Source organism: Nicotiana tabacum, chromosome 12 (assembly GCF_000715075.1).
Source record: "Nicotiana tabacum cultivar K326 chromosome 12, ASM71507v2, whole genome shotgun sequence".
NCBI lineage: Eukaryota > Viridiplantae > Streptophyta > Magnoliopsida > Solanales > Solanaceae > Nicotiana > Nicotiana tabacum.
Window position 1 is genome coordinate 125,686,265 of NC_134091.1, and position 72,089 is coordinate 125,758,353.

The following is a 72,089-nucleotide window of genomic DNA, read 5'->3' on the forward strand; positions in this document are numbered from 1 at the left end:
TTCGATACAGTTTTGTTTGCTCGAGGCTTCGAAAACTCGGTGTGATCGAATGTTTTTTCAAGATGCTTAAGCAAATTTTACACGATATTTTTGCCGAGAGTAACCTTTTAGCAGGCTTCGAGTTCTTATAAAGGACTTACTTTCTTATTACGGGCTTCGGACGTCTCCGAGCCATTTTTAGGGTGGTCGTAACCTTTTGTATTTGGGCACAGCCTAATAGGTTTGGTGTCTCCGGGAATTGGCAGCCCGAGTTGTCCATACTTTCTTCGGACGACAGTCCCTGAATAGGGTTAGCCCTTAGGCTCGATAGTGCTCGAGAGGGGTAGCCCGTGGGCTCTTAGGATCCAGAATTTAAGAGTCAGGAAAATGTGTATTAGTAAGGTGGACTTTCTTTCATTTCTCAGTATGTAAAGTACATGATCGAAAACGCATAAAAACTTGTATCACAGCTAGGGTGGACTATATGAGCACGGTTCATACGATCGTTTGGCCCTTACAGTGAATTCTAACCACCAAGCCTTAGCTTCTAGCATACAAAGTTTTTCCTTTTTCTTTACTAAAAACCTTAATTTGAGAGTAATATAGTCCCCGAGTATTCGAGGTCGATCTTGAGAGGGCTCGGATACCGTTGACATGAAGTGAACGATCATCGACTCCGATTTGAGACCGGTCTTCGAATCTAAGTTAGCACGTTTTGTTGTTGCCTCGTTAAAAACCTGGCCGAAAAATCCATTTTAGGACAAAACTGGTTCAAGGGAAAAAGAGTGCAAAGCGTGCTTTTAGACCTAATAGCCACATCCATCCTTGGTCATTGCCTGCAAGTGTTAATCCAATTCATAATATTATTAAAGAGTAATTGAGATCGTACCTTAGCAGTAGTACTTATTTAAGTGTATCACATTTCAGTTGTTCGGTAGTTGCACACCATTTCTTGCTTCAAGTTTGTATGAGCCTTTGTCGGTAATTCCGACAACTCTATATGGTCCTTCCCAATTCGGTCCCAACTTCCCCTCGTTTGGGTTTCGGGTATGTAATGTTATTTTCCTCAACACCAAGTCCCCGTTCTTAAAGTGTCAGAGATTAGCTATTCGGTTGTAGTACCTTTCTATCCGATGTTTCTAGGCAGCCAACTGGACTAGGACGGCCTCACGCCTTGTATCCAATAGTTCCAGGCTCGTGATCATGGTCTCGCCATTTGACTCTTCGATCGCATATTGGAACCTGAGGCTTGGTTCTCCTACTTTGACTGGTATTAAGGCTTTGGCCCCATAGACCAACGAAAATGGAGTGGCCCCGGTACTAGACTTCAATGTCATGCGATATGCCCACAAGACTTCGGGTAGGATTTCCTTCCATTTCCCTTTGGCATCGGTTAACCTCATTTTTAGGTTTTGAAGTATGTTCTTGTTTGTTGATTTTGCCTGTCCGTTCCCACTAGGGTGGTAAGGTATTGATAGTATCTTCTTAATCTTGTGATCTTCAAAAAATTTAGTTACCTTGCTGCCGATGAATTGTTTCCTATTATCGCACACGACCTCAGCAGGTATTCCAAATCGACATATTATGTGGTCCTAGATGAAGTCAATGACTTCTTTCTCTCGTACCTTTTCGAATGCTTGAGCCTTGACCCATTTAGAAAAATAATCGGTCATGAATAGTATGAATTGAGCTTTATCGAGTGCCTACGGCAAGGGACCAACGATGTCCATTCCCCACTTCATAAACGACCATGGGGACAAGACCGAATGGAGTAGCTCTCGCGGTTGATGGATCATCGATGCGTGTCTATGGCAGTCATTGCATTTTCATATGAAGTCCTTCAAATCTTTCTCCATTTCAGTCCAATAGTAGCCGTCCCTGATTAATTTCTGCACCAAAGATTCTGCCCCAAAATGGTTTTTGCAAGTGCCTTCATGAAATTCTCTCAAGGCGTATTTGGTATCTCCCGGTCCCAAGCATCTGGCTAGCAGGTCGTCGAACGTTCTCCTGAATAATGTACCTTTGACCAAGCTAAATCTGGTAGCCTTGGTGTGTAAGGCTCTCGATTATTTGGGATTCGAGGGCAATTTCCTAGTTTTCAAGTAGTCTATGTACTTGTTCCTCCAATCCCAGGTTAAACTCGTTAAGTTTACTTCGGCGTGACCTTCTTCTATAACCGATTTCATGAGTTGTATGACTGTTCCCGAACTGAATTCATCATCATCAACCGATGACCCCAAGTTAGTCGGAGCATCGACCTCGCTGTTCTGACCTCGGGGCACGTGTTGTAGGGTCCATTCCTTGAATTGATGCAGCGTTACCTGTAACTTGTCTAAATACCTTCACATTCATTCCTCTTTCACTTCGAACGTCCCATTGACTTGATTTACCACGTGGAGGGAATCACACTTAGCTTCGACCACCTCGGCTCTAAGGTTTTTAGCCAATTCGAGACCTACAATCATGGCCTCATACTTGGCTCATGGTTAGTCAATTTCACAGTTCTAATAGACTGCCTAATTACATTATCCGTAACTGGTTTCAGCACAATGCCGAGCCCAGGCCCATTTGCGTTCGAGGCACCGTCCATAAAAGGGTCCAAATTCCCGAGGTAGTCCCCAAGTCAGCAATAATTCTCTTTTAACTTCGGGCACAAAGGCCGGCGTAAAGTCGACCACAAAGTCGGCCAAAATTTAAGATTTTATGGCAGTTCGGGGTCGATACTCGATATCATACCCACTAATTTCGACGGCCCATTTGGCCAACTGGCCCAATAGCTCAGGCTTGTGCATGATGTTCCTCAGTGGGTAAGAGGTTACGATACATATGGGGTGGCATTTAAAGTACGTTTTTAACTTTCTGGAGGCACTTAGCAGAACGAGTGTCAATTTCTCCAGGTGAGGATAACTTGTTTCGGCCTCGCCTAGAGTTCTACTGACATAGTAAATAAGGAATTACGTACCTTCCTCTTCCCGAACTAAGACTTCATTTACCGCCACCTCGGAAACCACCAAGTAAAGGTACAAGTATTCATCCGCCTTCAGAGTGTGGAGCAGGGGCGGACTCGAAAGGTACTGTTTGAGTTCTTCCAAAGCTTGTTGGCATTCCGGGGTCCAGGAAACGTTATTCTTCTTCTTCAACGGTGAGAAGAACCGATGGCTTTTGTCTGAGGACCTCGATATGAACCGGCTCAGGGTGGCTATATGCCCGGTCAACCTCTAACGGCCTTGATATTGTCCACCATAGTGATGTCTTCTATGGCTTTGATTTTGTCGGAATTGATCTCGATCCCTTGATTGGATACCATGAACCCGAGGAATTTTCCGGATTCGACCCCGAATACACACTTTTTGGGGTTCAACTTCATATTATATCTCTTTAATATGTCGAAGGTTTCCTGCAAATATTTCAAATGGTTCTCTGCTCGCAGGGACTTAACTAATATGTCATTAATATGCAAACCTCCATTAATTTTCCTATTTGTTCTTCGAACATTCGGTTTACTAGGTATTGATAAGTGGCACCGGTATGTTTTTAGTCCGAACGATATTACGTTATAACAATAGGTGATGAATTTAGTGATAAAGGAAGTTTTTTCTTGATCGCCGTAGGTCCATCCAGATTTGGTTGTACCGGGAATAGGCGTCAAGAAAACTGAGTATCTCATGCCCGGTCGTTGCATCGATCATGCGATCGATGTTAGGCAAAGGAAAATAATCCTTGGGGCATGCCTTGTTCAGATATTTATAATCCACATACATTCTTACCTTATTTCCTTTCTTAGGTATTACCACTACGTTAGCTAACCGGTCCGGGTATTTAACTTCCCTAATGGATCCTATTTAAGGAGTTTAGATACCTGGTCCTTGATGAATGTATGCTTGACCTCGGACTACAGTCTCTTATTCTGCTTAAGAGGATGGAACTTCGGGTCCAAACTCAGCTTATGAGTGGTCACCTCCGGTGGGATCCCTGTCATGTCAAGATGGGACCAAGTGAAACAATCTATGTTAGCTATAAGAAATTCAATGAGTTTTTTCCTGAGCTCGAGAGTTAACCCCGTGCCCAGGTATACCTTCTGATCGGGTAAATGTTCGATCAATATGACTTGCTCCAGCTCCTTGGCCATCGACTTGGTGGTATCGAAATCATCAGGAGCTATGAACGATCTAGGAACTCCGTAGTCATCCTCCTCGCCTACTCCTCGCTCTTCCGGTTCGGTCGGGGCCGGTATCGGTGATTGCTATTTAATTTCTTCCTTACTGGTCGGCTCCGTGTTCTTTGATGTCGAGACCATGAGCACTGGGATCTCCTCGTCGATTGTGAACATTTCCTTTACGGCTGGTTGCTCTCGGTAGACCGTCTTGATTCCTCCCGGTGTAGGGAACTTCACTGCCTGGTGTAATGTTGAGGGTACTACCCTCATGTTGTGAACTCATGGCCTTCTGAATAGGGCGTTATACCCCATGTCCCCTTCGATCACGTAGAATTTTGTATCTTGGATTATCCCAGCGGTGTTCACTGGCAGGGTTATATCTCCTTTAGTAGTTTCACATGTCATGTTAAATTCGTTCACCACCTGGACCGCCGACACTATTTGGTCTTGTAACCCCAACTGCTTTACGACCCTAAATATGATGATGTTGGCTGAGCTGCCTGGATCAATCAACACACGTTTAACTCGAGATTTGTTGATAAGTACAGATATCACTAGTGCATCATTATGAGGTTGTATGATACCCTCGACATCCTCGTCGTGGAATGAAATGGTTCGCTCCGGGATGTAATCTTGGGTGAATTTTTCCCTCGTGATGGATACTTTAATGAGCTTTATCATTGGCCCCTGGGGGACATCGACCCCTCCAATGATCATGTTGATGATGTGCTGAGGTTCTTCTTTTTCGGTCTGTTTATTGGAGTCCCTATTCCTGAAGTGGGTTTTTGCTCGATCATTCAGAAAATTCTCGGAGGTGCCCGGTCTTCTCTCAATTGTCGACAGTCCTCGGTCCTGTGGCTATGAGTGCCATGATACTTACACATTAGGTTAGGATCTCTCTGGGTAGGTTCGGAATGCAATGGTCGAGGCCACTTAGTTTCCTTGATGCGCCCAATAGTTGATACGATGCTGGCTACATCGACATTGAAGTTATAATCTGATAATCTTGGTGCTTCCCTTCCCCCAAGCGGCCTGTGAAACCATTTTTGCTCATCAGACCTCGGCTATTGGGCCCTTGATCGCTTCTCTTTTACTTCCTTGTAGAATTACGCTCGGGCCCGTTTCCCCTTCAATCCGCTATATGGCTGATACCGATCTCGGACCGACCTTGATTCATGATCGATGACTCTCTTAGACCTGTCATCTATTATGATGGTATAAACAGACCAAAAAGGGGCCCCGAGCTGGCCGTCTTCGACTCTGATTTTTGACTAGTACCTGTTGTGAACGTCGGCCCAAGTTACCGCTAGGTACTCTATCAAATTTTGTTTTAGCTGCTGTGAAGCCAAGGAGCTTCGGGGGGTTAAGTCCTTGAGTGAATGCCTGAATGACCCAATCATCCAAAACCGGAGGCAAGTCCATCCGTTCCATTTGAAACCTTGACACGAATTCCCTGAGCATTTCGTTGTCTCTTTGCTTAACCTTGAAACAGTTCAATTTTCTCGTCTCGACCTTGATAGCTCCGGCATGAGCCTTCACAAAAGCATCCGCTAGCATATCGAATGAGTCAATAAAATTTGGGGCTAAGTTGTGGACCATATCATTGCTCCATTCGAAAGAGTTTCCCCGAACTTATTTAGTAACACCGGCTCGATTTTATCGTATTCCAAGTCGTTGCCTTTGATGGCGCATGTGTAAGAGGTCACATGATTATTCGGATCCGTGGTTCCATTATATTTTGGAATATCAGGCATACGAAACCTCTTCGTGATTGGATTTGGTGCCGCGCTCGGATGGAAAGGCTTTTTGACAAGTTTCTTGGAATCTGGTCTTTTCAATATCGGGGGTGCTCCCGGGATTTGATCGACCCTAGAATTGTATGTTTCCACCTTCTTGTCATTTGCCTCAATTTTCTTTTCACTGATTCTACCCGTTTCGTTAATGCATCCAGCATCTTAATCACTTCGAGAATAACACCGGACTTAACTTCACCCGGTCTTTCGGTGATCTGCTCATTTCTTCGGGTGTTTTCCTGGGACGGTTCGGGCTCAACTCTGCTGGGGGAGAGACTTTGATTTTGCAGTTGTGCTATCGCTGCATGTTGAGCCTGCAACATTTCGAAGATTAACCGTAGGCTAACCTCGTCGCCTTCGCCTTCAGGCGCTCCTCGAGCTGTTGGTCGGGCTCCTCCGGGAACGTTGTTCTCAAGATCAGTAGGCAAGTTGGCGTCGATGGCCACCCGCGAGTTAGCATCGATTGGGTATGCAACTGGGACTCCGTTGGGATTAGCAAGAGGCACCTCGTTGCTAGGCACCAGATTGTTGTTTTTGCCATGATGGCTAGATTCAGCTTCAACGTTCAAGTGAGCACACTGAGAATTTGATATTTTTATGCTGATCTGAAATTGAGACCTCAAAGAACAAATATAAAATAGAGTGTGTTATGGAGATTTTGTATCAAACCACCATTATTATCCTTATTCCCACGGTGAGCGCGAAACTGTTTACCCTTAAAACGGATAATAATTGAATTTATACGCGATTTTAGCGATACGTAGATTGATTCAACACAAGTAATCAAGAATGTTAGATAAGCAAATTAAAGATAAAATGAATAACCAAACTAGTTGCAATGTTAAGGCCGAGCTCAAACTTGAGTTGAACAATAGTTTTGTCCTCGACCGAGCCCTCGATACGAAGCCAAATATATTTAAAGAACAGTGATTAAAATAATGACTTTTCAATAGCTAAAAAAGTAGAGAAGTAAGTTTGTATTACCTTGATATGTGTATTACAATGTGTCTATTGAATAAAAAAAAATTCTTTATATAGTAGGAGAGTTTCATCCCTAATAGAATTCTAAAAAAGGTAAAAATGCTCTTTTCACGTCAATCACTGATACACTATCGATATCGGGCGAGATCCGCGCTGAGATATCCGATTGGGTGCGGATATCACGGCCCTATATTAGTCATGTGCAAGCGTTTGTAGTGCTTTCCGAGGTCTTGGAGCTCGTTTCGGATTCAGGGAGTGTTGTCTTGTCAGGCCTGGTGGCGAGTACCCCGTTCCAGCTCGATTCAAAGAGTTCTCAGATTCGGTCTCTATCTCATACGTTCATACTTCTTACTTCGTTTGGCTTACCGAGAAGTCGGGATGTGTGCTAAGCCCGAGTTCACCCGTATACAATTTACTTATACAAAAGTATAAGTATATACTTATGCTTAATAGATTGTTTGTCTATAGATTATCGTTAGTCGTCACACAAGAATAGTAAATACAGAGTTCGAAACCAAAATGTGGTTCTTTTGGACTCAAAGAACCAAAATGTGTGGGGAAAAAAAATAGTAACCTTTTTATATATAACTCCCTTTTAAAGGGCGATATACCTTAACGGGCGTTTGCGCGTTAAGGTATAGTGCCCTTTAAAAAGGCGCTATATTTGAATCTACACGGCGCAGGAAAAACAGATAATAGAACTTAATGTATCGAAAGAGGAGTAGAGTGCTAGGTGGTGCAATGGCTAAAGGTAAGGTATGAAGTTGGTTTTGGCCTTGAGGTCTAGGGTTCGATTCCTCCCACTAGCATTATTTTGTTTTCCTATTTTTTTTCATTTTTTTTCTTTTTATTATTTGGTTTAAGTATTTAGATATAAATACTTTAATATTTATAATTACTTTTCAATGTAATTAAAATAATTTAATATTTATTAGAAAATTATGATTTTTGAATTCATTTAAAGTAAAAAAAAGAGAAGCCTTTTATTATTTCGTTAAAAAATCTACCGACATTTTTAATAGTTGTTATTTTGTATTATACGTAAAACAAAATTATTTTTTCTCCTTTTATTTTCAAATTAGATTATGAGTTTTATTTATAGTTAAAAGTTTCATGAGAGAATAATATATATATAGTTTAATCTATTGCTTGAATTTTTTTATTTTTTGATATCTTTCTTTTTAAATTTAATTATTAAAATTTTAGTTATATTTACACTATATGAATTTTATTAATCGAAATTCTAATTATAAATCTTATAATTTTCTTATTATTAAATATAAATTATTATAACTATTTAATCTTTAAAATTATAATCAAAGAATTATTACTATCTAAGTAATGAATTATGATTTTCATATTCTTATCCGGACAATTAATTAAATGATTGTTCATAAACTAAATGGTTATAATATAGTTTAGTTTATGAAAATTTAGTATAGAAAAATTAATTAAATAGTTTTTCATAAATTAAATGGTTATATTTAGTTTAGTTTAGGATAATTCTTATTAGAAAAAATTTAGTCTATGAGCAACCATTTAATTAGTTTTCCTAAGAAGAATATAAGAATTATATTCCATTACTTAGCTAATAATAATCCTAATGGATTATAAGAACAACCATATTCTTTTTTAAAATTTTTAAATGGATAATACAATTACAATAGCCGAGGAATAAAAGGAGAAATAAAAAATACATTTTAGGAAAAATATAAAAAATATAATTAGAAATTTGATTAATAAATAAAATTTTAATAACTAAATTTTAAAAGAAAATTCTTAAAAAATAAAAGAATTCCAAGTAATAGATTAAACTGTATATATTAATTAAATTTCTCTTATGAAAATTTTAACTATAAAATAAAACTTATAATTCTAATTTGAAAATAAAAGGAGAAAAAAATAATTTTGTTTCACGTATAATACAAAATAACAACTATTAAAAATGTCGATAGATTTTTTAGCTAAATAATAAAAGGCTTCTCTATTTTTTTAACTTTTAATGAATTCAAAAATCATAATTTTCTAATAAATATTAAATAATTTTAATTATATTGAAAAGTAATTATAAATATTAAAGTATTTATATCTAAATACTTAAACCAAATAATGAAAAGAAAACAACAACAACAACTCAGTATAATTCCACTAGTGGGGTATGATGAGGGTAGTGTGTACGCAGACCTTACCTCTACCCTGGTGCTTATCACTAGAGTAACTCACTCTTATCAAATAATGAAAAGAAAAGAAAAATGAAAAAGAAACAGGAAAACAAAATAATGCTGGTGGAAGTAATCAAACCATATACCTCAAGGCCAAACCCAACTCCATACCTAGTCTTTAACCATTACATCACTCAGTACTCTATTCCTCTTTCAATACATTAAATTCTATTTATTTGTTTTTCCTGACATGTGGATTCAAATATAGCGCCTTTTTAAAGGACGCTATACTTTAATCTTAACGGACAAACACCCGTTAAGGTATAACGCCCTTTAAAAGAGCGTTATATATAAAAAGATCATTATATTTTCTTTTCGCACATTTTGGTTCTTTGATTTCGGGTAAATACAAGTCACGTTCAAGAACCAGAAAACGAATAAAATAAGCCAAAAACATAATCAAAAGGGGAGCTTAACCTGTCAGATATCGCCTCTAAAATCTACTTCGTTTGACCAGTGAGATACGTTGCCCAAAGGGGATGTGAAGTAGGGCCCATCAGAAGTTAAAAAACATAGAGATTGGTGCATCATCTAGCACAAGATACCTTGAAATTGACACAAAATCATTGAAAATATAAGTCAATTATACTCCCGTGAAGACTTATAATAAACTAGTATACTGACTGCTTTTGCTGATGGACTAGTCGGTGTTGCATTACTCTTGCTTTCATCTTCTACTCTTTGTTTTTGTGGGGTTTGTTTGACAATCTTTATTTGTGACCCATCATTTTTCTGAGCTCCATTTGCCGCTTCTCCTGGTAAATTTTGACTCATAATGTTATTAGCAATCTATTAGCACCATTCTTTTTTCATAGTAATTTCTTGTTGAGGTTTTTGAGCTATTCTTTGATTACGTTTATTACATTCTGGTCACTTAGTTTAGATCTGTCTGTTCATTTGAGTTTAAAAAGTTTCAGTTTTTCTGTGCTAATTCCTAATACTGGGTTCCTCTTATAATCTTGAACACTATTTGGGATATGGGTCTTTACACAAACTGCTTTGGTGTTTTATCCATAGAAGCTTTTAAAAGCATATATTTTTTACTTAACTTTGCACTTATAGTCATAAAAAAAGTAATGGTTGCGTAATTCTTCACAGCTACGAACCTAAATTTGTGTGCTTTAATGGTTTCTGGACCACAGCAAAATTTGATCTTTTTTGACTTACTGTCTAATGTATTGACCACTCTTCGTACAAAAATTATATTGTATATATAGGTAAAATATCGGATTTTAATGATATATAACATAAATTGAATCCCAGATTTTTTTTACTTATTTCAAGTTTGAACTGCCTAAATGAAATTTCTGGCTTCGCCACTGGGATATCGTTGTGGTGCTGTCCAGTAATGACAGATTTAAGCTGATGAAGAAGATGGCAATTGGGTAGAAACGAAAGGACTAATCGGGTATATGTGTTATCTTGCAGTGGTGAAATCAATTTCCGTCAGCCGTTGGTTTCTGGTAATAATAGTTGAGAATGTGTGTTAGAAATTTGTATGATGAGAAAATATACCTAACTCTAATACTTTTTACTTGTGTTTGCATAATATAGGCATGAGATGAATTTAAATAGAGTAACTTGGTGAGGCGAGGATGGCCCCGACTTGTTTGGAATTGAGTCATACTTGTTGTTTGTTTCTGCTACTCTATCTCCAGCCTAACCCTGCTAGTTAATTTCCATGGATCAGCTGGTTAAACTTCATTTTCTATCACGAGAAAATTTTAGCTGAAAATGATCGAATCTGGACAATCTTTTGGGCGTAGACATTCTTTTGTTGGTAAATCTGAGAAATATGAACAGAATTTTTCAGTTTATATCTGCCCTTTATCCTCCCAAGTTACATGATTCCACCCTTTTTAAGATGGTTAACTGTGTAGCTCTCTGAGTTAGATTTCAATGTTCTGTACTTCATCTACAGTTAGAATTCAGTTTTGTTATATACTCTGTCTGCTTTCTCATTTATGATGATAGGTGTAATTGGGTACTCGTGTTGGATTTTTTTTCTATCGACAACATATTCATATATCTGAGCTGTAAATATAAGTAAAATAACTCCCCTTTTTGTCTAAGCAGATCAGAGCCGAATGATGTAGAATTTCTCCCAGTCGCGTACTTTCCTACTAAAGAATCCATTTTGTCTCCCCATGCATTGTCAGTTTTAAAATTTTGAACTCGGCTCACATTTTAGTAGAATTTGCAGTCCACTGAAGATTATATTCTGGTGTGTATATTAGTTGTTTCCGAATCACTATTATGTTGAAGTTGTATCTTTTGTATGCCCTCCAATGACTATACGTTATTACTACTCGCCTTTATATTGCAGATAGTGCAGTTCTCTGTGTTTGTGTTTGTGTTTGTGTTTGTGTTTGCATTTGATCTAATATAAATTTAAGATATTGACATTTATCTTGAGGCAGGGGCGGAGCTAGCTCTTTGACGACTAGTTTGGCCAAATACAGTAGCTTTCGTCCAAACCCTGTATTTGTCTTAAAAAAAACTTGACATGTAATTATTAATTTAGAACCCAATAACTTAAAAAAGAACTAGAATCCCGAACTCATATGCTTTAATTCCTGGCTCCACCTCTGTTGGGAGGAGCTGTATTCTTAATCTCCCTTTAGCTCTTTCAAATGCTGTTCATAATATTGTATAGATGGAAAAATCATAAAATTTGAAGAAGCAACCAAATTTATGCGACCATGATTTCATGTTAATCTAGGCTATGTAGCTCATCCCATGATACAAACTTATTTATGCATGCTCTAATTGCTATTGTCTTGCAGGGTGCAACTAAATATCTGCTAGATCAATCCCAGAAAATTCGAAAAGCATGGCTCAAACATTAGAAGCAATCAAGGTCGGTGGAGGTTCTGTTAAAGTGGGAACTACTGGTAAAGTCAGTGCCTTGATGTCAAGAGAATTAGATTCCAAGAAACCTGATTCTCAGACGCCAACGTCATCCAAGAATAAGTCTCCTAGTGTTTGTGGTTTCATTCCTGGTAGCGCGACCAGTCCAAAGAGAATGAAGCCAAGAACATCAGGCGACGAAGCAAGCAGCAGCGGGACATCAAAGCATAGTAATAGTAAAAGCCCTGAATTTGTCCGGAAGATGAAGCACTACAGTAGAAAAACGCATCAAGTTCCGATACTAGAATCAGAAAATATTTCAGTAGATGGAACTCCTATTAGCCAAAAAACCGACAGAAAGGGACCTTACATGGTAGAAATTGTGGACATAAAATGCAGAAGTATGGACAGAACTTGGACAAATCCTATAAAAAATAGCCTGAAGAAACTTGGTTTCACAAAACTATCTGAGAACGCGGTCTAGTTACGCAAAGCTTCAAATATCAGCCTTTAGATTCCTGTAAGTGAATCTTGAAATAGCAGTTGGTGGATTACATTCTGCAACTTCTACCATTGAGCACATGCTCGGCATCAGCTTACAGCTCTGTTTCTTCTTTTTGGGATTCGTGACTAACGATCCAAGATTTGATCTAGAGTGACTGTTAGTAGAAGCCACGTCTGAAACTTGACGACATGGCTTGTGCGTGCTGTTGTGATGGTTTAGTTGTAGCCTACTGAAGTACTCGATTTCTTGTAACACGAGGGATCCAACGGTTCCTCTGCTACCTATCTTGACTAGAGGATTATTCGCAGCCATCTTCTCAGCAACTGTAAATCCTAAGCCATTAGCTTTATATTCAGATTTTTGCATGATAGGAGGGAAAGTTGTGGTATGAGGTTGGTGTTTTGCCTTGATATGAGAATTGGTCATTCTGGTTTTAGGCCTAATTCTTAGTGCTTTCACATGACTTCTTTGCCTTATATCCTTTACCTCATAAAGTGAAACCTATGGGCTTGAATGAAGATTAGGAGGCTCTCTGATCACCTTATTCATGTGTTTGCAGTTAAAAAACTTTAAATTTGCTCACGTTGTGTACCAACTTCTAACTACTTGTGCATTCATTTTATAATAGTTCTACCTAGAATAGATCACGGGTCCGAACCATGAAATTAGTCACTAATGCTTGTATTAGGGTAGGCTATCACACTATATCCCTTGGGATGTGATCCTTCCTCGGACCCTACGTGAATGCGGGATGCTTTGTGCACCGTGCTGCTCTTTTTTTAAAACCTAGAATAGGGTGGTGATAAATTTATTTGTCTTTAACAACTTGTTTGTATGGTTGTTACTTATCTTTCATAATGTATCGTATAGTATTACATTGTACTGTATCATTTTGATGTCACTGTACTGTTTGGATAGATTGTATTATTTTCCATCATTTCATGATGTCATGCACCAACAATATGAATAATAAATTTGCAATATTATAAAGAAAAAGTAAAGTACGAGGTAGAATTATTATATGAAAAGGTATTGTATTAGGATAAAATATGATTATTTAATAATATGGAAGAGCAAGATGAGAAAAAAAAAAAAAAAAAAGGGAACGACACGACCACACCAAATCGGTCGTTTCATAAGGTGACTCTTTTCGCCGTTACGTAATGATGGATTTAACGATATGATACAATAAAAATTTAAGTAACAATCAAGATAAACAATGTATTTAAAGTAACAATATGATACAATACAACAGAACCATCCAAACAAACTATAACCTTTTGTTTGAAAACATGTGCTTTTGCTGTTGAACCTAAACATCCTATAGCTTTAGGCCTCTTAAGACTACAAGTTGATCTAAGAATTAATTCTGGTAAATGAGTTATGTTTGTAGGGCCATAGGCTTTTACTTCTGTGATTAATTTCTCCTGAGTGGCAATGGAGATGGAAAATAGATGGTTGGTTTTTGCACCTATGCGTGTGGCCTAACGTCGACGAATAAATTGAGTGAAGATCATTGACGATTAAGATTCAAATTTTAGCGGAGATAACAATAAAATGAAGTTATATTTTTCCATCATTCTAAATCTAGATGGGTAAATAATTAGATACTTTTGCTAGTGGGAGATAGCAAGTACCTGATGAAATAGTAGAGGTACGCAAAAACCGGCCACAACGCCACTATTATTTTCTTAAAAATAGATGGTTGGTCCTTAAAACTTTTCTAGGAGATTTGTTCTTGAAATTAGTATTATTGGTAGTTTCTTTTGTCTTTAATAATTTTGCTTATTGAATGGAAAAATAAAATGGAGATGATGGTCTCTAGGGTTCTTGTTTGGGCTTTTTTTGGGGGGAATTTTTGTACAAATATTCAGTCGAATTTATTGTTTATTTTTCTAATTGATATACATATATTATATATGTTATACACATATTATGCATGAATTATACATATAATATATTCGTCGTCTAATTTTAATTTTAGCGGTTGAGGGTACGACTATTTAGATTAATTCGTTTTTTTTTTCTCTTGGTGGTGGGGGCCTGGTAATGGTAGTGAAGTGCCTAAGTTGGCCAACTCATGTACCAATCAATTTATTGCTCTTTCATTATTTACTTTAAAGGAAAGTAGTAGAAAATAATGAAGGGAAAAAACGGAGTTGTCATTTACTTGCGAATTGCGATGTCCAAATTTGCCATACTCCATTTGCTAAGGTTAGATTGACATTCCTTTATGTATAGTATGTGTCGTTTTAGACTTCTAGCAAATTAAATTTATTCCAAAAGTATTTGACGTTTTAGAAAAACAAGAAGTATTTACTTGCGTTTTTTCAAATTCATACTTAATTGAAAAATTTAAGAGAAAAACAATATTGTTTAGTCAAATACTCTTATGATTAAACTTATAAAATATTTTTTTAAGGAGTGTCCAAAATAAGGACAGTTCGGTGCACAAAGCATCTCGTATTCACAATGAGAAAAAAATTCTGAAACTTGTTTTTTCACTTCTCAAAAAACTTGAATTTTTTTTAAAAGACATCAGTTAAACAATTACAATTTCAAAACTTAGAAAAAAAGAAAAATTCACCTTGTTTTAAGGAGAAAAAATATTTTTTAAGGAGTGTCCAAAACAGGGGCAGTCCGGTGCACAAAGCATCTCGTATTCACAAGGAGAAAAAAATTTCTGAAACTTGTTTTTTCACTTCTCAAAAAACTTGAAATTTTTTTAAAAGACATCAGTTAAACAATTACAATTTCAAAACTTAGAAAAAAAGAAAAATTCACCTTGTTTTAAAAAATGAGGAAAAAAGGGTGGTTTGGGAAGCTTGCTCTCTTAACACATATCAGAGCCAGGTTTCGATCCTGGGACCTGTGGGTTATGGGCCCACCACGCTTCCGCTGCGCCACTCTGATTTTGTTGTAGATCTATTACACTGAAAACAATTTAATTGATATTGTCAGTGCTATACTGCTATCCAACACTAACACAGATAGTGATAAGGTAGTTGATTTGAGCTACCTTTTTTCAGAAACTCTCCTCTGACAATGGCCTCAATTCCTTGTACTCTCCAACTAAAATTCTCCTCCTCAACTCCCAATTTTTCATCTTCTTCTTCTACTTCATGTCTACCAATTAGATTGAATTCTTGCTTTGTTGTGAGTGCTTCAAAACTGAAAAGAATAGGATGGTGTAGCAGACCAAATGGACTTGGACCAAGTTGTGGTTCAAGAACTACTTGCTGGTTTAACTTTCGCCAAAATGCTGAAACTGCTGGTGTTTATGGTAGTCAATCTCGTGATGATTTTGACCGCGACGACGTTGAACAGGTGAGTTTCTTTTTTCATTCTCATAGTGAAATTCAAGAATTATGCTTGACTTGAGCCGACGTCTATCGGAAAAAACCTCTCTAACAAGGTAGGGGGTAAGTTCTGCATATACACTGCCCTCTCTAGTCCTCATCTATGGGAATACACTCGGTATATTATTGTTTTTGTTGTTTTTGTATAGTGAAATTCAAGAATTATGCTTGCCTTGAGTCAAGGGTCTACCATAAACAGTATCTTTACCTGCACATTAGTGGTGGAATGGTGTTCACCCGAACCCCCTTCGCCAAAAAATTACACTGTATATATAAGGTAAAGTTTAGTTTATATCTCTGTATATTATATTTTGAATCCCCTTGACACAACCAAAAAACGTAACTCAATGGTCAAGAGGGTTCAAAATCTTTGTTAGGTTGCTAGTTCAATTCCCACAGACCACAGTATCTTCTAATTTTTTCAACTTTTTTCTTTTCCACTTGTGGGAATACACTCGGTGTATTGTTGTTGTTGTATAGTGAAATTCAAGAATTAGAGTTAGTGTATTCAGACATTAGAGTTTAGACCGTGGTGGATTGTTGTATAACTTTAGAGTTTTCTTTTATCGATTTATGGTCTGTATCGAACGTAGTAAGTGCAATTGGAACCCCCGACAATAGCCTAGATTCCTATATGTTTTGTTAGAGATATAATTAAGTAAATAAAAGAGTAAACTTTAAGCTTTCAGATGAGATGGTCATATATTTTAATACGGTGGCAAAGCACACTTAGGTGTTGGGTTTGAATCGCACCACCACTCATTATCAGACAGAATGTCCACGTGGTTGGCTCATGAAAAAAAAAATTCTAACAATTTAAGTTTTTATATGAGATGGTCACACATTTCGAATATGTTTAAGGGCTGCAGAGGAATAGAAAAGTGAATATGCTACAAGAATTGTACTGAAAGGGTTTTTTAGACTGTTTCCTTCTTCCTTTTGACACATTTTATAGCCATCAGAATGGATAAGCAACCATCTAAAAGAAATGATGAAGAAGGGAACTCCATTTGAGCAAGGTCATGAGCTCTATGAGTAGCAAATCTATAATAACTATTTCTAAAGATAATCATTTAACAAAAACCCAAATTGAAAAAAGTATTGTGTGATAGCTTCTTCTGCTTATAAAATCATTCAAAATAGTATGCCTATCGATATATTACTGAATCTATTGAGTTAAACATAGATTATAGTAAAAAGAAACACTGGTCGAAATAGTGTAACATTTTAATTTTAAGTGTCTGCCACCTTCAGTAGATGAGTCCTTGAACTCTTTGATCAGTATGTATAGTCATAGTTTGGTTTTGCAGAGATTTGCTTATTCATGTGAGACTGTTATAAGATATAACAGATAAGTGACAACTTTTTCCTTCTTTTCAATGATCCAAATAACTGTGTATTAGTTTGATACTGAATCGAATGAGTTAAACTGAATTAAAGTAAAAAGAAATGATGATCAACATAATGTAAGATTTTAGTATTGAGTGCCTGTCCGTTGCCTGGCAACTTGAGTAGTCGAGTCCTTCAACCCTTTGGTCAATGTGTATAGTTTATAGTTTGGTTTGCAGAGATTCACTGATTCGCGCTAGACTGTTTAGATATGACAGATAGTTCTGTCTATCCTCCTTTATGCTAACTAAACGAAACTGTGGAGATTCATTTCAAAATGGTATACAACAATACCATATTTTCTTGTGAAAATTTATGGTGGCAAACTACTTTAATCATATGACATAGTAATGAGAAATTTCTTTGGTTGGAGTTATTTCTCTGAAAGTAGTATTCATGTATATATGATGCCAACAGCGGCGGAGCCACATGTACTCAAGGACAAAAAAAAAAAAGGCATCCCCGTGCACTAATCTCCCGCCATGCGCGAGGTCCGGGGAAGACCAGGACCACAAGGGTCTATTGTACGCAGCCTTACCCTACATTTCTGCAAGAAGTTGTTTCCACGGCTCTAACCCATGACCTTCTGGTCACATGGTATCAACTTTACCGGTTACGTCAAGGCTCCCCTTCTAAAGGACACCGTTTGAAAATTACATTGTGTAGCTAGGTGATTTTTTAAAAATGTATATACACTATATATTGACACCTCTTGGCTTCTTCATTTGTTTACTTATTTACATTTTGACCCCAATTAGTGAAATTATGGCTCCGCCACCGGATGCCAAAGTTATAGTATAATTTTGTGAGGAGCGTTAGTTCAATAAAGGTGAGCTATTTATCATGGATTAACTCACTGAATTACTTACTATTCGTGTAGTACTTCAACTATATGGGCATGCTTGCAGTTGAGGGTACTTATGATAAGATGGAGGCTCTTTTGAGCCAAAACATACACCCGGTCGATATTTTACTGCTCATGGCTGCCACTGAAGGCGACTTACCAAAAATCGAAGAGCTACTGAGAGCCGGAGCAGATTACACAGTCAAGGATGGAGACGGACGTACTGCCCTTGATAGGGCTTCTAGCGATGAAATCAAAGACTTTATCCTTAACTTTAAGGTCCAGAAGGCGTGAATGGAGAGCGTGTTGAGAAGTATCAAGTTTTGCTGTTAGCATTATTTTTGTTCTTGTTTTCGCCATAATTTAGATTAACACCCTTTTACCATCTCTCATTCCTTATGTAAGCTCTGCTATTTATCAGTTATGAGCATTAATGCATGCATCAGAGCTATACTTAGCCAAAGCGTTCGTCCAAATACTTATGTTTTCTTAATTTGATGGTGAAGTATTAGTTCCCCTGTTCTTCTGATACAATTCGATCCTTCTACGGCCAAATCTTAATTTGTGGAAAGCCTTTGATGGCTTCCTTACGAAAACATCAAGTTTTATTTGGGTATAGACGGTATCTCTTTATTCTTCGTGATATTGACCACATTTTTTATCCCTATTTGCATTTTAGTGGGTTGGTCTGGTATGAGAAGTTACGGGAAAGATTTCTTGTTTTCTACGTTTCATGAATTGTCGCTAATGCCATGGTTGCTTAGTGCTACTACTTCTTTTTCATATTTCCATGAGCCGAGGGTCTACCGGAAATAACTTTCTACCTTATTAAGGTAGGGGTAAGGTCTTGGTACACACTACACATTACCCTCCTCATACCCCACTTGTGGGATTACACTGGCTTGTTGTTGCCATGGTTTTTGTTTATAATTGAAGGAACAATAACGTGATCAAAAGCAATAACGATAACAACTACGCCTCAGTCCTCAACAAGCTGGAGTCGGCTTTATGATTCCTCACACTACTTCATTTAAGTTCAACTCAAACGTGATTGTAAGCACACTTCATTTATGATTTATCTTCATGCATAGTATCAAGTTAATGAATGTTAAAAGACTAATGCAGAAGTACCACATTTACACTGTACTGGAAAATTGAGCATCTCCTATGCTGATTCTTGGATTTTTCTTGTTCTTTGGGGGTTATTTATTGATTCTGCAAACAAGTTAAAAGTATGGAAACTCAAACAGGAGCTAACCAGGAAAATTTTTAAATTTAAAGAACTTTTACTCTACAATTGTAATCTAACAGGGTTATAGCATATTGCTATTTATTGGGTTGGGGTTAAGTTAATGTTCATTATTTAGTGTTACATGTATTTGCCTTTTAAATGACTTAATTCTGTGGATAATTACCATGAATGCAGCAAGAGGCCACTGCACTTTGGGTGTTCAAACCGAACCGGAAAATCACACCAAACCGAAAAGTCAAACCAAACCGATTAAAAAATTCGATTATGTTTGGTTTGATTTGGTTTGGTATTTGAGTAAAAAATCCGAACCAAACCAACATATAAAATATATAATTTTTATATATACTTTTAAGTCTTTATATAGATTTTTTTTCGAAAAAATATTCAGAAATATTTGGGATGTTTTCATGGGATATAATATTTAATAGAATTATGAAGTGCCTCATTTTTATTTACTTTAAATAATGGATTGTATCATCTATTTGTTTTTCTATATTCATGTATCAAGATTTCTTATATCTTTTTCGAGAATGGTATTTCGATAACTTAAAATTAAATAGAACATATCACTATTTAGGTATCATATTGATTTTTATGTTTAATTCTTAAATTAGGTAAACTTTGAAGGCGTACATCAACGAAATTGTTAGACGACTAAGAAAATAACTATCACGTGTTACTAAAAAAAGTCTCCCCATAAGAATATTTTAATAGATCATATGTCTTTCAATTCTCACTAAACATATATTCACTTATCAAAATTTTATCTATAACACAAAGTAAGATTGAAATAATATTAATGTAACAAAAAAATTCGGAAAACCCGAAAAAACCGACGAAACCAAACCAATCCAATCCAAACCGATATAGTTGGTTTGGTTCGCTTTTGATAAAATCCGAACCAACCCAATCCATATATACCCCTAAGTATGCGCTATCCAATTTAGAGTATGGTCTCCTCATTTCTAATATGCGCCACGAAAAGCCCACAACTTTGTATTTTTTTCATTTAGGTCCACTTATTTATTCTAAATAGTTTTGATTCATTCAGACTGTTTACCAAGTTTTAAAATCATTAAAATATTGGAGTATAAAAAAGAAAAATATCCTCCTACGGGACCTATGAAGGCCAACAAAAATCATGATTGTTAAATTAATTATTACACAATTCAGTTGTATTCATTCACAATCATACTTGTGGCATTTTCTTCATGATCACGTCTTCTACCTAAATTCCTTTTTCTAAATAAAATATCCAAATACTTTATGCATGGGAATATTTTTCTTTGTTTACACGTGTTAGTGATCAAGCTTTTTACTTTATATCAAAGTCTTAAATATTAGAAAAATAATTAAATTACTATTCCGTTCAATGTGCAATTTATTTTTATTGGACAAAAAAATAAACACATTTTGCTAAGAGTTTTATATACTCCCATACTTTTTTTTTAATCTCTTTTTACATTTTGCTTCTCTCTCTCTAGTCCCTAATTCAGAGATCTATTGTGCATCTTATCCAATTACTCATTGGATTTACCATAGTGCTCTTAGTTGAAGAAAATGTCTTTTGGAGGTACATTCAAAATGGTCCTTTAAATAATTTTTTGAGTTGTTTTAGTCCTCTAAATTTATTAAAAGTGGGACTTTATAAGTCTTAGTTAAATATTTAACAAAATTTGATTATTAGAATTAACAAAAACTATAAAAGAAAATTTAATATAAAATCACATTTTGAGGTTCAGTTTTTGTTATTTATTTTTGTTTATCTATAGAGTTTGGTGCAACTTTTTAAGGTGCAATTTTTTTTTACATTTTTATCTATTTCTGGTGTCCATTGTAGTTTTTTGTGTTTCGAGTTCGAGGATTTAACGGGGGCTTTTTTGGTGTATCGCGTTAAATCACTTTTTGCACAATTTTTCTGAAATCTAACAATTAAAAATTTAGTGAGAATTATATGAAATAGACCAAAATACCCAAGTAACATTGAAACTAAAAAGCCAGCAAGTAGGATTGTTTCGTCATTTTAATAATTATACATACCACCGGTCAACTGTCCAACACACGAATCTAAAAACAACGAACACACCTTCCCATACTTTAGTTTTTCAAAAGACAACAAATTAAAAATCCCAAAAGAAGGCCAAAAATAAGCACGAGAATCTTGAAAAACCAAATCTCTCATATACACTTCCTCTTCTTCCTCAAAATATTCATGAAAAATTCATTAAAAAAAAATGACTGACCCGACTAATTCGAATTCGTGTTATTAGTCATGATCATGAATTGGAAACGCCAACAGAAAGATTCGATTCTGACTTCATAGAACCGGTATTGCTGTTGCCTGCGCTGCGCGTAGGACCGTCCCCTACTCCTGTCCCATTCATCTAAGAGAAGCGTCCCTTATCAAGAATTTTTTTTTTTCGAGTTCGACTCGAGACGTCTGGTTAAGGATGCATCATCGTCAGCTTTGCCGGAAAGTTATTCAAGTTAACAGCATAAGGTGGAAAATAGTAGAAAAAGTTTCAATATTTAAAGAGTTTTTTAGGTTCATTTGGGAAAGAATTATGGTTTGTTCAACTGGAAACTCAGTAAGGTACAGGAGATTGTCTACAAAAGTTTCTGAGGAATTATTAGCTGTGGAATCATCAGATGAAACATTAATTAGTGGATATGACAGTGATTCAGATTTAGTTGCATTGAAGATTAGTATTTTGGGTGATTGCCAGATTGGGAAAACAAGTTTTGTGGTAAGTTTTATGATTAATTTAATTAATCTCTTCTTCTATAACTTGTTTTATTTAATCGTTCGGTATTCAAGATTATGAGTTCAGAATTCCAATCAATTTAAGTTATTGGTAACCGTTAGAACCAATATATGTCTTTGAGACAAATAGAGGGTGTGAACCAAGGCTACTAGTTGTGGCCGACTGCAATCTCAAGGCTAGCTTCGCCCCTACATATATGATCTTACGACTTTAATAGAGATACGTATTTTTCGTAAACAGTCGTGCTGACTTGGTCGCTGCGATCCCTTTTTTCTGACTAATCTGATTTGCGTCGGGCTATTTAAAGGGGCTCGAACCTGAAACCGCTGGTTAAGAATAAAGGGATCTCGTACATTCTACTATACAGGTTCTTTTATAACTTGTTTGATTCTTGATATATATGGAAACTAATGATTTTCTTTTTTTCTTCTTCAATTTTTTTTTTTTTTTTTTGGAAAAAACTATTTTAGATAAAGTATGTGGGAGACGAACAAGAAAAGAGGTGTTTGCAGATGAAGGGATTGAATTTAATGGATAAAATATTAATTGTACGAGGTGCAAGAATTGCTTTTAGAATATGGGATGTAGGAGGTATATGTCCATTAATTTCTTTTTAATTCATTTTTCATTTTTATTTTCCATTAGGCCAAGTTTGAGTTGGTAATATATTATTCCTAATTGATTTATCTGATTAATTTTTATTTTTTTTTAATACAGGTGACCATAGTTCATATGTTCAAATTCCAATTGCTTGTAAAGATTCAGTTGCAATTCTCTACATGTTTGATCTCACTAGTAGAAGTACTTTAAACAAGTATGCTTTTGATCTTAATTTCTCAATTATTTCCCATAATCTTTTTAAAAGCATGGGAATTAGGAATAACGCGGTTTTCACTTTTTTTTCTCCTTATTTAAATATTTTTAAAACCTTTTTTCCTCCTTTTGTAATTGCAGTGTAATAGATTGGTACAGTGAAGCAAGAAAGTGGAATAAGGTGCGACACTTTACTTCTATTTCACATTAATTACTGTTGTTTTCTTTAATAGGAGAAAGACTTTGCGGTCATGAATTTATTCTCTTTTCTTAGTGTGATGAATAAAGCTAGAAAAAATGGGACATGGTACTATTGTTTGGTAGGAGGTATATGATACCTAATGAAATACACGTGTGCGTAAGCTGGTCAGGAATTAAAAAAATTAGGAAAATTGGGACCCGATAATTGTACTACGTAGCGGGTATCCGGTGAAATAGTCGAGGTGTGCACAAGCTGGCCGGACACTACTGTCATAAGAAAAGAAATTAGGAAAATGGAATCTAGTAACTGTATTAGTGAAAGATAGTAGGTACCCGAGTAAAATAGTTGAGATGCGCACAAATTATGTTCGGACACCACCGTCGTAAAAAAACTAGAAAAATTAGGACATGATAATTATGCCGGTGGAAGGTAACAGGTATCCGATGGAATAGTCGAGCTCTATGCAAAATAGCCGGACACCATTGTCAATAAATAATGGAGGGCGATAATAGGCAAACGAGTAAAATAGTCGAGATACGCGTAAATTGGTCTGAACGTCCCCAGTCATAAAAAAAAGAAGTGGAAAAAATGGGAGGATATCCACAACTCACAAGGCAGTAGCAGTTTCTTTCACCAAACAATGAAATTAGTAACAAGAAAATAAATACAGTAGTTGAGACTTCAATGACAGATTAAAAAAAATGCTAGAATGGCCAGAATAAGGGCAGTAGTTGTAACTACTTTCATTCTTTTAGAGGAAAAAGTAGAAAATTTAATGGCAATAATTACAGAACTACTTAAAAGCCTCTTCTTTAATTATCAATTGATATGTACTCTTCTTTAATTATCAATTGATATGTACTCACTCAGTTCAATTTTAATGTCCAGTATTCTAAATATAGATTTTTATTTTACCTGTCACTTTTAGCATATCAAGAAAATACACTTTTTTTTTTCATGTAATCATTTTTTCAAATTCAATAAAAATATGCATCAATTAATATGGGTATCATGGTAAATTATGTATTCATTTATTATTTCTTAAGAGACGTGAAAAGTCCAAAGTGGAGTAGACTTGAAATTTTTAAATAAAAAAAGGATAATCTGGTGCATAAAGCATCCAGCGTTTACGCAGAGTTCGTGGAAAGGCACGTGAAAAGTCCAAAGTGGAGTAGACTTAAAATTTTTAAATAAAAAAAGGATAATTTGGTGCATAAAGCATCTAGTGTTTACGCAGGGTTCGTGGAAAGGCCGCACCCCAAGGGTGCGATGTAGACAGCCTACCTTAATGCAAGTATTAGTGGCTGTTTCGACGGCTCGAATCCGTGACCTATAGGTCACACAGAGATAACTTTATCGTTGCTCTCATGCTCCTCTTCCAAAGTTTTAAGTGGTTGAGGTTTAATTTGTTAAATATCTAATCCTTTCTTTTTGTTTGTGTTGGTCAATTGCAGACTGCTATTCCAATACTAATTGGGACCAAGTTTGATGATTTTGTCCAGCTTCCACTAGATACTCAATGGTCTGTTGTCACTCAGGTACCACTTTCATTAATGTTGCACTTAGTAAAGTTATTCCTCATTTTACTTTTTACTTTTTGTGGCTGATTACATGTTGTTCGAACTCTTTAAAAATGTCATGGGGTGCGTATTATTTTTGGAGGATCTGACACGATTGTTGCAGGAACTTTTGAGAGTTCATACAAAAAAAGTTTATGCTTTTTTGTTCTTTAAAATGACTAATATACTGAACTTCAGCCCTTTTTATGTCATTTTAAGGTTTTGACGCACTCGTTAAGATCATCACTCAATGACATTATGTAATATTCACTTGTAATAATTCTAATCTTATATTAGAATTTTACTTTATAATTTCAATATAACTTATTCTCAAATCAAATGATCCATAAATGAGTTGTAAGAGTGGAATTGAAAAGAAAAATTAATGATTCTTGGTTCTTTAAAATGGCTAATATATTGGACTTCTTTTTTTACCCAAGTGAGATAAAAGGTGCAGGTTGGTAGCTATCTGTAAAAATTTATTCGTAATGCTTACATCAAATTATACTTATTAATTTATTATGGTTAAATCATCAATAACTATAATTTAGTGATAAAAATATATATAAAGACATGTGTCGTATATTCACTGGTTCGTCGCGATAAAAACGTTTCTTTCTCATCTTACTATTTTTATTGTGAGTTGGAAAAATTGTGTGCTCTAAATTAAGAAACTAGTTTTAAATGGGCAACTCTTTTGCCACTTTAAACTTTATTACCAGAAAATCATGCATTATTTTGGGGGTGACAGAGTCATACTGATCTTGTGATCAATCAAGACCAAGAAAAAAAGTTAAAAGGGAGAAAGAAAAAGTTCTTTGACGTGTGAAACTATCAAAGAACAAGTTCATTTAATGTTCTTTTCTTTACTATACCAAATAAAAAAAATTATTACAAAATTATGATATGATGCATAGGATTTCTGTATACGGGCAAAACCGATTAGTTCGTCGTACGAACTGGTCGAGATGATAATACTTTGATCGAAGAGCGTCTTCGTAATATCAGATTGAGGTCCGAAGTCAGGTCATCAAGTTTCGAGTTCTAGGACCGATCAATGTCAAGCTCGATATCATTATCGAGCTCGAATCCAAATCGAGCTACGAGGCGAAGCGAAATTATCGAGCTTAAGATTCATAGGCCAACCGGCACCGACCCCGAATCGATATTAGACTCCGAGTCAGAATCGAGCTCGAGTCAATACCGAGCTCACAGACAAGAGCCGTTACAATCGCACTAGGGGAGAGAATCTTCACAGGAATTAGGGAAAAACTAATTCATCATGGGTTCCCCACTATATATTTTTTATTATATCTAAAGTAGGATCCCTCCATTATAAAAGGGATGATTATTGTTTCTGTAAAGGAGCGAGACATTCACATTGTAACAAGAATCATATTTTCTCATATTGAAAGTTTAACCTTTTGAGCTCCATTACTTCATCTTATTTTATTCATTCATTTTTCTCTTTTCTACTGTGTTTATCTTTCATTCTTTATAGTCAAGATTGGATATTTCTACTTCTCTTTACGATTTGTGTCAGGTTATACCACATACCCTTAGAACTACGTACAAATTCAACTCTATCCGATTTTTTGGGTAAACAGTTTGGCGCCCACCGTGAGGCTAAGGATAACAGTGGTTATTTGATACAAATCTACAACACACACCATTTTACGCTTGTCTTTTGAAAGTGTCTTTGACTTCGGATTAGCAATGGCAAACCTTCGATTAATGGCTTTACCTTACGAAAACGAATCGGCCTTCAAGATGAAACCAACAACTTGACGCTAAGGGCCGGAAGGCCGCTTATCGATGCCGTGAAAGCTCGATTCGGAGTACCTGAAGCTCGTGTTGAAGTACCACTAGATTTTAATTCGCATGTGGCCCTTGAGGCAAACCAACGTTCTGAACCTAAAAATAGCATTCATGGCGGTACTTGATCTGCAGCTCGAGACACCCATAACGTTGAGGAAAACAGAGTCAGCTTGCGTATGATTTTTGAAATGCTGCAAGACCAACAGGTAGCGATAGCTCAGTTACAGAGCCAAACCTAGGTAGTAAGCAGGTCGGAGCCTAGTCCACCTCGATAAATTGCCCACAGACCGGAGCCAGCCATAGTAAGGTCAAATGAGCGAGAATCGGGGACTACTCCTGAAATTGCTAAGATACTCGAGGAACTCACAAAGCGGATCGAAGCAAACGATAAAAATGTAGAAACATATAACTCCAAGGTCGATCAGATCCCGGGGACACCATTAATGATAAAAGGGTTGGATTCCAAAAAAATCGTGCAAAAGCCTTTTCCCTCGAGTGCAGCCCCAAAACCAATCCCAAAAAGATTTCGTATGCCCGAGATTCCCAAATATAACGGAACTACCGACCCCAACGAACATGTCACCTATTACACATGCCATCAAGGGTAACGATTTAGAAGATGACGAAATCGAATCTGTGTTGTTGAAAAAATTAGGAGAGACCCTCTCGAAGGGAGCAGTGATTTGGTCTCACAATCTGCCACCGAATTCCATCGACTCATTTTCCATGCTAGCAGATTCTTTCGTAAAGGCACACGTCGATGGCATAAAAGTCGCAACAAGGAAATCAGACCTTTTTAAAGTAAAAAAGGGGATAATGAAATGCTGAGGAAATTCGTGTCCCGATTTCAAATGGAACGCAAGGAGTTGCCACCGGTCACAGACGATTGGGCCGTTCAAGCTTTCACCCAAGGGTTGAACGAGCGAAGTTCGATAGCATCACGTCGGCTGAAACAAAATTTGATCGAATATCCAGCTGTAACTTGGGCAAATGTGCACAATCGATATTAGTCAAAAATCAGGGTCGAAGACAACCAATTAGGAGCTCCTTTCGGATCAGTACATCCAAACAGGTCGGTTATTAAAAACCAAAGAGACATCGATGGAGAGCCAAGGTCGAACAGAGACCGATATCAACCATACACCACAAATCAAAGGAACAATGGTTCGGGACGCAATTTCGCCCGGAACAATCGAAAGAGTGATCAAGGACAGAATTCTCAGAGACTTATGAGCAAAAGTGGTTTTGACAAATATGCCGATCCTATAGAGGCACCTCGATTATCGGAATATAACTTTAGCATCGATGCATCGGGTATTGTATCGGCAATCGGAAGGATCAAGGATACTAGGTGGCCCAGACCCATGCAAACTGATCCTTCACAAAGAAACCCAAATTCAATGTGCAAATATCATGGCACGCATGGCCACAAAATCGAGGATTGCAGACAATTAAGGGAGGAGATAGCCCGTCTATTCAATGAGGTCCACCTTCGAGAGTTCCTCAGCGATCGAGCCAAGAACCATCTCAGAGAGAGAGACGCCAACAGAAAAAATGAACAGGAGGAACCTCAACATATCATTCATATGATCTTCGGTGGGGTCGACACTCCACAGGAACCCATACTCAAACGCACAAAGATACGGATCACTAGAGAAAAACAAACCCGAGATTATGTGCCCGAAGACACTTTATCATTCAATAACGAAGAAGCTGAAGGCATCTCTCAGACCTACAACGACGCTCTGGTAATTTCTATCTTATTAAATAAAGTTCAAGTTAAGCGTGTTTTAGTGGATCCAGGTAGCTCTGCGAATATCATCCGATCGAGGGTCGTGGAGCAGCTCGGTCTGCAAAATAAAGTCGTGCCCGCAGCTCGGGTCTTAAACGACTTCAACATGGCCAGTGAAACAACTAAAGGGGAGATTATTCTACCGGTAAACGTGGCTGGGACCATCCAAAATACCAAGTTCCACGTAATAGAGGGCGACATGAGGTACAATGCCCTACTCAAAAGGCCTTGGATCCACAATATGAGGGCGGTACCTTTGACTCTCCACCAAGTAATAAAATTCTCGACGTCGGATGGTGTAAAAACAGTGTACGGGGAGCAGCATGCTGCGAAGGAAATATTTGCGGTCGATGAGGTAACGCCGATATCAATACTATCAACCTCGGAAAGGTCAAGCATCAAAGGTAAACGAGAAGTTAAATAACAATCACAGCCTTCAGCCTCGACTGAATCGGGGAAGCAGGAAATAGAAGAAGGGGAGGAGGATTTTCTGACCCCTCGAACTTTTATCATCCCCGAAGATTCTGACGCCACCAAATCGTCGGTCGAAGAGCTGGAACAGGTTATATTGATTGGGCATCTGCCAGAGAGAAAGGTATACCTGGGGACGGGATTGACCCCCGAACTCAGGAAAAAACTTATTTAATTTCTTATCGATAACATAGATTATTTTGCTTGGTCCCATTTATACATGACAGGGATCCTACCGTCGATAACAACGCACCGGCTGAGCCTGAACCCTAGGTTCAAACCGGTGAAACAAAAAAGAAGACCTCAGTTCGAGGTAAAGCACGCATTTGTAAAGGACGAGGTAACTAAACTTCTCAAAATAGGGTTGATTCGGGAAGTAAAATATCCTGAATGGTTAGCCAATGTAGTTGTAGTCCTTAAAAAAGGGAACAAACTTAGAATGTGTGTAGATTATAAGGATTTAAACAAGGCGTGCCCCAAAGATTCTTTTCCACTGCCTAACATCGATCGCATGATCAATGCCACGGCCGGGTATAATCAAATTCAAATGAACCCGGGGGACCGAGAAAAGACTTCATTTATCACCAAGTATGGAACGTATTGTTATAATGTAATGCCCTTTGGGCTAAAAAATGCAGGAGCTACTTACCAACGCCTAGTAAATAAAATGTTCGAAGAACAAATAGGTAAGTCAATGGAAGTTTATATTGATGACATGCTAGTTAAGTCCCTGCGCGCAGAGGACCATTTGACTCATTTGCAGGAGACGTTCAAGATTTTAAGGAAATACAACATGAAGCTCAACCCCGAGAAATGTGCTTTTAGGGTTGGTTCGGGCAAGTTCCTTGGCTTTATGGTATCGAATCGGGGAATCGAGATCAACCCCGATAAGATCAAGGCCATCGAAGACATCGCCGTCGTGGATAATATAAAAATCGTGCAAAAGCTAACCGAATGGATAGCCGATTCATTTCGAGGTCATCAGATCGAAGCCATAGATTCTTCTCTCTACTCAAAAAGAAGAACGATTTCGCCTGGACCCCGGAATGCCAACATGCATTAGAAGAATTGAAGCGATACTTGTCGAGCCCACCACTGCTTCACATACCGAAGGCAGATGAGAAACTTTACTTATACTTGGCGGTATTGGAAATCGCGGTGAGTGGCGTACTAATTCGAGAAGAGCAAGGTACGCAATTTTCTGTTTATTATGTAAATCGAACCTTAGGAGAAGCATAAACTAGATATCCACACTTAGAGAAATTGGCACTTGCACTGATAAGCGCCTCTAGAAAGTTAAGACCATACTTTCAATGTCACCCCATATGCGTGTTAACCACCTACCCACTTCGTAATATTTTTCACAAGCCCGAACTATCCGGCCGATCGGCCAAATGGGTTGTCGAACTCAGTGGGTACGATATCGAATATCAACCCCGTACAACCATCAAGTCTCAAATTTTAACGGACTTCGTGACCGATTTCATGCCAACCCTCGTACTCGAAGTTGAAAAAGAACTCTTGATAAAATCGGGTACATTATCGGGGGTTTGGACCCTCTTCACAGATGGTGCATCGAGTGTGAAGGGGTCCGGGCTTGGCATCGTTTTGAAACCTTTGAAACCCCCCACGGGTGGCATTATTAGGCAATCTATCAAAACTTCTAGGTTGACTAACAATGAGGCCGAGTACGAGGCCATGATTGCAGGTCTCGAGCTAGCTAAAAGCTTTGGAGCAGAAATCATTGAAGCCAAATGTGACTCTTTTCTAGTGGTGAACCAAGTAAATAAAACCTTCGAAGTTCGAGAAGATAGGATGCAAAGGTATTTGGACAAATTACAGGTAACTTTGCACCATTTCAAGGAATGGACTTTACAACATGTGCCTCGAGAACAAAACAGTGAGGCCGATGCACTCGCAAATTTAGGGTCATCGTCGAGGAAGACGAGATCGACTCGGGGATTGTCGTTCAACTCTCGGGGTCCATAACCGAGGAAGATCATGCCGAGATAAATTCTACAAGCTTAACCTGGGATTGGAGGAATAAGTATATTGAATACTTGAAGAACGGAAAACTCTCATCGAACCCTAAAGAATCGAGGGCCCTACAAACCAAAGCTGCTTGATTCCTGTTGGCTGAAGATGGAACATTATACGGAAGGACATTCGATAGACCATTGGCAGTATGTTTAGGACTAAGAGATACCGATTATATTTTACGAGAGGTACATGAAGACACTTGTGGGAACCACTCCGGCGCTGAATCACTAATTCACAAAATCATTAGAGCAGGATACTACTAGGATAGCATGGAAAAGGACACTAAGGAGTTTGTTCGAAAATATGATAAATGCCAAAGATTTGCACTAATGATCCATCAGCTCGGAGAACGGCTTCATTCAGTCCTATCCCCATGGCCATTCATGAAATGGGGGATGGATATCGTCGGCCCTCTACCATCGGCCCTAGGTAAAGCTAAATGCATTTTGTTTAAGACTGACTATTTTTCTAAATGGGTTGAAGCACAGGCGTTCGAGAAAGTGAGAAAAATAGGTTATAGACTCCATCTGGGATCACATCGTGTGTCGACCTCGAATCGATATCAGACTCCGAGTCGGAATCGAGCTCGAGTCAATACCGAGCTCGAGTCAATATCGAACTCACAAACAAGAGCTGTTGCAACCGCACTAGGGGAGAGAATCCTAACAGGAATTAGGGGAAAACTAATTTATCGTGGGTTCCCCACTATGTATTTTTTATTATATCTAAAGTAGGATCCTTCCACTATAAAAGGGATGATTGTTGTTTCTGTAAAGGAGCGAGACATTCACATTGTAACAAGAATCCTATTTTCTCATATTGAAAGATTAACCTTTTGAGCTCCATTACTTTATCTTATTTTGTTCATTCATTTTCCTCTTTTCTGCTGTGTTTATCTTTCATTCTTTATAGTCAAGATTGGATATTTCTATTTCTCTTTACGATTTGTGTCAAGTTATACCACATACCCTTAAAACTACGTACAAATTCAACTCTATCCAATTTTCCGGGTAAACATTCTCTTTACCTTTTATTCAAAGCTCTCGGATTTTAGTTGAGTCCGTAGTTTTTTTTTTGAAAGAGAACGTTTTTTCCTTTAATGAACCTTATGCGATGCGAATTTTGATTAGTCAATGTCCTAATACAGCTGCCAAATACCAAGTAAGAAATCAAAAAAGTAATGATTTCTTCATTTACTCTTTATGTCCCTCTCTCTGTCTCTTTCTCTTTCTGTTAAGAATAGGAAGTTGGTCTTTAAACGTCAACATAGAAAAGTAAAGAATGACCAAACCAAAACAAGTGAGTAAAGTTTAGAAAGGAAAAGAAACGTCAAACATTTTCTTTTCGTACCTTTCCACGTTGGCGTGATAGATAAGCACAAGTTAAAAAAGATTAGGATAACAAAGCATTATTATATCACTTTACTATTCAACACTAAGAGGAGAAATAAAAACTTCTCAATTTGTTTAGGATTTAAGTTATATTCACCGGTTCTTGGAAAGATCGGATCCAAAGGGGTGTGATGTGAGCGGTCTATCTTGATGTAAGCAGTTTACCCTGATGCAAGCAATAGTGGTTGTTTCACAGCTTAAACCCCGACATATAAGTCAAAACAGAGACAACTTTACCGTTGCTGCAAGGCTCCCTTCTCAAGCAATCATATAAGGGAATTCAAAAAAATATTGGAACGTCACACTTAACATTTGAACCTATGACCTAAAATAATTTTTGCCTTCGCCTTTGATTACAAGTGTAGTTTAGCATGTAGTAACTATTTATGAATGAAGTTTATGGTATTCTAAATTTCGGAACGTTTATTAAGAAACTTAAATGGTGTTAATTTGCAGGCAAGGGCATATGCAAAGGCAATGAAAGCAACTCTCTTCTTCTCAAGTGCAACTCATAATATCAATGTGAATAAGATCTTCAAATTCATTATGGTCAAGCTCTTTAACTTGCCTTGGACTGTCCAAAGAAATCTTACCATTGGTGAGCCCATTATTGACTTCTAGAAATTCAGACAGACACTAGTTCTATAGAATTTACCTTTCACCTCGATCGTCCTTAATATCATTCGGTATCATATAACATTGCCGGTTTTATAGTTGTTTTATAGCTATCATTCCAAATACCATTGTAAATAGTGATCTCATCCTCAACCAAAATCCCTGTCTTTGCCTAGAAAAAATCAAGGGAGAAAAAACAAGATAGAAAAATGGAAAGAAATAGTGAATACTTAATTTTTACTTGCGGAAATTCTTCCCTTTTTTCCATACTAGTTGTGGATACATATTTGTTGGGGTTGAAAGATTGAAGGTAATATCCTAGAAAAACACAAAGAAAAGTTTAATGAAATTCATATTTAAACAGTAATAACTAACAAGGCAAAATGATTATTTTAAACCAGGCTGCAAAATTTTTGTATCCCTTTCAGCAACATTGAGCTTTCTACCAATCAAGAACTTCCACGTTTTGGGTGTCTATTCCTTCTTAAAGACATGGAGCTGTAACCATGAAGAATTTCAGACAAGTTCCATAAAAAGTCAAATAAAATGGATGTATTCTGATTCCAGCCCGGAGAATGGGATTGTTTTCGATAGAAAGCGTTTTACCTCCAAAGCGAAACTTTTCGGCATAAATCAAAAATAGTCAAACCCTAAAGCAAAAAGTCAAATAAAATGGATATATTCTGATTCCTGCCCGGGGAATGGGATTTGTCTTCGGTAGAAAGCGTTTCACCTCCAAATTAGCTGTTTACTGGTTGATATCAGAAGAAGAAAAAGAGACTAAAATATGCCATTTTTACGATAGATCAAATTAATCGACTACCCAAATTCATCAGATTCAATTGCTATAACAAAGAAATGGAAGAAGACACAGAGAAACATTCAATAATTAGAAGAAATGTGCGCACATTCACAAGTTAAGACCTAATCAACAATAACATATCCCATATATAGGGGACAAAGAGCTTATAAACAAACTGGAGGATAAATCACTGATGCATAAACCAAAATTTTCATTAGCAGTGAAAAACTTTGCAAGCAATGCCCAAATCTCTACCACATTACACGATTTCGGCTAAGCACTTACAACGGCTATCCTGCTAGTAACATGGCACAGCAAATATTTGATCTGATAAAGCTTCTGACGTCAAAGCCAATCAATGCAAATGACACCTCCGTCAACCATTTTAGAGACTCATCATGCTGAATTCTCGTGAAGCAGCACATACTCTCGGCTGCAAATTTTCCAGTCAAAGTATTAATGCAAAATGTCCCAAGGGGGTATCTACAAAATCCACTTAAAATCGCCTTGAAGATACAGAATAATTCAGAGCAAACAAGCAAAAGCTCCTAAAGGCAAAGCGAGCATAAATGACAGAAAAATAGAAAACAAAAGCTAATTCAAACTGCTATAATCAACTCAAAGATCATGTTAAGTTGTGCGAGAAATTGCATGTACGATGAAATTAGCAATTGGAGTAGATGATGTTGATAGGAATTGTAGATATGAAATGAAGCAAGCAAAAACAGGGATTCTACATTAAAACCACAAAAATAAGGGGGGAAAAAAGAAGGGGAAAAAAAAACTAAAAGTATAGCTCACGGAATAGTTTTATTCAAACTATCATAATTTTCATAAGATAAAAAAAGATACTGTAGATTCAAGCAAATTGGTACAGTTAATGAAAGCAACTTACCTACTATTACCAAACTTAAGTGTATCCTTTTCTAATAGCTCATAGTATCTCTGGGGCTCAATCCGATTTTCCTGTACACAAGTGAATGTCATCAAACCATAGGGAAACCAATCATAGCCTCTACATAATCTATACACGAAGAGACTAGAAATGCAAATCATGACTCACATTAATGAAAGTACCATTAGTGCTTCCAAGATCCATTACGTACGGCCTATAGACCAATTAAACAGGCGATTGTAAGTAAGGTATCTATAAATTCATATGTCAAAAACTTGTACCAAAGAACTGACCGCTATAGTCGCACCTTACTTGCTTCGATGAAGTACCATCGGGATTGTCTTTCTCAACTTGCCTATAATCCAAATAACCAGAAAAAAAAATTTAAAAAAAAAAAAAAAAGTCAAATATTGAAGTTGAATTAGTACTTGAGAGATTATATTGTACCTGTACTGGAGGACAGCATGTTGCTTGCTGCAAGATGGGTGATCCGTAGGAATGTCTGCAACCCTCCTTTCTCTCCCAAAAAGATAACAACTTTGGCGATGAACATATAGAGGCTCTATAACATAGGGAAAACACATCAGATAGATCATTTTCCATTACCGTTATATCCAGGATGAAAGTGAGATAGGAGTGAAGGACGGTAACCCAATGGAGGGGAACTCAGTGAGGCCACCATTACAATAATCATACGGAAGTCGAATTCTTTTTTCTCTTTTCTTTTAATTTTCTTTTGGTTGGTTGGTTTTTGTTGTTGTGTGTGTGTGTGTGGGGGGGGGGGGGGGTGAAACCAAACAAATATGCAGGCAGATTGAAGGAACATAAAACATCATAACCGGGAACTGCACCAAATAAAGAATATAAGAGATATTCCCTCCATTTGAAATGGCATGTATTCCATCTTGACTGCGCCAAAATCCACTTTAATAATTTAAATTAAAAGTTCAAAGACACACCCTCAAACTAACCATATATAAAAGCGGTATGTTTATCCGGCTCAATGAAACATGCGCAGCCAACATTTTTAGGGTCAATTAGACATACCTCTCCTGTAGTAACCAAGTGACCCCGTCACACTCTCATCTAGTTTAAGAAACGAGAGACTACCCCTCTACTTTAACATATGGCTCGAGTTTAGCAAAGCTTTTTATGGTATCATAATAAGGACCAAGGCATTGGCATTTTCTGATTTTTTTTTTCTTCCCTTGTTTCTCAAAGAATGGAAATTTGTAAGACTGTATAGGTCATGACCTTAGACGTATTACAGAATTGGATATAATGCATGAATCAGTTGCAAAAATACAAGAAAAAACCTAACAAAAGAATGTCATCAGAGTGATTGGGTCAAATTATTCTCAAAATGGATACCATCCTAAGTGACTCTTAGCGAATACAGGTTTCTGGAATTTTACAAACTAAGAGGAAGACCATCTAGTTTTGTTAAACTACTGGGAATCTCACATAATCCTACCATATTTCATCTTTAAAGGCAAGCAAAAGTCAGATAGGACATTAAACTTGAACCAAGTTTACACTTGAATTACTAGCAGTGGCAGGTGGAATGGATGCCATCCGCGGATTATGATTTCTACTGACCACATTACAACAAACAAAGACATATCAGTAGGCAGATGTGACTGATACGTACAGCGTCCCCCAAAATAAAAGGATGCACGCGTACTTGGTAGGTGCAAATGATACATATAATGCATCTCAAGAAGCAGGTTGTCCCAACACTATGATTATTAAACAAATAAAAAGGAATACAATGTGCTAATTATTGGCAAATTGACACTACAATTTAAGAAGGCACATATAATACATTTGTTAAATTTTGAGTATTACAAGTCAACGAAAAATAAAATAATTAAAAAATAAACGGAGCCACGTATGAAGCAATTCAAAAGAAACATACACTACGATGGAAGAATGAATAAATAGAAGGATCCAGCAAATATACCATTAAGGACTTCACCACCCTTAAAAACATACAAGCGCCATCGTACGTCGGGTTTTCTAGCATCTGGTGGCTCATTAAAGAGAAGTGTTATACCTGGCATGAAACAGCACACAATGAGGTACGGCAGATATAATACAAAGGCTTATTCCCTTTGTTAGTTGACAAACACAAAACCAAGATATGCTATCTTTGTCCTCTCATGCTTGAACATAAGGAGTTAACAAGTTCTTCATTTTCTTCTCAACCATTTCTGTTTAAAGATATCCACAGCATATGTTAACAGTTAACATCTTGTTACCTGTAATATGGACAATCATTAAACTGTATTAGTTTGTGAGGCGATCAAGCTCGGAAAGCTACAAGCTGAGAAGGCCTCGAGCAATGCAAGCTCGAGAGCTTCACGGGCTCACTTGATCCAGTTACCTATACCTCAAAATCTAGCTTTGGGTTTCAGTAATTTGTTGGCAGCAAGGTATACATCAAGGTTATGCATTTTAATTCCAAAATCCATCAATGCTCAAACTTAAAGATAAGATACTTGAGATTCTGGGTGAATTTTCTGTCAAAATCAATTTGTATGGTCTTTTATGCCCAAAAACATCATGTTCTGAACGCGACCAGCTGCTCTAGGCAGCAAACAATGACTTTGTGGAACATAAATGAACTTTGCTTATGAAAAATGAGCAGATCAAAATAATTTCCGTTCATTCCAGAGCATGTTCTGCCAAAGCCATGAAGCCGATTAAGGTGGAGTTGTTTTAACTGCAGTGATAATAGAACGATGAACCTGAAGATTTTTTTATAAAATTACAGAATAAGCTTGATGGGCAGATTACCCGAAAATACACTGAAAGTTTGAAGTGTACTAACTCGCGGGAGAGAAGGACAATATAACTTGCAAAAGAAGTGGCTGCAATTAAGAATGTAAACTTTTTCATCAAGTGTAATCCTTAAGCAACTTGAGTCACTGACCTCTTACTCGATTAGTTTCTGCTGCAAGCTTTCCAGAGAGCTCAAACGAAGGCTTGTCCTGTACATCATAGCACCAAATAATTATGTTAGTACTATCAAGTAATAAAGCTACTAATCAGAATTCAGAAGGCACTGAAGATCCACATATCTGCATAACAAAAATAAGTTAAAAGCGAGATTAAAATTTTAAACACAGATCATCCTCACCCCAGCATCAGGAAGGACAAAACCCTTTTTTAAATTGTAATTTAAAGCAAAAATTAAGAAAACCTCGGGTCTAAATTAATGGAATGCAACTCAAGTTAATTTGGGAAGAAATAATACTTTATTTTTAGCTTGCAAGGCCTCCTCTGCCGCCTGCATTTTAGATAAGGAGTCATCATCACCATTCCTGGCCAAGCAAAGGGATACTTATTAGCAATTCAAGCCTATATGCTTTTCTTAAATATTCAAGTCTATATGCAAGCGCGTAAAAACCATATGTTTACGCATTAGAAAGTTTTGCACCAAGTAAAAGAGATATTCAAAAATTTGCAATAAGCAACAGCATCCACAGAACAAAATCACTATGTTGTCCCGCTAGGCACAGTACTTTAAGCAAATGTTAGCATCAATATACATAAAAGTACATGGAGTAAAGTAATAAATTCAAAAGTAATGAGTATTGAATTTATCGAATTAAATGCCAAATATATGGTTACATAATCAGTTACTACTGTGTATCAGCAGTAAAACAGGAAAGCCAGGACCCTGAGATTTACTGCTCAATTTTCCATTGTTTAACAGCCTAGTAACAAATATTTAAACTACTCCTATCTCATATTCATGTTAAGCTTTCTGCATTGTAACATTCCAGTATGTTTGAAATATCTGTAGCAATGATGCTAATATATGCACCATTCCCCAGGATTCAAAAGTTTAATTCATTAGAGAATGCAAATTTATCTAAGATGTAATTGTAATGGTTTCTCCTCCGGAATAACCTTGCAGACACACAAAAAATTAAATTAACTTTTTTCTATTAAAACAAATGTAATTGTAGTCAAGCTAACTCCTTGATCTCCAGGATTAGCGATGATGCTAATATATGCACAATTCCCCAGGATTCAAAAGTTTAATTCATTAGAGAACTCCTTGATCTCCATATATTAGCGATGATGCTAATATATGCACCATTCCCCAGGATTCAAAAGTTTAATTCATTAGAGTGCAAATTTATCTAAGATGTAATTGTAATTGTAAGGATTAGCGATGATGCTAATATATGCACCATTCCCCAGGATTCAAAAGTTTAATTCATTAGAGAACTCCTTGATCTCCATATATTAGCGATGATGCAAATATATGCACCATTCCCCAGGATTCAAAAGTTTAATTCATTAGAGAATGCAAATTAATTTTTCTATTAAAACAAATGTAATTGTAGTCAAGCTAACTCCTTGATCTCCAGGATTAGCGATGATGCTAATATATGCACCATTCCCCAGGATTCAAAAGTTTAATTCAAGCTAACTCCTTGATCTCCATATATTAGCGATGATGCTAATATATGCATCATTCCCCAGGATTCAAAAGTTTAATTCATTAGGGAATGCAAATTTATCTAAGATGTAATTGTAATGGTTTCTCCTCCAGAATAACCTTGCAGACACACAAAAAATTAAATTAACTTTTTTCTATGAAAACAAATGTAATTGTAGTCAAGCTAACTCCTTGATCTCCAAACACAATTTAATCTACTCATAAAAAGCGACAGGAGAGAACAAGTCTAAACCATATTGCTCAAACAAGCATGAGAATGATGGCAATTTACTCCAGAACGTTCAAATTCAGCAACTCACCTGAGTTCACCTCTCCTTGAGCTTGTCATCTGTAAAACACACACCAAATAAGACCATTGTATTATAGCATTCAATTAAGAAGCAACTGATATTAACATAGAAAACTGCATGGAAAAGCAAAGTTTCGATAGAGGTAAACAAAAAAAGAACTTTAAAACTAAAGCAAAGGGTAAATTATTCGATTATGAATGCAGCAGTTATATGATAAATCTCTCCTGAAGTTGTATAGGAGATCTTTACTGTGTAGACCTCGATAAAATTGTACAGAAATTAGAGATGGTGTGTTGTTGCAATTCAAATCTACAAATTTTCTTTGATATTTGTTTAGGGATGCAGTTACAGTTTTTAACACACCTCATCCAATTTGAATGAACTTGTCTGACCATAAAATGAATAGGTCAAAACTATACTACTATTGTTGTTCTGCAAATTGTAAAAAGAGCATCTTATGCAAGGATTTCCATAAGAATCAACCAGAAAAATTAAGCATTTACATCTTTCATTATTACTGTTACCATTCTCAAAAAAAAATCTTTCATTATTACCCTGCTTCCCCGGTCTACAAGGGGAGATAACTAAAAGGAAAGAAAACTCAGTGGCGAATTGCATTATAAGTTTTGAGGTTTGTCATAGGCAAGTGAAACGCAGATATCATTTGTTTCACATAATGCTAAAGGTCACGAAATGTGATCGAATATCACCAGACACCTCATCGCGTGCTCTCGTGTCCGCTGCTGCAGGTGATCTCGATCTGTGCCGACTCCTATGCTGACGTTCTGAAGGTGAAGCTGATCGACCATTTCTTGACTTAGAAGATCCATTATCCAGTGCATCCTTTCCTGATCTTTTCTCTCTCCTTTCATTTTGCACCATTCTGTCAGAATCTTTTTCCTTATGTGTAGCCCTATCACTAGCTCTTCCATGATTTCTCTCGGGCTCCCGTATCTTCAACTTTTCTTCAGTCTCTGGTTCTGCTCTCCTTAGTCTTTTAGTTCGTGGTGACGGTGAACGGGACTCAAGCACCGTTCTGTCATAATCCTTTTCCCTATGTGTAGCCCTATCACTAGCTCTCCCATGATTTTTCTCAGGCTCTCGCTCCCTCGAGTTTTCTTCAGTCTCTCGTTCTGCTCTCCTTAGTCTTTTTGTTCGTGGTGACGGTGAACGGGATTCAGGCACTGTTCTATCAGAATCCTTCTCCCTATGTAGAGCAGCCCTACCACTAGCTCTCCCATGGTTTTTCTCAGGCTCGCGCCCCCTTGTCTTTTCTTCAGTCTCTTGTTCTGCTCTCCTTAGTCTTTTTGTTCGTGGTGAGGGTGAGCGAGATTCAGGAGACTGCAACTTGGCACGTCTAGGAGACCTGACTCGGCCTGAAGACTTCTCTACCTGTAACAACCTCGAATCAGGAGACCTTGACTTAGCTCGTTTGGGAGACTTCGTGCGACTCGAGGGTTTCTCTCTGACTGGGGAGTGAGATGCAGGGGAGATTGATTTTCTGCGCTTTGGGGACCTATTGCGACTAGATGGCCTCTCTGTTGCAGGTGAAAGAGGAACAAGAGATCTTGACCTTGCACGTCTCGGGGACCTATTACGGTTTGAAGGCTTCTCTGCTACAGCTGAACTTGCAGCATGTGAACTCTTTTTCCGAGCAGGTGACCTTTCCCTGCGTGAAGGGCTCCTCTTACGAGGAGATCCACGACCCCTGGCAGGTGATCTAGAGTCACTGCGCCCCATAATAGAGGTCAAATTGACGGATGAATTTTCTGAGGCAAAAACTACAACAAAAAAAAAAACATAGGATTAATCCTCCAGAAACACCATAAGCAAAACCAAATCAAAATTATTCGATAAAAAATATATAATTCATCACTCTTTAGTCATCTTATCCATCTCAAGCAAAAAGAAAAAAAAAATTACCACTTTTTAACAATACTAAAGATTTTGAAAGAACTAACAAATATACAAATACATTCTGCACAATATGCTTTCATATCCTAAGAAATACAATACTCCCTTCGTTTCAATACTCTCTGTTTCCAACTACACTAGTAATGTTATTGTATGTAACTTTCACTTGTTTCCAGCTTCAACCTTTATACTTAGGTTCGATATTTTCCCATAAGAAGCTACATTTTTTTACAAAAGGTTGTTCTATCACTGATAAAACAGTAGTTTAGAGGTAATTCCGTACACTAACCTTGTTCTGCTAGTTGAAAAATTACAACCTGAGGGCTTAACAATGATCAAATGGCCAACATACGTTGTTACCGCGCAGCATTTACTGATCCGAACGAAAAAAAATTCCAATTTGAGCTTCGACAGAAAGAACCATAAGTATATAATTCAAAAAATACGCAATTTGCATCGAATAAAAGAAAAATATTTCAGCACTTCGAAGTCAACAAAGAAAAAACCTTAAAAAACGTTAATTTGCTAGTAAATAGTTGGCAGTGGGAATGTTAGCAGTTCATAAGCGTGAAGAAATGGAGTTTTACCCAAAGCTGAGGATTAGGGTTTGCCGCGCATTGGAAGTTGGAAAACGGAGAAAACAGAGGAGAAAACGATAGTGATGAGAGTCTCGGATCTTCGGGTTTTGGGGCTTCTGGGCTAGTTATATTGGGCTTCTTACAGTTTGGTTAGGGAGAAGTGAACAAATAGTCACTATTTAATTACTATTATTTAAAATTTAGCCATTTTATGATAAGTAAATAAATTTTGGGTACAGAAGTAAGCAATGGAAGTACAAACAAAAGGGCAGCCTTTAGTAAGGTAGTTTTCGTTGAGCAAAACGATTGAGCATGATGTATAATTCAACTAAAAGAAAACAAGAAGCACCTAAGGGTAGGGATGGAAGTCGGTCGGATCGATTCGATTTTTATAAAATTCGATTCGATTCGATTTATTTCACTTTTGCTTTTTGATGTGTTGCATCATTAACCGAATCGAAATTAGTTGGACTAATTCGGTGCGCCAAATGTAATTCTCCTTCACAAATTAGGAAGGTGACAAAATAAATCTTTGTGTAACATGCAAATTATATACTACTGCTAGATTAACTACCTGTCTAATAGCATGTTTGGTCAAGTTTCTCCAAGCCAAAAGTATTATTTTTCTTAAAGTGATTTTTTTTTCAAAGTTGAAGTGTTTGGCCAAGCTTTTAGAAGAAAAAAAGTGTTTTTGAGGAGAAGTAGAAACAGTTTTGGAGAAGCAGAAAAAAGTAGCTTATCTCCGACAACACTTTGGAGAAAAATACATTTAAAGCAGTTTTTAAAAGTTTGGCCAAACACTAATTGCTGCTCAGAAGTGCTTTTCAAATAAATTAGTCAAACAAAAACTGCTTTTCGCCAAAAGTACTTTTGTAAAAAACACTTTCGAGAAAAAATACTTATCAAAATAAGCTGAATTTTGCAGCTTGGCCAAACTGGCTATAAGTCGAAAGAAGAAGATTCTTTGTTGCATATGACTACTCTCCAATATGCATTAAGACCTGCGGAAGAGCGACTATCTGATTTACTTACAAGATGGGATATTCAAAGATGAACAACTCTAGGATTATATCAAGATTCTGGTACCAATAGTAGTTAATTCTATAACCAAATAAATGCAATCCAAATTCTATCCCGAGATTAATGTTCCTATTTTTATAACCAAATAACCCCTGGTGGTTTTAGCTATACATGGTCATAATTTCGTTCACTATCAAATCTTTGTGACTTCAAATTTGCACTTTACAAGATAAATTGAGTTTTTATTATACTTTTAGGGGCCATTTGGTACGCGGGATAAGGTGAGATAAAGTGTGGTACTAAAGTTATACTATGTTTGATTGACAATATAAATTTATACCGTCAACCAAACTAAGTTTATCGGGATGAATTTATACCGTCAACCACACATAGTATAAACTCAAGGATCGTTTGGTTGTCAGTTAGAGTTATGCAAGTATTAGTTATACATGTATTAGTTATGCAAGTATTAATTATGTATGTATTATTTATGCACGAATAAGTAATGCCGGGATTAGTTATACATACATTAGTTATGCAAGGTTGAGTTATGTTGGGATTAGTTATGCATGAATTAGTTATGCGGTAGTTATATAAGGATTAGTAATATAAATGTAATGTGAGTGTTATTTATTATTAGCTTACTTTATTTTATTAAAATTGTTAGTATAGTTTAAATATATATTTTTAAACAAAAAATACAAGTTTGAATAAAGGGTATTCTTGTCATTTTGTATTTTAATACAAGTATTACTAATACATGTATAAGTTATTCTACCTTCTACCCTGCATAAATAATACATAGATTCCTTCATAACTTATACATGTATTAGTTATGCGGAAAAGAAAAACATGAACCAAATATTGTATTAGCAATGCTACATTTTATGTGAAAAAAGAGGGAAAAACAACAAAAGAATGTATAACTTATGCTAACTTCTATGTAGAGATTATTTTTTCCCCTTCTTTTAACCAACACAATGTATAAAGTTATCCTAGTGTTAACACATGGATAACTTCTCTCTAACCGGCTACCAAATGACCCCTCAGTCCCAAACTTAATCCTGGTCTTATCCTACCTTATCCCATCAAACTTGGTATTATTTTATCTCACGTCCAAGATGGGATAAATTAGTCTACAAAATTATAATTTTAAAATAATAATCCCGAAATAATTTAGTCCACTCAGGTCATTTACATAGTTACAATTGGAAATAAGACTTTATCAAATTTAAAACCAACCATATACTAAAGTCTACACTACTATAAGTTATAACAGTTTTACTTGCTCAATATTAAAATTTGAACATTTTATATAAGCTAGTATCTATAAACGTGTGTTGCACGTTAATAATTGCACATGATGGTTTAAATGTTTGTTTATATGAAGTAACAGTAAAATTTAATTAACGAGAGAAACTTTACATATAATAATACAACAATCATCTAAATGCCGAAAAATATTGTTACATTAGCATAATACGTGAATTCAAAATGAAAGGACAACATCATAACTTACACAAATGATCAATTTTAGTCATGTTAAGTAGATAATTATGTATTGTAGTTTAAAGGTATGTAATGTGATGGTATCTTACCAAACACTTCTTTATAGACGATATTTTTTTGTATATATTTCCTTCTAATGCTTTGGTCGCTCTGCCATAACCAGAACTCTTGTTGTCGATATTGATATCTCTATTGGAAATGCAACATATAGTTATTCGTGTAAGAAAATATATTATTGTAAATATAGTCCAATATTTAGGATGTTTGTCCTTGTGCTTTATTTATTATAACTACAAAATATAAACATACTAAAAATTATTTTCACACAAATTTAAAAGGATATTCTTTAGTTTCGGAAGACGAAAGTTGAATTTGGGAATAAGCACATACTTAGAAGCATATTGACCAGTGTCATAGGTTCTGCATGTATGGCGTTATTGTCAAAACTTCTATATACCATATGTTTACTATTACATGAGCTATTCATCGGATCTAAGTTTTCAGTAGCATGACGGGCATATTTTTCTTCAAAATCAACCTATATGCAATGAAAAATTAATTTTAACTCAGTCAACTATATATATGGTGACATTAACATACGTAAGAAATAATGAACTTGATAACAAACATGTATGGTAGAAAGCCATTTGGTATTAAAGTATTTAAGTATTCTTCTTCGTAGTAACTGTTGGTATCATATTCTGATGAGTCAAAACTGAAAAATATTTTATTTTTACCGTAAAACTTAGCAATCAACCTTTTATTTAGTTGATCAACGTGTTTTGCTAGCTAAGATAGCTCTTTAATTTCTATCATGTAATTTGTACAATTTGCGTTTTAATCTAATGATGGAAATATTTTTCTTATTAAATCAACTACTATTACTATTGGGATTGATAACCAAGCGTTCTAGAACAACCAAATCATCTTTTATTAGATTTTCTTCTTTGTTCCGACACGAAGCTAGAAGTCATTGAATGTTGGGTCTGTTCTTACTTTTATATTTCTTGTCATCTGAATATTTTTCATTTGAGGCCATAAGTATAATTTTGGCAAGCTAACTTTTACAGTTTCTGCTTTCGTCAATTATGGAACTACTGATCGTACTTGACATAAATCACCTCCCAAGCTATTACTTTTCTACCAAATGGTTCATTGATATCCAATATATATCTAAAACTCTGGGCAATTATTTCGATCATTTGACGCTTAGCCTAAAGCGCTTCATCCCATATTATCACTTTCGCTTTCCTTATAAATTTAGCACTATTGCACGAGTTTGATATATTTGTGATGGTTATTTCAGTTCTTTGAAGAGATACATCAAATCTAAAGTGAGTTGTATGGCCTCATAATAAAATCGTTGTTGGTACACCACTTGTTCTTATTGCTAACAATATCATGCTCCTTGATCTGATATTTGCAAGTAATACATGACATATGAATATTATTTCAATTCCGCCGAAAGCATCTACAACGGATAATCCCGCTATACCACAGTCGACTTCTTATAATATAGTGTTGAAAATTTATTCCTATTCAGGATTTAGCTTTGATTGTGCTTCCTCAAACACTTGTATCGCATTCTTACTATTATTCTAATCTTTTTTTACTTTGTGATCTAATTTTTTAAATCTCTAACACTCTTTTATGGAATAAATTTATGTATTTCTTTTTAACTTGAAAAATAATTTTACTCATGTGATGAATTTAAAAAATAATTTAATTGGATTCTCTTGCTAAATAATTAATTGAAAGATTTTATTATTTAGTTGTAACATAAAATATAATTTATTTTCTGTTGATTCAGATCCTTAATATTAATTCATCTCATGTTTAAATATGTAACCGTAATTATAATTTTATCCACAATAAATTTTATTTTCAAAGAGTAAAAAGATCGATATGATATCCCACTTTTAGATCTTTATATTTGCAAAATCATTAGCGGTATTGGCTCTTACCAACCTTTTTTTTCTTCTTTTTTTTCTCACACATTTATATTCTTAAAAAATTTCTTAGTTGTTCTTTAATAATTGGGTATATTTTTTTATATTTCACGAAAAATTAATAATAATAAAATATTATTTGAGTATGAAAGCAGTTCAAATACAATATAATAATATATTATCATGGGTATTTGTTTCTTAATTTCAACACGTTATGCAGTCCGTTTAACATTATTTTTATTTTTTTCTTGGTATTGAATATTATAGAGTGGTAATGTATTACCAATATGGAGGATTATTATGAAATTAATTTTATTAAACCTTCGTACATATTTTTAATAATAATTAAATAGACAAAATTGCATTAATTTTAAAATCTTAAATATTAAAAAAATTAACTTAAAAGTTATTATAGTCCAAAAAATAAAGTTATTACAGCTATGTCCTTTCCCTATGAGTTATTCAGTTTAATATTTTAGGGCTATTTTGGTATATCAATATTATATTTATTCTTTTATAATAATATATAGGCTCTTATGTTTCTAAATAGATTTAGACAATATAACACGTTTTGAAATTAAATTAGTAATATGAGTTTTTAAGAAGTATATCCTAAAAGTAATAGGATTACATGGCTAAAAATATGTCCATATCCCGAAAGTAATTATACTAATAGAAAATCTAACATGCTCCTAAAGGTATTAAGTTTACATGCTAACATGTAGTATTATATATTTATGCCCGAAAATAATTATACTAATAGGATTTCCAAAGGTAATTGTGTAGGATTCCTAACGTGTAGTATTATGTCCTAAAATTAATAGGATTACAAGGCTAATGTCTAGAATTCCGATTATATCCTTTTATTGTGATTTGTTATGCTTAATATTAAAAGGTTATTTTCGTAATCTGACGAGCGCAAAACACACACTTAAATTGTGCTCGCTAGTCAAAGATAGTATAGTATAATATCGTATGTACAGGGATTGGATTTAAACAATATTATCGTAGTTTCTCGCTGGATTGCTATCCAGGAGGATCAACAATTGAGATTTATATAATTAATAATCTAAAATATACAGCTATTGAATAATGACAATCACAACAAAGATAAGCAAGGAAATTATCAATGGGAGAAAATAGAGTTTTGATGGAATAAGTGCAAGATAATTGTTTGGGATTTAACTTTAGATAATTCACTTCTAATGTTCAAGTGAGTTTCTCGAATCTATATTATATTAAAAACATGAAGGCCCTTAGCGAAATGTCGTTCGCTTTTTTTACCCTTTAAAATGAGAGTTTATACTAGACAAAATAGTCATTTAAGTTACTCTCCTAATATTTAGATTTTGAAATTAATTAAAATTTTACCTTATAAAAAATCTTAATTTCCTTATTTGATCAAAACCAAATTAAAAGAACGAAATTTTTGTTCTTTTTTCCCTTTCAAGCGCTTGGTGCTCGCAATCTTTCGCCGGCAATTTCTTGTGGTTTGCCACATTTTTTGTGGAGTTCAACTATTATTTTCTCTCATATTCTTATTACTTTACTATTTTTTGTTTTTCCTTTATTTTTTATTATTGAAAAGTTTAATAATATGAAGAAAAATATTTTTATTTTCCATCATAATTACACTTAGATATTTTAAAATTGGGATGAGCTAATATAAGAATCTGAAAAGGTAAAAATTTATTCTTCCAGTGTTGGAAACAAATAGTTACTTTTTTAATTAACTAATTAGAATTCAATTTAACTACGTCTTAAGTCCTAATATTTAGGAGTTTAAAATTATTCAAGGTTAAATAAGTTAATATATCCATCAATAAGATAATGATTTATTTACGTATGACTTTCTAGATATATTTCAAAATATGAAGTGTTTCATATTAAAGATAATAAACATGAGTAATAATGTGTCATTTTTTGAAGATACATGATGTTTGGTTGGTTGCGATAATAAAAAAATTATATAGAATTAATCTCTCAAAAAGTTATATCATCTTTATATATATGGAAACAAATAGTTACTTTTTTAATTAACTAATTAGAATTCAATTTAACTACGTCTTAAGTCCTAATATTTAGGAGTTTAAAATTATTCAAGGTTAAATAAGTTAATATATCCATCAATAAGATAATGATTTATTTACGTATGACTTTCTAGATATATTTCAAAATATGAAGTGTTTCATATTAAAGATAATAAATATGAGTAATAATATGTCATTTTTTGAAGATACATGATGTTTGGTTGGTTGCGATAATAAAAAAATTATATAGAATTAATCTCTCAAAAAGTTATATCATCTTTATATATATATATATATATATATATATATATATATATATATATATATATATATATATATATATATATATATAGTGTGTGTGTGTGTGTGTGTGTGTGTGTGTGTGTGTGTATGTGTGTGTGTGTGTGTGTGTAAAATTCTTATTTTTATCTAGCCTGTTTTTTTAAACAACAATAAATTTTATTATAAATATAAGTGTGGATAAAATTTATTTATTTCTTTTCAAACTTAATACAATAAATGGATGTCATCAAATTGGAAGACGTTTAATTGTATAGGAGTTACACGATATTATAAAAGTCGGTGTAACAAAAATTGAAGTTGAAAATATAAAAGGCAAAAAACGTATCAAGAAGAGCCAAAAAAAGAGAGAGGAAACAACGAAGATCTACTAACTTATAAAAAATTAAAAAGTCAAATATTATTCTTTAAATAGTATAAGCTCTAACTCTTTTTATTTTGTGCCAAAATTTCAATTTTATGTAAATACGAAGCAACTTGTGGTGACACGTTATTTAATATTTAGTTCAAAATTTTTAATCGAAACTATTTTATTTTGATTAAAACACGATATTAATACTCTCTTCGTTCAATTTTAGTTATCCATTTTTTACTTTGCACGTCCTTTAAGAAAAAATAAATAAAGTATATATATTTATAATTTTACCCATAATAATAATGGCATTTTCAAAAGTATTGAAAAATAATTTGGGAAATGAGTAGTTAATGATAAGGGTAAAACGGAAAAAAAATCCTTTCTCTTGATTTAGTATAGTGGATAAGTAAAAATAAAAATATATTTTTAGTATAGTGGACAAACAAAAGTGAACGGAGGGAGTATTATTTATATGATGAAAAATATAGTTTATCAATAATTTCTATTATTGACGCAATAAACACGTGCAACGCACGTACACTGAGACTAGTTCACTTAATTATCAGTACAAATATTTAGTAGAAACTCCTCTCTGGATTAAGTTTCAACCTCACAATATGAACCAATTTAAGCACTATGAAGATATACAAGAATGCGTAGTAGATCGGTCTTTAGGAAAGCCTCTTTCGATTATTCTTCTAAATAGATTTAATCAATGATTCAACTAGCCTCTTTCGATTACTTAGAAGAATCTATGAACTCAACCAACACTATAATGCAAAGATATCACAAGTTATGCCTCTTTCGATTACAAGAACAAATGAATATAGATGCAACAATTAAATCTTTCAAAAATGATTCAAATACATAAAAATAGAGTTATAATCCACAAACAATCATCAATACACCAAATCCATCAAAACTCAAAAGGATCTACTCCATAAACATGGAGAAGTTCTTCACAAATAAAACTAAAGTATAGGAAAACATAAATTCAATCCAAAACCGGATCTTGAGTGAGGAAGGAATGATGTAATCCTTGTGTTTGTGTTCTTCCAACTCCTCCTTAGCCTCCTTAGGTCGAAATTGTATCAAAAGTCAGTCTAAAATGGTGTTTTGGTGTATTTAAGCCGCCCCCAAAACAAACCCCGGATGAAACTACCCTTTTAGCAGAATTGAGAAGTCACTCTAACATTTTTGGGCTACCACGGCGCGCATGTAGGAAATTCCAAAACGTGCCAAAATATGATTTCTGGCCACTTTTTGCACTAGCGCCCCGCGCTCCGCGGGGCATGCCGTGGGGCGTTAGTGCAAATTGTGGGCAGAAATGAGTTTTTAAAATTTTTGACATCCAGACTTGGTTTTCGACCCCCGAATGTGATCCCGGCTTAATTGCTTGGGCTTCTACTCAGACTTCACAGCTCCAAATAGCTCAAATTAGCTCCACAACATCTACATAACTCGGAATCACTCATACAAGGCATAAAACTGTCACGCCCTGAAATTTCCACCTTCGGACCGTGATAGCGCCTAACATTTCACTTGCTAGGCAAGCCAACGTGAGAATAATATTAACCAATTTTTAAATAATCTTTAAATTATTAATAATCAAAGAAACAAATGAGGAAGCAAAGTTTAAAATATAGTGAAATAACCCATAAAAAAATGGTGTCTATATACCATCCAAGAATTGGTGTCACAAGTGCACGAGCTTCTAGAATAAATACAAATAAAGGTCTAAATAAAATAAACTGTCTGGAAATAAACACACAACTAAAGTAAAATAGACGGAGACTTCAGAACTGCGGACGCCATGCAGTTATACCTCAAGTCTCATCTGGTAGCTGAAATCCGAGCAAGTCTATGGTATGCCGTTGGGACCAACTCCAAAATCTGCACAAGAAGTGCAAAGTGTAGTATAAGTACAACCGACCCCATGTACTGGTAAGTGTTGAGCCTAACCTCGATGAAGTAATGACGAGGCTAAGGCGGTTCACTTACATTAACATGTACACAATATTAATGACAACAACAAATAATAGAAATAAAACAGGTAACTCATTTATAATAATTGAAGCCAACTCAGCAGTCATAATCCATTATCATTTCAACCAATTCTGTTGCAGCGTGCAACCCGTTCTCATAATATATTCACATTTAATTCTGTTGCAGCGTGCAACCCGCTCTCCCAATATATATATATTTATATATATTCCTTTAAATCAAGTCTGTCATATATTTATTTTAATCAAGTATGTATATAGACTTTTAAATAAGTCTGTTGCGGCGTGCGATCCGATCTCCCAATATTGACTTTTAAATAAGTCTATTGCGGCGTGGAATCCGATCTCCCAATATAGATATATTTACTTTCATTTCCGTTGCGGCGTGCAACCCGTTCCCCCAATATATATAACTTTAAACAGCTCATAATGTAAATAAAAATTACTCCAATAAATACCACGTCCAATGAGAAACTATTAAGCATCAAGGCACACAATAATTATAATTTATTTATGAACAAACAATGGCAATAATAATTTATTTTGGAAATCAGGGAGAAAATAGACAGTTTAATATTTAATATGCTAAATGTCAAGTAGCAATTAGTGCACATAATTCAAATAAGCATGTAGCAATTATTACAGGAATTTAAGAATTAATATCTGGCAAAGAATATGAGAGAAACAATTATTATAACAATTAATTTATGGTTTAAAATAATTTATGGTTTTTCAAGTAAGCAGGCAAACAATAAATTTCATGACGTATAGACACTCGTCACTTCGCATATACGTCGTTCACATGCATTTCACATAACAAATAATTTAAGGGTTCTATTCCCTCAAGTCAAGGTTAACCACGACACTTACCTCGCTTTGCAAATTCCAATCAATTATTCAACCACAACTTTTCCTTTTAAATTTATCTCCGAAAGCTTCAAATCTCTTCACAAACAATTCGATATATTCAGTACTAATCATATGAATTAATTCCATATGAATTTACTAATTTTCCAAATAAAAATTCAAAATTTATTTAAATATTCGACAATGGGACCCACGTCTCAAATCCCGAAAAAACTCGCGAAATCCAAACACCCATTCGATACAAGTTCAACCATACAAAAATTGTCCAATTCCGATATCAAATGGACCTTCAATTTTTAACTTTTCGTTTTTGAAAGATTTTATAAAAATCTGATTTCTTCCATCTAAATACGAAATAAATGATGAATATAGACATGGATTTGTGAAATATAATCACTTTTAGTTAAAGAATACTTTCCCAATTCAAAGTCGTAAAACCCCCCTTGAAATCGCCCAAACCCGAGACTTGAAACTCAAAAATGAGTAAAAATAGCAACTTTCGAATTTATGGGCTATGCCCAGTCATTTTCGCATCTGCGGATAAAAGTTTCACATTTGCGAACTCGTATTTGCGAGACAAAGCTCGTATTTGCGATGCCAGGCTGCCAGGTGAAGTTCCGCATCTGCGAACACTCTTGTCGCACTTGCGACATCCGCTTCTGCGAAAAATGGTCGCACCTACGAAGACCCAGACCAGCCCAGTCCCGCATCTGCGTGATTTGGTGCGCATCTGCGGACACGCTTCTGCGAGAAGCTGTCCACTTCTGCGATCGAAGCCTTGACATGCCTGGGCACATTTGCGATGGAAGGCTCGCACCTGCGGGCAAAAATTCGCAGGTGCGATTACAACAGAAGGAAAAAAATTCAGATTTTGCTTAAGTCTAGTTCTTGATCCGATTTCAATCCGTATCACTCTCCGGGTACTTGGGACCCCGTACGAATATACCAAAAAGTCCAATAACATAATACGGACTTACTCGGGGTCTCGTATCACGTCAAACAATGCTGAAATTACAATTCACACCCTGATTCAAACTTTGAGTTTTAAACTTTTCAATTTGCAAACCTCGTGCCAAAACATATTAAATGAATACGGAATGACTTCAAATTTGGCACACAAGTCATGAATGACATAACGGAGTTGTTCAAATTTTCAAAATCGGATTCCGGCTTTGATATCAAAGAGTCAACCCCGTGGTCAAACTTAGAATCTTTAGCCTTTAAATTGCTAGTTCCGTTAAATGGTCATAACTTGAGTTAGGGACCTCCAAATTAAATTCCGGGCATACGCCTAAGTCTCAAATCACGATACGGAGCTATAAGAACTGTCAAAACACTGATCCGGGTCCGTTTGCTAAAAATGTTGACCAAAGTCAACTCAATTGAGTTTTAAAGCTTTATTCATATTTTAATCCATTTTCCACATGAAAACTTTTCGGAAAATTTTACAGACTGCGCACGTAAGTCGAAAAATAATAAATGGTGCTTTTCGAGGTCTTAGAACATAGAATTACTTAATAATTTAAAGATGACATTTTGGGTCATCACATTCTCCACCTCTAAAACAAACATTCGTCCTCGAACGGAGTTAGAAAAAAATACCTGAGCTGGAGAAAATGTGTGGATATTTACTCCGCATGTCCGACTTGGACTCCCAGGTAGATGCCTCTACCGGCTGACCTCTCCATTGCACCCGAACTGAAGGATAACTCTTAGACCTCAACTGTTGGACCTGCCGGGCTAGAATAGCCACCAGCTCCTCCTGGTAAGTCAAATCTTTGTCCAATTGGACTGAGCTAAAATCTAACATATGAGACGGATTACCATGATATTTCCGGAGCATAGACACATGGAACACCGGATGAACCGCTGATAAACTGGGTGGTAATGCAAGTCTGTAGTCTACTTCGCCCACCCTTTCAAGAATTTCAAAGGGTCTGATATACCTAGGGCTCAACTTGCCCTTCTTTCCAAACCTTATTACACCTTTAATAGGTAAAACCCGGAGCAATATTCTTTCTCCAACCATGAATGCAATATCATGAAATTTACGGTCGGCATAACTCTTTTGCCTAGACTGAGCTGTGCGAAGTCGATCCTGAATAATCTTGACCTTATCCAAGGCATCCTGTACCAAATCGGTACCCAACAACCGAGCCTCTCCCGGTTCAAACCAACCAACTGGCGATCGGCATTGCCTTCCGTATAATGCCTCATATGGAGCCATCTGAATGCTCGACTGGTAGCTATTATTATAAGCAAACTCCGCAAGTGGCAAGAAATGATCCCAAGAACCTCCAAAGTCTATAACACAAGCGCGGAGAATATCTTCCAATATCTGAATAGTGCGCTCTGACTGTCCATCTGTTTGTGGATGAAATGTTGTACTCAACTCCACCCGCGTGCTTAACTCATGCTGTACAGCCCTCCAGAAATGTGAGGTAAACTGCGTACCTCGATCTGAAATAATAGACACGGGCACACCGTGAAGGCGAACAATCTCACGAATGTAAATTTCAGCTAACCTCTCTGACGAATAGGTAACTGCCACTGGAATGAAATGTGCTAACTTGGTCAACCTGTCCACAATGACCCAAACTACGTCAAATTTTCTCTGAGTCCATGGAAGCCCAACAACAAAATCCATAGTGATACGCTCCCACTTCCACTCAAGAATTTCTAACTTCTGAAGCAAATCACCAGGTCTCTGTTGCTCGTACTTAACTTGCTGATAATTTAGACATCGAGCTACATATGCAACTATATCTTTTTTCATTCTCCTCCACCAATAATGTTGCCGCAAATCTTGATACATTTTGGCTGTACCTGGATGAATAGAATACCTGAAACTGTGTGCTTCTTCAACAATTAATTCACAAAGTCCATCCACATTAGGCACACAAATACGACCCTGCATTCGCAGAACCCTATCTTCCCCCACAACAACCTATTTGGCATCACCGTGCCACACCGTGTCCTTAAGGACAAGCAAATGAGAATCATCATACTGCCTCTCTCTGATGCGCTCATGTAAAGAAGACCGAGCGACTATGCAAGCTAGAACCCGACTGGGTTCTGAAATATCTAACCTCACGAACTGATTAGCCAAAGTCTGAACATATGCAGCTAATGGCCTCTCACCAACCGGAATATACGCAAGACTGCCCATACTCACAGCCTTTCTACTCAAAGCATCGGCCACCACATTGGCCTTTCTGGGGTGATACAAAATGGTGATATCATAGTCTTTCAAAAACTCCAACCATCTTCTCTGCCTCAAATTAAGACCTTTTTGTTTGAACAGATACTGAAGGCTACGATGATCAGTAAATACCTCACATGAGACACCGTATATGTAATGCCTCCAAATCTTCAGCACATGAACAATGGCTACCAATTCTAAGTCATGAACATGATAATTCTTCTCGTGAACTTTCAACTGCCGCGCCACATATGCAATTACCTTGCCATCTTGCATTAATACTATACCAAGCCCAATGTGAGATGCGTCACAATATACCGTATACGATCCTGAACCTGTGGGTAATACAAACACCGGCGTCGTAGTCAAAGCGGTCTTGAGCTTCTGAAAGCTCAACTCACACTCGTTTGACCATCTGAATGGGACACCTTTCTGGGTCAATCTGGTCAATGTGCTTGCTATAGATGAAAACCCTTCCACGAACCGATGATAATAACTTGCTAAACCCAGGAAACTCCGGAACTCTGTAACTGAAGTAGGTCTAGGCCAATTCTGAACAACCTCAATCTTCTTAGGATCCACCTTTATGCCTTCTACCGATACCACATGCCCCAAAGAGGCAACTGAGTCTAACCAAAACTCACATTTTGAAAACTTGGCATATAACTGATTATTCTTCAAAGTGTGAAGCATACTTCGAAGATGCTGCTCATGCTCTTCTCGATTGCTGGAGTAAATTAAGATATCTTCAATGAATACAACCACAAAAGAGTCCAAATAAGGCTTGAACACCTGATTCATCAAATCCATAAATGCTGCTGGGGCATTTGTCAACCTAAATGACATCACTAGGAATTCGTAATGCCCATACCGAGTTCGAAAAGCTGTTTTAGGGACATCAGAGGCCCTAATCTTCAACTGATGGCAACCAGACCTCAAATCGATCTTCGAAAATACCTTGGCACCCTGAAGCTGATTAAATAAGTCATAAATTCTTGGTAGCAGATATTTGTTTTTGATAGTGGCCTTGTTCAACTGTCGATAGTCTATACACATCTGCATAGAGCCATATTTCTTCTTTACAAATAATACTGGTGCACCCCAGGGCTAGATACTGGATCTAATGAATCCCTGGTCAAGCAAGTCTTGTAACTGCTCTTTCAATTCTTTCAACTCTGGCGGGGCCATACGGTATGGCAGAATAGAAATGGGTTGAGTGCCCGGAGCTAAATCAATACAGAAGTCAATATCTCTGTCGGGTAGCATGCCTGACAGATTTGCAAGAAATACTTCTGAAAATTCACGAACAACTGGTACTGAGTCCATAGAAGGGACATCCGCACTGGGATCGTGAATATAAGCCAAATAGTCTAGACACCCTTTCTCTACCATACGCCGAGCTTTCATATAAGAAATAACCCTGCTGGCAGAATGGCCAGGAGTTCCTTTCCACTCTAACTGAGGTAACCCCGGCATAGCTAGGGTCACTGTCTTGGCATGACAATCCAATATAACATGATAAGGGGATAGCCAATCCATACCCAAGATGACATCAAAATTTACCATATCAAGAAGTAGAAGATCCACACTAGTCTCAAGATTACCAATAGTAACCACACACGAACGATAGACATGATCTACTATAACAGAGTTTTCCACCGGTGTAGATACACACACAGAAGCACTCAGAGAATCACAAGGCACAAGCAAATATAAATCAAAATAGGAGGACACATAGGAATAAGTAGATCCTGGATCAAATAGAACTGAAGCATCTCTATGGCAAACTGGAATAATACCTGTGATCACAGTATCAGATGACTCGGCCTCAGGCCTAGTTGGAAAAGAATAAAATCGGGACTGGGCCCTACCACTCTGAACTGCATCCCTGGGATGGCCTCTAACTGACTGGCCTCCACCTCTAACGGTCTAACCTCCACCTCTAATGGTTTGACCTCTACCTCTAATGGCCTGACCTCCATCTCTACCGGCCCGACCCCTACCTCTAGCTGGTTGAGCATACGGTGAAGCAACCGGTGCAGGTATGATGATACGAGAATCTTGCCGAGATCTGTTACTCGCCAATCTAGGGCAATACCTGCTGATTTGAACACTTAAACCCTGCATGTTTTTAAAGCTTTGCTCTAGGCTTCTCATCTTCCGAGCCATTTCTTCCTGCTCGGGGTTTCTCATTGTTCTTTCCTAACCCATGAGAGACTCATATTGCGGGTGCTGAGGGTAAGAGTTTGGTGTAACGTGAGTTGTGTCTAGCTAAAGTTGCGAGCCTTGAAAAGTGAAAGCTGAAGGCTCGAAGCATGCCCTGGCACTGTTGGTTATGCCGTAGTGGAGACTGGTGGTGCAACGAATATTGCTGGTGGTACCCTTGAATCCGACGCCTGGGGGTGATCCATAGAAGGCATTCTGGGGCCATTAGACGGCATTAGAAGGTGCCTGCATGGGATGAGTGGGTTGGGCACAAGGATGTTGGTAAGCCCACCTGATCTCGGGATCAACTCAGGGAACCCAGGGATTGCACTTGAAGGTTCCCTACCATTAGACCAGGCGTCCCACATTTCCAACATGCGGAGACGCAACATTCTATTTTCTTCAGTAGTTGCTGATTCTGGCTGCGGCATCGAACCGATGATTGGTAGATTGATTGCGGAGGCCATCTCTGCCTTTGGATCTTGTAAAGGATGGGAGGATAGACTACCAACAAAACCAACCACCCAAACCTGGCTAATTTGCACACCCAACAACCTTGTTAGTTTTGAGACATTTAACATATAGGAAATCACATGTTGGGATGCAATGCCCTAACAGTTAAACGCTTCTACCATGTGTTTGAACGGTTGCGTGTTTCATCCCGACCTTTAAATGTCCCTTTCCATTCTCTACCTCTAGCATTTCCATTTCGTATCTCTCTTCTTTTTTTTCTTTTCTTTTTTTTGAATTTTTCATATCTCGATTTCTTTTCCTTTCTCTTTTTGTTATTTTCGCTCTTTGTTTTTCTCAGTTAGTTTTGTCACTCTTTTTTTTTCACTTTCTTTTCTCTCTCGCTTTTTTTAATTCTATGGCTATGATCGAATCCTATGGAGATTGCATACGTATCATGTCGCCGCATGAATCAGATCTCGCGTAGTTCGGGATGATCGAGAATGAAGTAAATAAGCTAACTCTTCTTCTTTTCTTTTTTTTTACTTTTATAAAACTTAGACCATGAAAACTTTTAGAAAAAGAAAAACATATATATTTTTTTGAATTTCGTTTTTCTTTTGTTGTTGTTTTTTTTTTTGAAATTTTTGAAAGAAAGGCTTTAAAAGAAGAGAGAAAATATTTTTGGCTTTTTATTTTTTTTATTTTTTTTGAAATGTTTGAAAGAAAGACTTCTAAAGAAACAAAAAAAGTTTTTTTGGATTTTGATTTGTATTATTTATTATTTTGTTTTTTTGAATTTGTAGGAGAATTTTTTTTAGAGAACGGAAAAACATATTTTTTGGATTTTGATTGATTCTTTTTTTAATTAAAGACTTCTAAAAATTCTTTTTCTTTTGTTTTGAACTTTGGGAATTTCAAAAGTAAAAAAAAAAAAAATTGTTGAATTTCCATTCGTTTGTCTTTTTTTTTTTAAAGAAGAAAAGATTTTTTTTTTTGGATTTTGAATGTTGCCTCTAAATTTAAAAAGAGAAACTTTAAAGAAAGTTTTTAAAAGAAGAAAAAGAATATTTTTTGGATTTTTGTTTCTGATTTCTTTTGAATTATTTGGGAAAAATACTTCAAAATGAAGGAAACCCATATTTTGGATTTTGATTGACTTTTTTTTAATTATTTTTTTTTATATGAAATACTTTGGAAAGAGGGAAAATGTGTTTTGGGTTTATAATCTTTTTTTTTTTTGAATTTTAAAAAAGAAAGTCTTCTAAAGAGGAATTAAAGGATTTTTTTTTTGGATTTTAAAAATTGGGGCCGGAACCGATGAGGTTTGCCTACATATCTCACATCCGGTGAGAATTAGACCCGCGTAGTTTGGTCAGTTTTTTAGTACCGGGGGAAACATGACTTTTTGAAAATATTGGCTTATTTCTTTCTCTCTCTTTTTTCGGTAGAGTTTCAGAATTTTCAAAAACCTACTTCTCACTCTTATTTTTTTTTTTGATTTTGTTTCCCTATTCTAGAAGCCAGTCAACATGCAAGCTGAATCAAACAAATGCACAAGTAGCACGTAAGATGCATCATGTAACCACCCGGCCGGTCGTTTCGAGAGTTATAACCCAGTTTTCTCCATTTCTACTTCTTTTTTTGTTATTCAGGTATATTATGTTATATTGGGTTAGTTGGTTCGGGTCCGGAAGGAACTCGGAGTGAAATGAGACACTTAGTCTCATAATTGAAAATTTTAAGTTGGAAAAGTGGACCGGATATAGACCTATGTGTAAACGACCTCGGATTTGAATTTTGATGATTCCAATAGCTTCGTATGGTGATTTTGGGCTTAGCAGCGTGTCCGAAATATTATTTGGAAGTCCGTAGAGGAATTAGACTTGGAATGCCGAAAGTTTTATTTTTGAGAGGTTTGACCGGGGGGAGGGGGGGGGGGAGGGGTGACTTTTTGATATCGGGGTCGGAATCCAATTCTGAAAAATTGGAATACCTCTGTTATGTCATTTAGGACTCATGTGCAAATTTTGAGGTCAATCGGATGTGATTTGATAGGTTCCGGAGTTGTTTGTAAAAATTAGAAATTTCAAAGTTCATTAGGCTTGAATTGGGATGTAATTAATGGTTTTAGCATTGTTTGAGGTGATTTGAGGATTCGACTAAGTTCGTATGATGTTTTAGGACTTGTTGGTATATTTGGTTGAGGTCCCGAGGGCCTCGAGTGAGTTTCGGATGATTAACGGATCAAAAATTAAACTACAATAGCTGCTGCAATTTCCTTCTGTTGGAAATTTCTTCTGCCAGATTCGAGCCCAGAAATCTCCCAGAAATCGAGCCCAGAGTCGAGGGTCACGGTCGAAGGCATGATCGATCCCAGAGCCGAGGGCCACGATCGAAGCCATGATCGAGCCTAGAGTCTAGGGTCATGGTCGAAGGCATGATCGAGCCCATAGTCGAGGGCCACGATCGAATCCATGATCGAGCCCAGGGTCGAGGTTCATGATCGAAGGCCAAGATCGAATGCCAAGATCGAGGCAGAACCGAGGTTGTCTGGGCAGAAATATAAAAACAGGGACTTCGTCCCATTTGTCATTTTTGACAAATTGGAGCTTGAGGAGAGGCAATTTTTTGATATATTTTCAAGGAAAACTTGAGGTAAGTCCCTTGTGATCATTTCTACTCCATAATATTGAATTGTCATCGAATAATCCGACTAGATTACATGATTTTGAGGTGTAAATCGGATATTGAAACCTAGAAATTTGGAAATAAGATTTGTAGATTTGAGGGTCGAATTGAGGTCGGATTTTGGTAAAATTGATATGGGTAGACTCGTGGTTGAATGGGCTTTCGGATTTTGTAACTTCTGTCAGGTTCCGAGATGTGGGCCCCACAGGCGATTGTTGAGCCAATTTCGGGCTTTAGTCTAATTTTGAAGCTTTTCTTGTGGAATTCATTCCATTAGCGTATATTGATGGTATTATACTGATTGTGAATAGATTTGGAGCATTTAGAGGTCGAGTCCATAGGCAAGAGCATTGTGGGGTAGAGATTTGACTAGTTTGAGGTAAGTAACGATTGTAAATCTAGTCTTGAGAGTATGAAACCCCGGATTTCGTATCATTCTACTATTTTGAAGTGACACACATGCTAGGTGACGAGCGTATGAGCATGCACTGTTGGGAATTTGTGACTTGGTCCGTCCCGTAGCAACTGTAAAGTTGTATACTTTGTTGAAACCATTTGATACTTATATGTTTTAGAAAGAATTTCTGTAAATTGGGCTGAATGCCATGTTTGGGCCTTGCGCCAATACTGTTTGGACCCTTATGGGGGTTGTTTCTTACCATCCTCTCATTGTTTTCGATTGAAAATCTATACTCACTCATGTTTATACTTATTTACCATATAACTCAGTTTTTATGACTCTATTTTGATGCATATAAATGTTTTGGGCCGAATGCCCTATTTTACTGAAATGCCCGAGTGGCTTGAGATATTTATGACTGAGTGAGGACGAGGGCCTGATTGGTGAGGATGAGTGTGGATCGGGGCTGCCCGCCTATAGCATACTTATGACTGAGTGAGACCGAGGGCCTGATTGGTGAGGATGAGTGTTGATCGGGGCTGCCCGCCTGCATCATACTTTATTATTATCGCACGTGAGTTGTCCGTGCAGATTATAGTGCTTGGGCTGAAGAAGCCCCTCCAGAGTCTGTACACACCCCCAGTGAGCGCAAGTACCTACTGAGTGCGAGTGCCGAGTGCTGAGTGACTGGGAGGCATGAGCGATTGTGAGGTATACCAGAGTGGCAAGAGTGATTATGAGGTATGCCCGAGTGGCACGAGTGACTGTGAGGTTTGCCCGAGGGGCTGTATATGAGTGATGTTTTTCCCGAGGGGCTGTTTTTGATTTCATTATTTTTGCTCACCTTTGCATTGAGCCTTTGTTTAACTGTTAGAAAAATGTCTTTAAATGATTTTTACTGGAACTGGGTTTAAACTAGAAAATTTGATTCAAATCCTGATTTTTTTTTTAAAAAAAGCATGTGGTATTTTACTCAGATTTCCTGATATGAACGTTATATTCTTTATTGCTCGTCACTACTGCTCAGTCTTTATTTATTGTTGTTGCTTACTGAGTTGGCGTACTCACGTTACTCCCTGCACCTTATGTGCAGATTCAGGTGTAGCTAGACACGGTAGCGGTTATTGAGTGTTATGTTCATGACTAGTGACACCCCGATGTCGGGCTTTTCTTTTCCACACTTCTGTTTTTCTTTGATTTGGACTCTTTAAATGAAGGTTTTATGTTAAATAACCTTGGAATTATCTTTAAAATGAAAATATTGGTTTGTTTTGGAAATGAGTCGGCTTGCCTAGTTCCACGATAGGCGCCATCACGACAGGGGTTAGTTTTGGGTCATGACAGATTGGTATCAGAGCCTAGGTTACATAGGTCTCACGAGTCATGAACGGGTTTAGTAGAGTCTTGCGGATCGGTACAGAGACGTCTGTACTTATCTTGGAGAGGCTGCAGAACCTTTAGGAAACTTCACATTCTTGGATTCTTGTCGTGCGAATTTGTTGATTCTAGTAATTAAACATATGTTGTTTCATTCTCTCATAGATGGTGAGGACTCGTACTACCGGTCAGGAGGGCCAGCCACCAGTACCACCAGCCAGGGCCACGAGAGGCAGAGGCCGTGGTAGGAGCAGAGGTGCAATCCGTACAATAGCTGGGGCAGTATATGCATATCCACCGGTTGTCCCAGATCAGGACCAGGTTCCAGTTGTCGATGCACCAGCTCAGACACCACCTGTGCCTATTGTGATTCCAAGCCTTCAGGAGGCCCTAGCTCAGATTCTGACAGCGTGTACTGGCCTTGCTCAGGCAGTCTCTATTTCGACGGCCGTAACCACTTCTCAGGCCAGGGGAGGCACTCAGACTCCTGTCGCTCGCACACCCGAGTAGGTCATTCAGGGACTTCAGACACCAGAGCTACCACCAGCCTAGCCGGCTGCTGTTGCTCAGGATTATATGGTTCCTTATACGCATGAGTATGATCAGCGCAAGTTGGAGAGGTTTGGGAGACTTCAGCCACCACCTTTCAGTGGCACAGAGAGAGAAGATGCTCAAGACGTTTTGGACAAGTGTCAGAGGATACTTCGTACTGCTGATATTTTGGAGACTTGTGGGGTCTCATTCCCTACCTTTCAGTTTTCTGGGGCTGCACTCAGATGGTGGGAGAATTACGAGAGGCATAGGCCTGTTGGCGCAGCACCCCTTACTTGGCAGCAGTTCTCCGTGGTCTTTTTGGAGAAGTTCGTGCCTCGATCCCGCAGAGAGGAGCTGCGTAGACAGTTTGAGCGGCTTTGCCAAGGTGATATATCTGTGATGCAGTATGAGATGTAGTTCTCCGAGTTGGCCCGTCATGCTATCTGGTTGGTTCCCACGGACAGAGGGAGTATCATGAGGTTTATTGATGGCCTCACTTATCAGCTATAGTTGCTCATGACCAGGAAGCGGGTTTCGGGTGCTACCTTTGATGAGGTTGTTGACATTGCGCGGCAGATTGAGATGGTTCGCGGTCAGGAGAGGGTTGAGCGGGAGGCCAAAAGGCCTCGTTGATGTTTGGCATATTTCGATATGTGTTGATGTTACTTTACCCATGTTTTGACCACTTCTTGATGTTATTTAATCTTTAAAACTCCCAACATGGTGTAATTATTGGTTTGATGACTAATTAAGTTATGTGTGACGATTTAAGGTGTTCGGAGTGCAAAATATGAAGAAAAGGTGGTTTAGCCAGAGGAAGAAGGGTTGGATGCGTCGCATCCAACCTAGGAAAACATCATCCTGCGTGCAACCTTAGCAGTGAAGTTGGGCCATAGCGTTCGCCATCGCGTGCAAAACTGGGAAGTAGAAGAGAAGGCTGGATGCGTCGCGTCTACCCTCACATGCAAAGTTAAGAAATGGAGGACGAGGTGGATGCGTCGCATCCGCCTTAGCATCAACCCCTGAAGCCGATTTGGACTAGAGTTAGGAGAACTCTAGATTACAACTTTTGGACGCAATATATAAGCTTTAAAACGCCTCTTGTAGAGGAGAGACGGGGGAAGAGAAGAAAAAAGGCTATAACCAAGTTCAAAGACCACGGAATTCGTCTGGAGTTTTATCCTTTCTTTCTTTTATTGATTTTTATGCAATCTTATGAAATTTGGGATGATTGCCTGAATATGAGTGGCTAAAAACCCTATTATTCTAGGGTCATGGGTATACATGAATGTTGATGTTTGAAGTTTAATTTGACGACGTTGGGTTTATCATATTGGGTTGTTTATTTAATTCTGTTTCTAATTATTTTGCTGAGTAATTAACAGTGAAATACTATCTACGAATCTAGAGTTGAACTCGAAAGTGGGAACCCTAGATTGCATATAGAAGTAAATAGAGTAAGTTTTCAAAACCCGGGCATCGGGGAAAGGATTCGCGATTAGGATAGACATATACCTAATTGCCTTACTTGGTTAAAATACAGGAATTGTAAATGAGTTCTTGTTAAACTTAATTCCATAGACATATAGGTATTAAGTTAACTTGAGCATGCGAGTAAGAACTCGACAGATTCTTACGAGTGAAATTAACCCTGTGAATCAACAATTCAGATAAATCAATTAGCTATTTTAAAATACGAATGCAACATGAATGTTAGATGACCCGTGACCCTGGAATATTATATCCTATTGATTGTTGAACAAAACTATTTAAGTGTTGTGTTGAATTCTTAGCGATTCATTATTTGATCGTCCGTAGGTAGTAAGTTAGAAAATTATATATTTTGTTAGAAATATCTTGAATCAATAAGCTATTCGAGTTTGAATTAGTCAAAGTTAATCATAAGTCTTCGTGGGAACGATACTTTATTCACTACTTTATTACTTGACGACCACGTATACTTGCGTGAGTGTGTTTGGCCGTAACAAGTTTTTGGCGCCGTTGCCGGGGACTTAGAAATTAGCTACGTGACTAAGTTAAGCTTTTATTAGATATTTGTTTTCAAGTGTTAATTTTCAGTTTGCCTGGTTTGTGTCAACGCAGGGTCTTCTCTCGAATGCAGAGGAGTAGAAGTGCAAACAACCTCATTCCTCTTGATCCAGAAATCGAACGAACACTACATAGAGTGAGAAGGGAACACGAAGCTAGAACGAGAATAGAAAGAGAGTTGGGCATCGCAGTCCAACCACAGCCAATAGATATGGCAGGCAACGAAGAGCGTCCGGTAATTGAAGCCGCAAGGCCCAATCTTGCGAATATGACTCAGGCTATTGTGAAGCCTGATATCACTGGGCATTTTGAACTCAAACAGTACATGGTACAGCTGATTCAGTCCACAGGACAATATGTGGGTCTATCTCATGAGGACCCGCAGAGGCATATTCAGAACTTCTTGGAAATCACGGACACTTACAATTATCCGAACGTCTCCAAGGACTATGTCAGGCTGACACTATTCCCTTTTTCACTGTTGGGGGAAGCTAAAGAATGGTTGCAAAAGGAGCCCGCGAACTCTATCCACACTTGGGATGATCTAGCAAGGAAATTCCTGATCAAGTTTTTCCCAACTAAGAAGACAAAGTCGCTGAGGAGCCAAATTCTTGGGTTCCAACAACGGGATGGCGAGACACTTCGTCAAGCTTGGGAAAGATACAAGAAGCTACTCAGAGACTGCCCGCATCATTGTCAAACTGATGAGGTATCGGGTCACACTTTTGTTGATGGGTTAGATGAAGCATCAAAGATGAATCTTGACTCAGCTTGTGGGGGTAGTTGCATGGCAAGACCGTATAGTGAAATACAACTCTTGCTAAATAATTTCACTGCTAATGACCATAATTGGCAAGGAGAGGGGGATTCACGAAGGGGAATTAAACAGAAGGCCGCCGGTTTGATTGAGCTTGATAACTTTTCCGCCATGAGAGCCGATATAGCAAAATTGGCAAATCAGATGAATAGAATGACAACACAACAAATGCAACATGTACAGCAGATGTCTATTTGTTGCAAACTATGCGGAGACAGTCATATGATTGACATGTGCCCCACGAATCCTGAATCTATATACTATGTGGGGCAACAAAACAGAGGTCCTATGAATCAACATGCGCAATATGGGAACACTTACAACCCAAACTGGAGGAATCATCCTAACTTCTCATGGGGCGGAAGTCAACAGAATCAGTATAGGCCTCAGGGGAATTTTACTCAACCTCAGAAGCCACCCCAACAAATGGAAGAAAGTACGAATGACTTGCTGAAAAAGTTGTTGCTAGACAATCAACAGCTCAGGACCGATTTCAGAAATCTTGAGAGGCAAATGGGGCAGTTAGCAGCAAACCAAAATACTAGACCTACAGGCTCACTTCCCAGTGATACAGAGAAGAACCCTCAAGTTAATGCAGTTACACTTAGAAACGGGAGGGAACTAGAGGAAGTGCCAAGGAAGATAAAAGAAAAACCTATACCTGGGGGGGAGTTGACACCTAAGGCAACACAAGAGTCAAAGGAAGATGATGCAAGTTCAGAGCGAATGGAGGTTACAAGGCCACCACCACCTTTCCCCCAAAGATTGCAGAAAAGGAATGACGATTGCATGTTCAACAAATTTCTCTCCATGTTGAGTCAGGTTCAATTAAATATTCCATTAGTGGATGTACTTCGTGAAATTCCAAAGTACGCTAAGTACATAAAAGACATAGTGGCTCATAAGAGGAAATTGACTGAGTTCGAGACGGTTGCACTTACTGAGGAGTGCACATCAAGGGTCCAAAACAAGCTTCCCCAAAAGCTTAAGGATCCTGGCAGCTTCACCATTCCAGTACAAATCGGTAATATTGACGTGGGACGTGCTCTGTGTGATTTGGGTGCAAGCATAAATCTGATGCCTTTATCCTTGTTTAAGCAATTAGGTCTGGGAGCTCCGAGACCAACCACCGTGATGTTGCAATTAGCTGATAGGTCCATAGCCTACCCCGAAGGAGTGATTGAAGATGTGCTGCTGCAAATTGGAAAATTCATCTTCCCAGCTGACTTCATTATTCTAGACTTCGAGGCTGATGAACAAGTTCCAATCATATTGGGACGACCTCTCTTGGCTACTGGCGATGCAATAATTAAAGTGAGAGAAGGGAAAATGATTATGAGAGTGGACAACGAGGAAGCAGTCTTCAATGTCTACAAAGCAATCCAACTTCCCCGCCACTATGAGGAGCTCTCTATGATATCTGTGGTGGAGGTGGATGAGAAACTTCTTGACACGAGTGTATATCTAGACGACTGTTTAGAAAAAGCAATCATGATGTTTGATAGCTTGGAGATGGATGATGAGGTTGAGGAGATGATGCATATCCTAGATACATCATGTGGTTACATGCAAGGAATAATCCCGTTTGAGCCCCTGAATAGGCCAAGTGGCCCCCCACCAAAGCCGTCAATTGAAAAAGCTCCAAATTTGGAACTTAAACCCCTACCCCCTCACCTTCAATATGCTTATTTGGGAAGTTCTGACACTTTACCTGTTATTATTTCTGCTCACTTGTCTAAATTACAGGAAGAAAAGCTATTAAGGGTGCTACGTGAGCACAAGCGAGCAATTGGGTGGACAATGTCTGACATTAAAGGCATTAGTCCAGCTTTCTGCATGCACAAAATCCTCATGGAGGACGGACACAAGCCAAGTGTAGAACACCAACGCCGACTAAATCCAATCATGAAAGAAGTGGTAAGAAAAGAAGTGATTAAGTGGCTTGATGCAGGTATTGTATTTCCAATCTCTGATAGTAAATGGGTAAGCCCCGTTCAATGTGTGCCGAAGAAAGGGGGATAACCGTAGTAGTTAATGAAAATAATGACTTAATTCCTACAAGAACTGTCACTGGATGGAGAATTTGCATAGATTACAGAAAACTGAACAATGCCACCCGGAAAGACCACTTTCCCCTTCCGTTTATTGACCAAATGCTTGATAGATTAGCTGGCCAGGAATACTACTGTTTCCTGGACGGTTATTCGGGGTATAATCAGATTGCTATAGCCCCAGAAGACCAAGATAAAACTACATTTACATGTCCTTATGGCACGTATGCGTTCAAGAGAATGCCCTTCGGTCTTTGTAATGCACCTGCGACTTTTCAAAGGTGTATGATGGCTATTTTCACTGACATGGTTGAAAGATTTGTAGAAGTATTCATGGACGATTTTTCTGTGTTTGGATGTTCTTTTGATAGTTGTTTGATGAACCTTGATAAAGTGCTAGCTAGGTGTGAAGAGACGAACTTGGTGCTAAACTGGGAAAAGTGCCATTTCATGGTACGTGAAGGTATAGTTTTGGGGCACAAGGTTTCAAAAGATGGTCTACAGGTGGATAAAGCAAAGGTGGAGACGATTGAAAAATTGTCCCCGCCGACATCCATCAAAGGCATTCGCAGTTTCTTGGGTCATGCAGGTTTTTATCGTCGTTTCATTAAAGATTTTTCGAAAATTTCTTCCCCTTTGTGCAGGCTTCTAGAGAAAGATGTTACCTTCAAGTTTGATAATGCATGTCTGAAAGCATTTGAGGAGCTGAAGGGAAGATTGGTGACTGCACCAATTATCATTGGCCCCGATTGGGCACAACCATTTGAGTTGATGTGCGATGCAAGTGACATAGCAATTGGAGCGGTGTTGGGGCAAAGGAGGGATAAAATCTTTCACTCCATTTATTATGCAAGCAAAACTATGAATCCAGCTCAGATGAATTATACAATGACTGAAAAGGAGTTGCTTGCAGTGGTGTGGGCGTTTGACAAGTTCAGATCCTATCTAGTGGGAACCAAAGTCATCGTCTACACAGATCATTCAGCTATCAGATACTTATTTGAAAAGAAAGACGCCAAGCCGAGGCTGATTCGTTGGGTCCTCCTCTTGCAAGAATTTGACTTAGAGATCCGAGATCGAAAAGGGACAGAAAATCAAGTGGCCGATCATTTGTCCAGATTAGAAAGTCGGGACCATGTAGCTGAAGGAGGGTCAATTAAAGAAACATTTTCGGATGAGCAAATATTAGCAGTCACCTCAGGTGAAGTCCCATGGTATGCAGATTATGTGAATTTTATCGCAAGTGGGGTGACGCCACTAGAATGGACAGCTGACAATAGAAGAAGATTCCTACATGATGTAAGGTTCTACGTGTGGGATGAGCCATTCCTATATAGGCAGTGTGCAGATCAGTTGGTGAGAAGGTGTGTTCCTGAGGAAGAGATGAAGGCTATACTACATGACTGCCATGCGTCACCATATGGAGGTCATCACGGCGGGGATAGAACCGCCCAAAAAGTGCTACAATCAGGCTTTTATTGGCCAAAATTGTTTAAGGATGCACATGCCTTCGTTAAAAATTGTGATAGATGCCAAAGAACTGGAACTATCACGAGGAAGCACGAGATGCCCTTGCAAAATATTCTGGCGGTAGAACTTTTTGATGTTTGGGGGATTGATTTTATGGGACCATTCCCATATTCTAACGGGCACAGATACATCTTGGTGGCGGTCGACTATGTTTCTAAGTGGGTAGAGGCCATTGCTCTTCCTACTAACGACGCAAAGGTTGTGGTAGGCTTTGTAAAGAAGCACATCTTCACACGTTTTGGGACCCCAAGAGTGTTGATAAGCGACGGGGGAACTCACTTTTGTAACAAACTGCTGAATAATATTCTTGCAAAATACGGAGTCAAGCACAAAGTTTCCACTGCCTATCATCCCCAAACGAGTGGTCAAGTAGAAGTTTCCAACAGAGAGGTCAAGCAGATTTTGGAAAAGACAGTAAGTATGAATAGAAAGGACTGGGCCGGGAAGCTGGATGACGCATTATGGGCATATCGCACTGCGTACAAGACCCCAATAGGCACTTCTCCGTACAGGTTGGTTTATGGGAAGGCCTGCCATCTGCCCGTCGAGCTTGAACACAAAGCATATTGGGCGATTAAAAAGCTAAATATGGAGATGGACTTGGCCGGTGAGAAGAGATTGCTACAACTAAACGAGCTTGATGAGTTTCGATTGCATGCGTATGAAAATGCCAAATTGTATAAAGAGAAGACCAAAAGATGGCATGATAAGCATATCCAACATCGTGAGTTTGAACCAGGTCAAGAAATTCTACTGTTTAATTCAAGGCTAAAGCTTTTTCCAGGAAAGCTTAAATCTCGATGGTCGGGTCCGTTTGTAGTGGTTAGTGTGAAACCTCATGGTGCGATAGAATTGTGTGATAAGGGGTCCAATACGACATTCTTGGTAAATGGCCAAAGAGTAAAACACTATTGGGGTGGTGACATTGCATGTCACAAGAACACAATGGATTTAGTGGAGGCATGAAGAACATGTTGCGTCGTGCCGCGACGTTAAATCAGGCGCTTCTTGGGAGGCCACCCAAGTTAGTTAGTTTATTTTTTTTTTTTTTTGTAGGACGTAAAAAAAAAAAAAAAAGTTCCCCAGATATGGGAAAACGAGGCGGATGCGTCGCATCCCCCTCAGCAAAAAAAAAAATAAAATAAAATAAAAAAATTTGACAGGCCAATTGCTCAAGGCAGTGAAGTCTGCCTATCGCGTCCGTGTCGCGTCCGAAATTTTTTTTTTGAAGGAAGACAAGGGGATGCGTCGCGTCAAAGCTCGCACGCACAGGTAAGTACTATATATTTTAACACATCTTAAGATAATGAATTCGTTAAAAACTCTTCTTGCGACGCATCCACTCGTCTCTTTTTGCGACGCCTACGAACGCAGAACGGATTTCTTTAATCGAAATTGCAACGCATACAAATGCGACAGGTACGCATCATCCTCTTCGATCTTCCGTTGGCTTCTCTCCTAATTCTTCTCTCTTCCCTCCCTCAATGGTAGCAACAAGTAGGTTTTGCAATTTCAAAATTTTTTAGGGCTGTCGTTCTTGGTCGTTGTAATGGTTGCGAGATGATAAACTATAATTCCCTTCATCTCGTCAAACTTTGGGAGGGTAGTTGCATTGCTCAACTGATAGAATGAACTAGGCACACTTGTTGCATACCACATGTTCGACGAATTGTCCCTGAGGAAAATTTAGGCGTCGGTGAAGTCTGAGTAACCGAGCAACATTGGAGTATGCTTGAGAATAAGTGTGGGGTCGAGTGAGGGGCTATGTGAAATTGAATTTTTGAAGAGAGTTATTACATACTTGCTGAAAGTCATGAGCTACGATTCCATGAAGTAGTGAATGGCATGACTTTACGAATAATTGGAAGGGCAAGCTGTTGCAATTGCTTTCAAGCTGAACTTCGCTGTTTCATCTGCTAATTGTTGAATTCTTTGCATTGCAGGTACTTAGATTCATAAAATGACAGCAGTGAGTAAACCATCCAAGCAACAAGACAAAGATGGTGACAAGCAACCGCCCAAAAAGCCTACCGGAAGGGCAGCGGGCGGTCCAAATCCACAGAAAAAAAGGAAGCGGACGGAGAAGGAAATGGAACTGCTGCCTAGGCAGTTAAGTGATGATTCAGAGCAAGAGGAGGAGGAAACATTAGTCAGGAGGACAGTGAAGAAGGGTATTACACCAAGCAAAGGAATAGAGATAAGAGAGCCTGTGACATACCAAAGAAAAGCTTCGAAAATGAGTGATCCGACTGATAAAGGGAAGGAGAAGATTACTACAGAATCTGAATCCGATTCCGATTCGGACAATGACCACCTACATGTCAACATGAGTGATGAAGACAAGGGTGAACCCATAGACCGAGTTGATTGGGAGAAATACTTTGTTAAAGAGAAGGCATTCCGAGCCTATAAGAAGATACTGGTTTCAGAGAAGTATATTCCGGAAAAGCCGATAAACATCGGACCACTTAAGACAAAGTACTCAGAGTTTCTAAAGTCAATTCGAGAGGTGCAAAAATGGGGACCCATCTTGAAAGGTCACGGCAAAGCCAACCTCACCATTGTTAGAGAGCTCTACGCCAATTGGCGTCACGCCAGGGGAAACATTGTGCGAGTAAGAGGGGTAGATATTAATGTGTCAGCTGAAGCTCTGAATAACTTCTTAAGGGTGACACACACACTTACAGATAGGTTTGACTCCATATGCAAAACACCAGATTATGCACACATTAAGTCTGTCCTATGCCCTACCAGGAAGGATGCAGAATGGAAGCATGGGAGTATGGAGTACCACTCTATAGCCAAGGAATTCATGAGTGCGTTAGCACGTGTGGCTCTAAATTTCATATGTAACCGCCTGATGCCATGCCAACATAAAACTGATGTCCCTCGTTACCGCGCACTCGTATTATATGCTTTATTAGAGGGGATACCACTCAACTTCGGAGCCATCATGCATGATCAAATGCAGCGAACCAGGATGAATTACAAGTGGAGG

At 37.3% G+C, this 72,089-nt stretch overlaps 3 protein-coding genes and 1 long non-coding RNA gene across 7 annotated transcripts; 3 read left to right on the forward strand and 1 right to left on the reverse strand.

Annotated features, from left to right (window-relative positions):
* The first annotated feature begins 9,490 nt into the window (after positions 1-9,490).
* On the forward strand, positions 9,491-12,942 carry LOC107781118 (uncharacterized). The gene is made up of 2 exons (XR_012697487.1): positions 9,491-9,889; positions 11,918-12,942. It is a non-coding gene; the product is annotated as an uncharacterized LOC107781118 (long non-coding RNA).
* A 2,554-nt stretch (positions 12,943-15,496) lies between these two features.
* On the forward strand, positions 15,497-18,541 carry LOC107781119 (protein LHCP TRANSLOCATION DEFECT-like). Its single transcript, XM_016601765.2, has 2 exons — positions 15,497-15,813; positions 18,115-18,541. Exons 1-2 carry the CDS (start codon positions 15,532-15,534, stop codon positions 18,370-18,372), a joined length of 540 nt encoding a protein of 179 aa, XP_016457251.2. The 5' UTR covers positions 15,497-15,531; the 3' UTR covers positions 18,373-18,541.
* Positions 18,542-21,647: 3,106 nt separating this feature from the next.
* On the forward strand, positions 21,648-32,900 carry LOC107781121 (septum-promoting GTP-binding protein 1-like). Its single transcript, XM_016601770.2, has 6 exons — positions 21,648-22,077; positions 22,566-22,686; positions 22,813-22,909; positions 23,050-23,089; positions 24,565-24,648; positions 32,638-32,900. Exons 1-6 carry the CDS (start codon positions 21,781-21,783, stop codon positions 32,800-32,802), a joined length of 804 nt encoding a protein of 267 aa, XP_016457256.2. The 5' UTR covers positions 21,648-21,780; the 3' UTR covers positions 32,803-32,900.
* A 755-nt stretch (positions 32,901-33,655) lies between these two features.
* LOC107781120 (uncharacterized) lies at positions 33,656-41,891 on the reverse strand. 4 transcript variants are annotated; one of them, XR_012697488.1, is made up of 12 exons: positions 41,762-41,891; positions 41,464-41,547; positions 39,978-41,041; positions 39,270-39,298; positions 37,753-37,819; positions 37,429-37,486; positions 36,457-36,549; positions 34,941-35,055; positions 34,806-34,848; positions 34,662-34,707; positions 34,494-34,564; positions 33,656-34,031 (listed from the first exon to the last, which is right to left on the reverse strand). XR_012697488.1 is itself a non-coding variant. In XM_075227050.1 (12 exons), exons 3-12 carry the CDS (start codon positions 40,998-41,000, stop codon positions 33,995-33,997), a joined length of 1,587 nt encoding a protein of 528 aa, XP_075083151.1. In that variant the 5' UTR covers positions 41,001-41,041; positions 41,464-41,547; positions 41,762-41,891; the 3' UTR covers positions 33,656-33,994. The 4 variants fall into 4 exon arrangements, 2 of the variants coding, with proteins under 2 accessions (XP_075083151.1, XP_075083152.1); XM_075227050.1 differs by having other exon boundaries at positions 34,801-34,848; XR_012697489.1 differs by having other exon boundaries at positions 33,999-34,031; positions 34,787-34,848.
* Between the last annotated feature and the right edge of the window lie 30,198 nt (positions 41,892-72,089).

What these genes read in the sequence shown, in the direction of transcription:
- LOC107781119 (XM_016601765.2), top strand. Translation starts at nt 15,532, where the DNA reads ATGGCCTCAATTCCTTGTACTCTCCAACTAAAATTCTCCTCCTCAACT. An exon ending in ACCGCGACGACGTTGAACAG is followed by an intron (nt 15,814 to 18,114) that starts GTGAGTTTCTTT and finishes CTATTCGTGTAG; the next exon opens with TACTTCAACTATATGGGCAT.
- LOC107781121 (XM_016601770.2), top strand. Translation starts at nt 21,781, where the DNA reads ATGCATCATCGTCAGCTTTGCCGGAAAGTTATTCAAGTTAACAGCATA. An exon ending in TAGAATATGGGATGTAGGAG is followed by an intron (nt 22,687 to 22,812) that starts GTATATGTCCAT and finishes TTTTTAATACAG; the next exon opens with GTGACCATAGTTCATATGTT. An exon ending in AAGCAAGAAAGTGGAATAAG is followed by an intron (nt 23,090 to 24,564) that starts GTGCGACACTTT and finishes GGTCAATTGCAG; the next exon opens with ACTGCTATTCCAATACTAAT.
- LOC107781120 (XM_075227050.1), bottom strand. Translation starts at nt 41,000, where the DNA reads ATGGGGCGCAGTGACTCTAGATCACCTGCCAGGGGTCGTGGATCTCCT. An exon ending in ACACGAGAGCACGCGATGAG is followed by an intron (nt 39,299 to 39,977) that starts GTGTCTGGTGAT and finishes TGTGTTTTACAG; the next exon opens with ATGACAAGCTCAAGGAGAGG. An exon ending in ACTTCATCGAAGCAAGTAAG is followed by an intron (nt 34,708 to 34,800) that starts GTGCGACTATAG and finishes ATTGGTCTATAG; the next exon opens with GCCGTACGTAATGGATCTTG.